The 60,948-nt window shown below is 36.4% G+C and overlaps 1 protein-coding gene across 1 annotated transcript; it reads left to right on the top strand.

Moving 5' to 3' along the window:
* The first annotated feature begins 2,830 nt into the window (after positions 1–2,830).
* IFT57 (intraflagellar transport 57) lies at positions 2,831–55,132 on the top strand. The gene is made up of 11 exons (XM_041726884.1): positions 2,831–3,133; positions 5,806–5,968; positions 6,759–6,877; positions 9,115–9,205; positions 13,495–13,563; positions 30,304–30,426; positions 48,772–48,843; positions 49,764–49,895; positions 51,240–51,302; positions 53,175–53,241; positions 54,284–55,132. Exons 1-11 carry the CDS (start codon positions 2,922–2,924, stop codon positions 54,460–54,462), a joined length of 1,290 nt encoding a protein of 429 aa, XP_041582818.1. The 5' UTR covers positions 2,831–2,921; the 3' UTR covers positions 54,463–55,132.
* The last annotated feature ends 5,816 nt before the right edge of the window (positions 55,133–60,948 follow it).

The following is a 60,948-nucleotide window of genomic DNA, read 5'->3' on the forward strand; positions in this document are numbered from 1 at the left end:
CTTTAAAAAGATAAAATAAAAATAAAAGGCATTGCCTCCAATGCTTCACATTTAAACATGACTTTTTTTCTTTTTAGATTTCTGGCAGGTACTTTCTATTAGCCTAAGAAAGTTTTATTCAATTAGTCGCTTTCTAAGTTTTTAACATCTTGAGTGGGTGGTACTAAGCCATTTATAACACAAAGCAGGTTGGTTCTTTAAGTATGCCCAGTCTTGTCTTACAGTTAGAGATGCAGCTGGAAAGCCTTCCTCCATCTTTGAACCTGCCTCCTTTTCATCGCTGGCCTTGCACAGCATCTTTCAGGGAAATCCATTTAGTTTAAATCCCTCTTTGATCAGAATACTGTTCAGTTTCCAGAGATTAGCCCATTTACTCATAAAAAGATCTTAAGGGCCTTAAAAATTACCTCCAATCATTTCATGGTTTGCAAGAGATAAAAGTCCAAGGGAAAAGCCTGGCTATTAATTGCAGTCAACACACAGAGCCAGGGATAAATCCCTTAAGATTCTCAAAAGGAAGTAAGTACATGCCTCAATATTCCTTCCCCTTCAAGCTCTTCTCTAACTCCCTGGTCAATATAGGAGCTAGTCCTGCAAAATTACTAACAAAAACGTACCCTAAAGCTTCCAAGTGGCTGAAACAGCTGGAAGAGGATTTAAGTGCGCATTCTCAGACATGTGAAGGAAACTACTTCCAGCAGGGAAAGAGAAGTGTTCTCAGCCACGATGGGTAAACAAAGATTCAGCAAACTCATCCCTGGACCTTATAAGAATGAAATGACATTTCAGGGTTCTCATCTTTTTTTTTTTTTTTCTATGGGAAATCACACAATGTTGAACAGTTGGCTCTTTGTTTCTTTCATTCTTTCTGTGCCACAGTTACTGCGGCACACTTTATAGTTTAGTCTTTTTTCTTCACAACAATGAAGAGGAAAAATAATTCTTCATACTGCTTTCAAGCCAGGATGCAGCAGTATTGTACCTGGGAAGAAAATGGATAGGTTCTGGGACAGGTGGGATTTTTTTTTCCCCTAGTGTAAATACATATGTCGTTGGAGGTATTTCTCAGCCAAATACAATGTTTGGCTATTTCATCTTGAGTGCTATATATAACTTTCTGAAAATGTCAGAACATCTCATGCAGACAGCAGAGAACATCTACGTCCTTGGGTGGAACCAATTTACCTGTAAAGTCTGAAACCTTTTTGAGTGTCATTTAAACAGCCACAGGTTGCTTGTTGACTAACCAAGCATCTCAAAGCATGTGTCTGAACTTTCATTTTTCTTTTCCAATTGTAAAAAGCTATACATCCTTTTTGTACTCTGAAAGTTATACAGACATACCACAACATCCCTCACCCACAAATATGGTAGCTGCGGTGGGGATGTATGGATGAGAAACAGTTTTCTAAGGAAGCAAAAAATAAAAAACAACAACAAAAAACAAAAAACAAATCTACAGTGGGGTACAGCCAAATCCAATTTTCCAACCTCCCTTTATTAAAAGCAGCTGGTTAATGACTTGCAGTAGGAAAGGCATGTTATTTATTTAAAAAGCAATTCTCTATGGCCCTTCCCTTTGGGTTATTTTCTAAATTATTTTATGTATTTCTCTGGTAAATGGAAAAAGGTATTTGCCTTCCTGATATCCCACTTTAATAACTTTCTTAATGTCTGAAAGTTAGGTCTAGACTGATATTAAAAGGAAAAAGTGCTCCTTCACTCATTTTCTAACAAAAACAAAAATATATTAGGTAAATTTCAAAACTCCAGTTATGTCAAAAAAAAAAAAAAGTGACTCTTCTGTATTCTCTAGGAGCATGTATAAAACATCAGAGATCTCCCCCAAACCACATTATAAACACAAACACATTTTCCACCTCTTCCCACACGTTTCTTCTCCCAGGAAACCTACACACATCTACCACTTATCTCGTATTTTATGCAGCTTTTTGGAAAGCTGCTTGACACGCAAGACCCTTTTGAGAACTGTAAAGCGGTGGTCAGTTACGTGACCTTTCCTGACTTCCTAAGTCAACAGCTGCAGAGTGCAGGAGTACCCCCCCCCTTAGCCCCCTGAGAGCTGTCGTGCAGAGAAATTCAGGATAACTCCCTTTTTTTTTTTTTTTGATTCTTAACAAGAAACCCCCAACCTTTAGGCTCCATGTAACGGGCTCGAAACCAATGAATCGACAGGATGTGAACTTAGAATTCTTGTTTCCGAGGTAGAACCAATCCTTCCCGGGGCCCCCTCTGCCGTTCCTTTCCCCACCCCTTCCCTCTCCCAGCGCCCGAGTAACGGGGGAATTAGGATACTTCAAGGTTTATAATAGTCTTTGAAATACAGAAACCTCTTGTTGGAAAGTTCCTGAGGTAAACGGAAACCTACGACGTCGACTATTGGTGCCACCGTGAAAACTTTCAATTTTGAAACAAGAAACGAAAACACAGCAGCGCGCCGGCTTAGCCTGCCACATGCAGCGTCCTCCTTCCCCTTTAATTTTGTCCGCGCGCTACCCTAACCCGCTCGGGGCGGTCCGTCACCGCAGCCCCGGCCCCGCCCCCGGCCCCGCCCCCGCCCGCCCACAGCCAACCGGAGCGCCCAGCACAAACGCGCTCCGCCCCCCCGTCGCCAGGAGGCGGGGCCTGACGTGGAGGCGAACCTTCCGCCCCGCCTCCCCCCCGAGGGGCGGGACTACCTCCCAGCCACCTCCTCCTCGGAGGCGGGCCTTGCGTGACGTCACCCGCAAGGCCCGCCCTGGTTGGAGGGACTTCAGAAGAAACCAGGCGGGAAGGGGGCGGGGCCTAGTTTCCCTGGTAACGGGTCGCGGCGGTCCCGGCGGCGGCGGCGGTGCGGGCGGCGGCGGCCGCCGAGGTGTGTGGGCCCGAGCCCACGCCTGGCGCTTCCTGCCGGCTCCGTGATGGCGGCCGCGGCGGCGGTGGCCGCGCCGGCAGGTGTGGAGGATGGAGTGCCTCGGTCCCGCGGCGAAGGGGCAGGGGAGGCGGTCGTGGAGCGGGGGCCCGGCGCGGCCTACCACATGTTCGTGGTGATGGAGGACCTGGTGGAGAAGCTGAAGCTGCTCCACTACGAGGAGGAACTCCTCCGGAAGAACAACCTGAAGCCCCCGTCCAGGTGGGTGCCCCGTCCTCCAGCGCCGGGTGCCGGGCCCCCGGGACAGGCCGCCTCCGGCCTCCGGGGAGCCTGGAGCGCGAGGTAGCACCTGCCGCCACCTGCTAGCCAGGAGGGGCACCTCTCCCCGAACCTGGCGGCAGAGGCCGCGGAGCCCCCAGGTTAGCCTCGGTTGGTTGGTGGAGGAAAGTTTCAGAAGACGGCCTGGCTCTCCTAGTCCTGAAAGCACACACGCACCTCCACAAAACTGTTTTTTTCTGTTTATAAAAGTCATTTTAAAAGTGCCTATTGTAGAGGACTCAGAAAAACACAAGAAAGTGTGTGTGTGTGGGGGGGGGGGCGGAAATACTGATCTCACCCCTAAGCTCCCTCGGCCCACAGGTGACCACCGTCACCGCCTTAGCTCCAGCTCTAGTTTTGGTGTTTCCTCTGCGGCTGGTAACTGTGAGTACCCAGGGCCTCGCCTGACTCTACATGCAGTCAGGAAACTTGTTGACTCGCTGCTCTGGTAGAAAAGACTTCTGCCTTGGCAATAACCGTGCTCCCAGAAACTAGGCCGTGGGAAAGGCCAGTGACCCCAACGACTGTTAGAACCGTGTGTAGCAGACGACCGAGAATTCTGCCCTTGCTCCTGGTGGGGAAAAGCCCATCGCATCCTGAAGTCAGGGCCAGGAGTTGTTGAGGGTGATGCATGGCTAGCAGTCCATCTTTCAATCCACAGCTTAGTGACGGCCGGATAAATAAGTTGGTACTTAACATTTGTTTATGGTCTAAAATGCAATTTAGATGGAGAATCTGTAATGCTTGCTTCTAATGGCTATACCTGGCCTAAGGTAATTTCCCTGGACAGTTTTGATCTCATTCCTTGCTCTCTTCCAAGAACTTGAATTTTAAGATACACATAGGCTCTATGTAAACTGCCCATATGATCAAGGCCGTCCATAATAGGAGAAAAGTTAGAGGGAAAACTGGTGTTGCTTGATCCATGATAGAAGTTTTGGGAATTGGGGGCAGCCCAGGTGGCTCAGCAGTTTAGTGCCTGCCTTCGGCCCAGGGTGTGATCCTGGAGACTCAGGATCGGGTCCTACGTTGGGCTCCCTGCATGGAGCCTGCTTCTCCCTCTGTGTCTCTGCTTCTCTTTCTGTGTCTCTCATGAATAAATAAATAAAATCTTAAAAAAAAAAAAAAAAAGAAATTCTGGGATTGGGAATTACTGCTTCAATGAATCAGGATAATCTAAACAACCAGCATTTTCTATGATAAAAATGCATTTTTGTTCCCAAGTATATTTTTCAAAATAAAAGAAAATGGTTTTAAGGTTCTAGTGATATAACCCTCTGTACAACTTCCTAAGGAATTCAGCAGGATATTGTGAATCATGGATTTGCGTGGCAATATCCCAATTTAATGGTTCCCAGAGTGTGGTCATCAGACCAAGCAGCAGCATCACTTTGGAACTTGTTAGAATTGCAATTCCACAAGCCCTTTCCCAGGTCTACTGCATCAGAAATTCTAGGGGTGGAGCCTACAGGTCTGTTTAACAAGACTTTCCAGTGATTCTGATACATGCTTAAGTTTGAGAATCACTGTCCTAGTCTGGAGGATTTATCAATATCCAGTCCTCTGTCCTGGAGTTATCATCAGTCTGTAAGGAAAATCTCACCTTGAAAGTGTTGTGAACGTACACCTGGAAGGACCTCCTGACCTTTTTCTTCTCAGCTGTTATCAGAACATTTGCATGTACCTGCAGGAAAAAGTTTGGGAAGCATGAAAGAGCAGACTGATGATTCTCAGGAAAAACAGTTGTAATAGCCACAAATATAATTAAAGCTGCACATAAAATTAATAACTGCGAAGACAAACTAAGAACTTTGATCAAACTGACTTGAATGTTGTGAGCAAGTTTATTCTTAACCTATTTAAGTACAAATCATATTGATCTTCATAGGACTGTTTTTAGTAAGCTAGGGTATTTAGCAAAAGTCAGCAAATGTTTGTTAGACTGTGGATGTGATACTCCGTGGTTCTTAATCCTGCCACCTTAAAACCATCTAGGAAGTTTTTGAAACATACTTGTACTGGGGCTTTATTCCCAGAAGTTCTGATATAATTCATAAGGGAAGAAGCAAGGTTTGGTCTGGTAGCAATAGTTCGATGAGCTCCTCAGGTGCTTCAAATATGCAGCTAAGATGAGGACAGCTGTTTAACATACCTGATAGGTTGGGAACAGTATGTAAAGATACCAGTGACATTGTAAAAACTGTAAAAATGCATAGCGAATAATCATTAAAGTCTTTTTTTAAACTCTGAAATTCTCTTAATTCCCAATTACCATTTTCAAGAGATACTCTCTTATTCATTATTCCTGACATGTAAATGATTTTGGCAAAAGTTGTACATGATCAGTTTTTTAACATGCCCTGCATTTACTGCATCTAGGATATTTGATCTAATATTTTGTGTATAGTAGTAATTGCCCTAGTCCTGTTGGTTAAAAACTTTAATATGAGTATTGTGGATTACTGGAAACTTCAGAGTGATTTATAAATGTCTTTTGATTTTAAAGCCATTAAAAAAAAAAAGTTCTTTAGCAATTTTGGGCTTAGTCTCTTTAGTTACTATAAAGTTGTTTGCAATACTTCATATTTCATCCTCCCTGCCTTGTTTTGAAACAGACATTATTTTGCACTGCCTACCAACCCTGGTGAACAGTTCTACATGTTTTGCACTCTTGCTGCTTGGTTGATTAACAAAGCAGGACACCCTTTTGAGCAACATCAAGAATATGATGACCCCAATGCAACTATATCTAACATATTATCTGAGCTTCGATTATTTGTAAGTGTAAATAACTCTTTTTTCAGAATGTTATCAAGTTATAAATTTTAATATTGATAATTCAATGTAGATGCTACCCTTTTAGATGAATTTTCTATGAATATGCCTATACACACCCATACATACATATATAAAATTATGTCTGGGTTTTTTTCAGATAAAACCTCAGAATGGTTGATATTACAATATTGATGCTACTTCTAAAAATGTTCAGTGTATTCTTTATAGCCCAAAGTAATAATATTTTTCTTAATCTTGTTATGTCTCAGAGGTAAATTTATGGATACTTAGTTCTCCTTCTAAAAAATGATAGTAGGAAGCTGAAACACTGTATTTTGAAAGGGAGCTTTGATTTAATAGACCATGATAGCAGTTGTACTTTTCATTTCTGACTTTTCCTGGGGGACAGGCAAGAATTTTTGGCACACATGTTATTAATTTTTGACAATTGATTCACTCTGTCTTTCCTATGGTTGCTTAATGATGGGATACCAAGCTAGTAGGTTTACTGTTTTTTCACCCTACCAGGATCAATTACTTGTTCTGTCATGAGGTCATTACCTTTCAATTTGATACCTTTGACAATAAAACATCTTCATTTTCCTTTAGTTTTTTACATATCAATGGATTGAAAAGATGGATTTCTGAGAAGCAACATAATTACAGTTATTTTAAATCATATCTGAAAAGTAGAGAAGTGATACATTTATTCAGCAGTACTTTGCTTAAAATATTTTGACATTTGGAATATAAATAACAAATAATACCCTGTTTATCTTTTGTATTTCAGGGCAGAACTGCAGATTTTCCTCCTTCAAAATTAAAGTCAGGTTATGGAGAACACGTATGCTATGTTCTTGACTGTTTAGCAGAAGAAGCATTAAAATATATTGGTTTCACTTGGAAAAGGTAAAAATTACCCAATCTGGCAATAGTAATTTTATGTGGATAGCTTTTTCCTCTGTGGATTCAGAGCTATTTAATTGAACTGACAAAAAGTATTTCCTCTTGACTATTCTAAGCTGAAAATGCATAGAAATGTCTGCATAGACAAAATTGGAATATCTAGTATATTCACACCAGTTCTGATTTTTATCATGTCCCTTCCCAGTTCAAATATATAAATTATTAAAGGTTTAACTGTAACTGAATATCTTTATCAATGTAGGAAATTTTTTCAGGGTCTCTTTATTTATACACACAAGGATAGTATATTCGTGGGGGTAACTGATAGCTGTAGATTTAAGGAAAAAAATGGAAATTAATACAGTACTTTAAGTGGAATTTTCTCTTTTGCTTATAGATACTGGCAAAAATAATAGCCACCTGAGAAAGCCATGTGACACTCTCTTAGACAGTGTTCATTGCTTCTTTCTCTATCCTGATAGTGATTTGTTTATGCTTCTAATATTGTATTTATCCCTTGGTATTAAAGACATTTGTTTACAGGTGTGGATTTCTTGCCAGAAACTATGAACTCTTCATATGTACTGTATGGCAGTTAGCATATAGCACTTTGTATATCATAGATGCTCAATAAATGTTGATCTTGTGGATAAGAGTAAAATATTCAGAAACTATCAATTTATATAAGGTATAGTTAGGAAATACATAAATTTGTTCTTTGAAGATTGGAATTACTGACAGGTTAGAGATTGTGAAAATCATTATTCAGGTAAGACATGAGCAAGCAGTGCTTTGGGATGAGAAAAAATTTCTTTGGAAAGGTGTATATATTGTTCCCTGTTAATATTTTAATGTATATTTAATTATATTCTCATGTAAATAATCTATTCCCTTATTAATAAGTACTTTAAACAATGTACTTGACTTAGGTCATCATCAACTTGAACCATATGAAATTACTGATATTAACCTATCACTGAACTAAAAAATGTCAGTTTCATATGCTTCGACCTAAATATTACCAGTTAGTGCAATATAAAGAATAAACTACATGATTCACATTACTTCTTTATTAGACTCCAAGAAAAGTTATGAGATGTGCTACCCCATTTGGGATTTTTAAGTATCATTAAATTTATTGCCCAATGTGTTCTAAATTCACCTGAAGTGATTGGTATCTCTACCACTATTCAATTTTGTACCTCCTTTGTTTCTAGGCATATCTAATTCTTGACCATGTATTGTGATTTGGATAATTTATAAGGATTGTGAATACATGGGGAGAAAAAGGGGGAAAATATTAAAAGTAGGCATCAGATAATATGTCAGCTACATAACATGTAAACTACATAGAAATTACATATTTATGATGATTATTTTATATATTAAATATGTCAAAGCAAATCCTAGAAGAACACTGCTTTTGAGATATTATCTAATTCTAATTAATAAAATAGAAAATTTATTCCTTAAGAAGATTGATTTGGTTCTCAGTACTTTCTTTCCTTAATATTAAATGTTGATTTTTGTATTTTGTTAATCTCTCTGAGGTATGGATTTTTCAGTAGGTTTCTAGAAATTTTAAATACTTTCAGGTATTTTTAATATGGAAAATACATGTCATTAATCTTGCTGGGGAAATGGTCATTCAATACTTAGGACCATTGAGTAGATTTTGGAAGCTAGAAAGCTGGGACCCTTCTTATTTTATCAAAATAAATTTCAGATCTGTCAAAAATGTAAATGTAAAAAATGAAACCAGAGGCATACTAAAAGGTCAAAGAAGGCTGGGACGTGTCATATGAGGGAAAAGCCTTGTATATGATGTTAAAGCTACTAGGATCCATGCAAGAAAAGGTTGCCAAGTGTGTGTAATAAGAATTGTAACAGTCCTTAATAGCCAAAATTGTAAGTGATAAACTAGGAAAATTGTTTCTAACACAAGTTAGGCAAAGCATTAAACTTCTTAAGATACAAAATAACCAATTAAAACATGAAAAAGTATTCACCCACTCTCTGAAGGAAATGCAATTAAAACAAGAGATTTTTCACTTATATGGTTGGCAAAAATTAATGTTTGTTTACAATATTGGTAGACATGTAATAGTGATTATGGAAGGGGGCCTAGAAAGGACAAGATCCAGTGTAGAGGAAATTCTTGATATTCACATTATGCCCTTTTATTTTGTTAAAATGTTTTGTTTTTAACTCTCATCTCATACTAAGCCTTATTATTTTAGACCAACATACCCAGTGGAAGAATTAGAAGAAGAAACTGTCCCAGAAGATGATGTAGAATTAACATTAAATAAAGTGGATGAAGAATTTGTGGTATGTGTATTGCTGAACATTTTGTTTCTTTCTACCTCCCCCAGACTTCTATTTTTAGTAATATATTTCATTTCGTTGTTTCTAGAGTAAAAAAGCTTTTAAATAGAGCATCACACATCAGTTGTTTAGACCTTTGGTTAAGTTAACGCTCATGTTTTCTAATGATTGAGGTCTGAATTATAGCAGAGGTTCTTAAACTGTAGACAGGAAATTGTGGACTACTGGTTATATGAGTAAATATTTTATTAGCACCATTCATGATTTGAAATGGGCCATAAATAATAAAGAACTTGAAAAAGAATAATAATATTTAGGATTAATATATTCTACTTCGTAAGAACACTGTTCATTTTTCAGGAACTCCTGTATGCTTCTAAAATTAGGGTAAATGCTACCCTTTAGGAATTTTTAAAAATAGTTATAAATACCAACATTATTTAAATTTTTTGGCAGCATCTGGGCCTTTACAATTCTTAACATTCTATTCATATTGTGAAAGTAAATGATCAAGTGTGTATAACAGATTAAACTAATAAAATGGTAGAGAAAAAGAACACTTTCTCAGATCCAGAGATGGAATGACCCTGGTGTTTTAGGAAGTATACCTATGATCTGGAACTGAAATAGCGGGAAAAAGACCCTTTTTTGAAGTGTATTTTATTGTCATAGACCAATTACATTTTCCAAGTGAATTTTTAAATCAATAGATAGTAAGTATGTTCTGTATTTCATCTTAATTTATTAAGCTATTATATGCTTAAAAATCACTGCATTGTTTTATAGCAAATGCTAAAACTAACCATTAAATAAATTAGACTATATCCAAATAGTAGAATATTATGTAGCCATTAAAATTGTTTACAAAGAAATGTTAGTGACATAGGGATGATAACTTATGCTGTACACATAAACCCAAGTATATAAAATATACAAAAAAGGAAAAATAATAATGTTAACATTAGTTATATATGGGTAGAAAGATTATGGATGATTATTTCCTTTTTTATGCTGCTTTGTATTGTCAAAGTTTTTTAAATATGTATCAGCAGTGTAAATATTTTAAACCATAAATAGAAAAAAGAAGACTGTTATTTATAGAAGGAAAAAGACCATTGGAAAACTAATCAACTTAAAAGATACCTTTTAAAAATGTACATTTTAAAAGTTAAGGTAAATATATATTCATTCATTCTGCATGCATTTTATTGAGCACCTGTTGGGCAAGACCCTGGTGGAACTACATGTACAAAAGCTCTGAGGCAGGAAAGAGCTTAGCTTGATCCAGGAACTGAGAGAAGATCATTGGGGCCAGATTTCGTCAGTGAGGCGGGTATGTGCATGTGTGTGGTTTAGGATTGATAGGAAAGATAGACCAGGTCCAGATCATTTTGGCCATTTTAAGGAGTTTTGACTTATCTTTGTGTAATAGATCTTTCCATTCAGGCTCAGGAAATGCTAAGTTCTCATATATTCCCATTTGTTCATCTCATTTATTTTACTCAGGTATTTTCCTCATCTTCTCTCTTTAGTAACTATTTATTAGTTAACGGTTTATAGACAGACACCTGGCCCTAGTGCATCAACATTTAGCTTCAGAGACATAACTCAAAACTGTCAGTCAGGGAAAAAATGTACAAAAACCTACTAGTCAGAAGACTATAATTTTGCACTTTTTTTTATATCTCCACGTTATTGTGCAGTGTCTGGTGCAAAGTGGGTGTTCATTAACTATTTGACTACACAATCAGCTGTCAGCAAATTGTTATATAACTTTTAGAAATATAGCTAGTTTTTTCTGAGAACCTTTTAAAAGTCCAAAGCAGCATCATTAGGTGTGTAAATTAGAGAAACAAACTAGAAAGTAGCCTCTTTTCACATTTCTTCCCAACTGTAAGGTAAAGACCTCCTGAAGGACTTACTCAAAGGTTGCTTCTGAGGCTGCTGGTTCCCTTATGTCAAGTCTCTTGAATTTTTTCCTTTTCTTTCTTACTGTCATTTTAAGGAGCCCTCCCATTACCTCTCCCATTCTTCTTACTAAGGAGATGAGTGCCAAAAAGTGTTTGGGTGGTGGGATGTTACATTATTTTGTTGCCAGAGATTGCAGGTTGGCTCAACGGTGGAAAAGATAATTTCTGACAAAGTTCTGCTATAATCATCTAGAAACTAGAATCCTTCAGTTTTAAACTTGTCAAATCAAGATAGGACACATTGATAACTTAAAAAAATTTATTGGTCACAAAACAATATTTTCACCTGCTATATATAATCAGATACTTATTAATTGGCACAGAATTAAGAGGGTACATAGTACATATTAGGCAAAGAAATGGTAGGAAATTGTAGAGTGTCTTCTGAATTACTGAAATCAGAATCCTTTTAGTTTATTTTAAAACTTTTTTCTAAGTCTGTTTATATTTGGATTCCTTTTGAATGCGCTCTTACTAATACTTAGTAACTTAAATCCTTTTTTTTTTTGACTGCCTACTATTAAAGCTTTTTACCTATTAGCATTTAATCCAGTACTAATTCAACAAGTATTTATTGATTCCCTATGTAAACAGTACTGATTAGGTTATTGTAAAAGCATAATAAACTTGTCTCTTCTCCCATGGGCATTGTCATTGGCATTTAAATCATTTACTCTGGTTGTTAAGTAGGTCATTGTCAGTGCAAACGCAGAATAAACTGAGCTGCATCTCAAAGGTGTGCATCTGCATTTATGGTTAAGATTTAAAATGTAAATAGTTATATCAATTTTGTCTATATGTCTGTGCTCCACTGCCCATCTTCCCTAAAAAGTAAATGTAAAAAAATGTAAACATAAAAAAAGTAAATGTCACTTGAGTATATTTATGCTCTGCATTTATATTGCTTCATATTTTATATATATAAAAAAATCTTTCCAATTTCCCAAAGATTAACATAGTTCTCATAGCTTACCTTAGTGGGCCCACCCTGAGTATCAGAGTAGTTCTGGGAGGGACCCTTAGAATCTGCACCCTAACAAGCTCCCAGGTGATGCTGATGCTGACGCTGACTGTCTTAGAACCACATTTTGGGAACCACTGTCTTACATCTTCTGAGTTCTTGAAGATAAAGATTATTTTTGAACTCTCTCACTGCAGCTTTGTAGAACTGGATATGTGGAAGTGTCCACTAAATAACACACACTTACTATGTTGTTTTGGTTTTTTTCCTTTGAGGCCTATACTCCATTCACTGTCTTACCATGTGGTTAAACCTCTTGTTTAGTTTTTTACCCACTTTGTCACTTGTCACCATGAAGACATTTGAAGAGAAAGGGGAGATATTTTTTTGTCCTACATGCTTTAAAACCTGCTCAGACTCCATTTTTGCTGTATTTTGGGAAAGGGATTGCCTCTCAAAGGGTCACTTTTGACCCTACCCCCCACTCCAATTGGTTCAGAGATCAGGACCAGCTTGGAATCTACCTGAAGTATGTTTTAAGATAGTTAATATCTGAGATACAAGGTTAGTATCTAAAATATATATTTCATATCTTTAAATATATTTAATATTTTAATATCTTTATTTTTTTAAAAGATTTATTTATTTATCCACGAGAGACAGAGAGAGAGAGAGGCAGAGACACAGGCAGAGGGAGAAGCAGGCTCCATGCAGGGAGCCCGACGTGGGACTCGATCCCGGGTCTCCAGGATCACGCCCTGGGCTGAAGGCAGCACAAACCGCTGAGCCACCCGGGCTGCCCTTAATATCTTTAAATAGTTTTAGGGGCCATGGGCCAAGCAGTACTAATGACTAACCTTATTAATTTATTAACCTTGAGCATATAAAAGACGAGATGTCAAATATATGCATTAATGGGATTGGTCCCTGGAGCAGGTGAAAATATTCTGTCTGTCAACCTCATTGTTGTCCATTTTTTCATTGTTTTCTCAAAATTGCCATTAACTCCTTCCATTATCTCTCCTATTTCAGATTTGCCACAGTGCACTGTTTCTTTTTTTCTTCTTCTGTTTATTTAGCCCTAGTTTTATAGCAATAGTTCTTCCATCTTTTTTTTTTCTTTTTTTCAGTGACTATAAAAAGGCCCTATTTTAAAAGGTATCATCAAAACCTCAAAAAACAGATGAGCTGCTAATAACATTATGCCCTACTTTATGCACACCACTGGGCTTTTAAATACTCTTTTCCTGCATTAGTCTTTGTATTGAGCTTAGTATATTATATATGTAAAAACTGGAAATACATTTTTAAAATGATAACTTTTTATAATTATTAACTTTTAAAATCCTTATTTTTCTAAGGAAGAGGAGACAGACAATGAAGAAAACTTTATTGATCTCAACGTTTTAAAGGCCCAGACATATCGCTTGGTAAGTAACATGGGATACGCATAGGACCAACAAGCAATCAGTACACTTGTGCCACTGGGAATTGAAACAAGTAGAAACCATTGTTTGCCATAGTTTTGTGCCTCATGTGAAAAGTAGCTCTAAAAAATTGTTTCCTATATATAAAATGTTATAATTACAGCAAATATTAAAATCCAGAGGGCCAAGTGGAGCAGCCTCCTGTCTGTACCATGGAAAATCAACACAGTGCTCCTCGTGTAAACTGAAAATAACTTGTCATTTTTTATTATGGAAAGACATTATTTGATTTCAAGTTATTTTCCATTATAATTGGGTAGTATTGAATGGTCTTGATTATAGGAAAATACTTCAATGGTAATTCTTTGAAATAAATTGGACTCTTTTAAGACTGATATATGGATAAGTAGTCAGACATTGCTTTAAGTCAGTGTTTGCTCTGTTATAATTAGGAAATAAATCTACTCTATAAATGAGAACCAACTCAGTGAAATATTTCAAAAGTACATATGGGATTTTTATATTTTCCTGTATGTATATTTCAATAAAGTGATAACTATTGCTTGCTCAAAAAGGTGTATATATGGAATATAATATTCTCATTTGCCCTTAATTTGATTTTTCTTGTGAAAATTCTTTTTTTTTTTTTTTTTTTAAGATTTTATTTATTTATTCATGAGACACATTGAGAGAGAGAGAGAGACAGGCAGAGGGAGAAGCAAGCTCCATGCAGGGAGCCCGACACGGGACTCGATCCCAGATCTCCAGGATCACGCCCCAGGCCGAAGGTGGCGCTAAACTGCTGAGCCACCCGGGCTGCCCTTTCTTGTGAAAATTCTATAAACAAATTTAGGTATAGTTTTAGGCACATATCATGAAGACTTGGTTGGCCATCCCATCCCATCCCAGGATGATCAGCTCTTTTATCATTTACTGCATTAGAATTGTTAGTCGGCATTATTTGTTATTGTTACTGATATGTTTGTTGTTTCCTGCTCAACTTGAGATGCAATAAAATATAATGAGTATTATTGTAGCTAAGCTGCTTGAATGTGTGAGTTGACTTTAATACATTTAATACTTACTAGATGTCTGATCTTGCACAGGTTTCCAAAATTCTTGTGCCTTATCTTCTTCATCTGTAAAATGAGGATAGAAATGTTAAATTTTTAAAGATTAAAGGAGTTACTCCATATAAAGTATTTATAATGATATCTGACACATAGAAAGTGCTCAGTAAGTGTTGGCAAAACCAAAACCACACCTTCTTCCCACATTCCCCTTCTCAATTCTGATTTGTATAATATAAGTTCTTTGATTATAGGAGATAATTATCATTTTTTATATTCTCCATAGTGTAACACAGAAGATGCCAAATAAATGAATTCATTCATTCATTTATTCTTAAAAGATTGAATGTATTCTTATTGCTCAATTGAAATTGAGATCATCTGATACAGTTTATCAGGATAATGTGTTGACATTTTAATCCAAACTCCATTTGTAACAGTGCGTTTGCAAATCGCTTTGTAGTTTTCAAAGTACAGTTGGCCCTTAACAATATGGGTTTGAACTGCACAGGTGCACTTACACGTGGATTTTTTTCTGATAAATACAGCACAATACTGTAAATAGATTTTCCTTATGAAAAAATATATATCGCATGCAAAATACGTATTAATTAATCAGTAAGGCTTCCAGTCAACAGTAGGCTATTAGAAGTTAAGTTTTTGGGAGGTGCCTGGGTGGCTTAGTTAGTGGAGCATTCCACTGTTGATTATTGGCTCAGGACATGATCTCAGGGTCATGAGATCAAGTCCCACTTTGGCTCGTGCTCAGTGAGGAGTCTTCTTGAGTCTCTCTCTCTCTCTCTCTCTCTCTCTCTCTCTCTCTCTCCTTCTCCCTCTGACCCCCCCCCCCCCTACTTGCACATGCACACTCTCTCTTCAAGGAAATTTTTTTGTAATTTGAAAAAATAAAGAAGTTTTAAGGGAGTCAAAAGTTATACCCAGGTTTTCGGTTTTGTGGGGGTCAGCACCCCTAACACTTGCATTGCTCAAGGGTCATTTGTACTTTGAAACACATTCTTTATGGACCTTGTGAAGTATTTGGGTAGATGTTATCTCCCTTTTACAGATACAAAAACTTAAATTTGTAACCTTGGGACAGTACACTCTTTTTAAAAACTAATAAAATTATAGTAGCTGAATTTGAATTATGTGTTCTCTAAACTCTTAAGTCTATTGCTTTTTTTGCTTTCCCTTATATAAGAGTTCAGCAGGATAGGTATGGTTTGAATCCTGTGTTAAGGAAGGCCACTGTGGTACTCTATGTTCCTGTATGTGTTGAAGATATCGGCAAAGTTCTCCTGCAGTATAAGAGAAGAAAACAAGATGAATGTACAGTTGTTCTTAGAACAAAACTGTCAATATATGTTATTTATTCTTTCATTGATGGTATAAATAGAGACCTCTAAAGGCCACCTGGGATTCCCTCTGCACAATGTAGTTTGAGAATTGGGAAGGATTTAAAGTAATTTAATTTGCCTTTACCACTACTCTAAGTTCCTATTGGTTCTGATTTCAATTTTTCACCTTAATTGAACTATATAAGTTTTCCCCTACCTGTGCCTTTATAAATTATCTAGGTATTATATTCTTTGGACAAAGATTATATAACAAACCCCTTTGAGCTAAGCCTATATATTGTTGCATTTTCACAAGAGGAAGAAGTCTGAACACCAGGTGTTTGTGGATGGTCAGCCATGAAGTACTAATGAGGCAGAAAACCCTTTCATATTTTAAAAAATCTGGCAAGCTTATGATGTTGCCCACTAAAGCCATCTGCCTGAGACAGCTGTATCTGACTCTAGCTTATGATGGCTTAGGCTGCTCTATCCCCAAGACAAAACTGCCATATAGGTTAGTAATAGAGATTTAAGATTTTATGTTTTATGCAGCAGGTGGACTCACAACGCAGAGGAAATATTATTTTAGCGAAGTTTCATGCAATGAGTTTTTCACTAGAACAAAAATGATATGTACTATCTAGAAAATTGATATACTATAAGTAGATGTGACTGTGCTACCCCAGCCATTTATGGATTACAGCAGTCCCTCTCTACTTGTGGTTTTAAAACAAGAGATGCTTCTCCAGTCATTCTTTATTCTCTCACTGGACTTTATTTTTCCTTACATACCCTGGCAATGTATTAATTTCTATCTATTATCCAACTCAATCACTAGAATGCAATCTCTTCTAGAGTGGGAGCTTTCTTCAATATTTTTTCACCTGTGCCTGGTCTGTAGAAAGTGCTAAGTATTGAATAATATTGAATGAATTCATGTATGAATGAATACTATTTTATATTTTTAATTTTATAGGCAAGGTATAGTTTAATCTTCATAGAGAAAAGGATGGCTCAACAATTATGTCCTCTTCTATGTACCGAGTAGGATAATGCAAGGAAGAGTCTACTTATATTCCTTTTTTTTTTTATTAAATAAAGTGATGTCTAGATCCTAAAAAGTGGGCTTGCTCTTAAGTATCATGATAATGCAAGAAGATGAGCATACACAGCATTTTCTTGAGATTTGTGGTAAATGGAGTGAGAGAGAATATAAATGGAAAAGATGTGCTGCAGATTATGTTCTCTGGAAGTAGACATGGAGACCAGAGTTTGGGTGTAGGATGTTCATTGTAAAAGGAAGGGGCTAAAAAACTGGGCCAAGGGAGAAGTGTAGCTGTGACTCAGCCCTGACAAAGCTTGGAGCAACCTCCTGAAGAGCTCTGAAGCAAGTGTTGCCTGCTTGGCTCAGTCACTGGAGGCAGGCCGCCCTGGGAAGGTCATACTGCCAGGTTGGGGTGACCCTCTGTAGGTAAGAGCCTGAGGTAGCCACAGCAGGAAGCTATCTGCTGGCCACATTGCCTGCAGGTAGGCAGCACATCTTTCCTTGGAAGGAGACCCGGTCATCCATCTTCCTGACGACCACAACCTATTTGAATCCTGTAACTGCTAATCTGAAGAATTCATAAAGAGATACCATGTGCCTCTGGACTAAAGTTTGAAGTGTCTGCCTACTAGGGTCATGACATGGCAGTAGTGTTTCATGAACACTGAAAATGGTGTTCTAAGAAAATGGTTCCTCCGATCAATGTTGAATGCTTCTGGGAAGAAATCAGTTTATTTTGGAAGCAGTTGTTTTTCAGAACATGTATTTACTCTGAAACCGTTTAAAAGTATGTTTTCTTGCCATTATTTTTCTTGTCATTGTATGATGCCCTTTATAATTCTCTTACCACAATTACAGTTTTGCCAAATATAACATTGTCAAGAAAATAACCTTTGCAATTAGTGGGGGATTGTTTTATCTTCTGAATTTTTATTTGTAGGTTAGTTATTTGAATTTTGATAGAGCTTTTCTTAGAAGGAAAAAAAATAATGGATAAATATTAGTCTTCAAGGCTAGCCCACACAGTTCCACATTCTCTCTGTCCCTCTGATTCCTGAATATTCTTGAAATCCAAAATTTAGCCAGAAACTCCTTGAGAGTGGTCATGAGGGAAGACACTGGTGCTGTATTACAGCTCTCACAATTGGGCAGAGCTCCTGATGGAGGGGTACAGTAGAATTTCAGAGATGTGAGAGGTGGGAGCAGGAAAGGAGGGCTCTGGTGGTGAGGTGTTAGGGGCAGGTGTTGAGACCATTTCTAGTTTTATCTCGAGAATGTTAATTGGAAACTGCCTGCATGGTTGTGGCAGCTATACACTGTAATTACAAGTGGTCTTTGTAGCTCCCCTCCATTCTGAAGCTCAGTAGAATCATAGCAGCACTGTTGTGGCAGCATAACGCAGATGTGTCCTTCTCCTCCCCCAGTGGAAAAAAGATGGGAGGGAAGCTGTGCGCTCTGAGTTCTATTTTTAAATGTCCATCACTTCATTTCAAAACATTTTTTTCAAACATGCCATAGATACCATTCTTCCTTGAGATGCTAAATTTGAGGTTTTAGAAACCAAATTCTGAGTTAGACAGCATAAAACCAACTATCTCAAAAGGTTTAAACACAATTGGTTTTTAATTACTTAGCAAAAAATTCATTGTACCAAGAATGAGAGAATTTTTAGCTTAAAAAGCAAAAGCTGTAAGGAAGCAAAAATCTGAGCTTAGAATAAAAATGTCATCTCAGTTTTAGAGTGTCATTGTGGCGAGTCTGCAAGATTGTATTCAAAAAAAGGGAAGAAGATGGATCTACTTTGGTTAATATTTTAAATACTTTAAATTTTCATTTTACTTTTGATTTACATTTCACTTCTTGACAAAATGTCCTTTCTGGGTAACATAGGGGGGAATAGTACTGTTCTGCAATATAACTTGCCCTCTAAGTCACCATTGGTTTTGATTCCTGCATGAGGAAAATGTTTTTTCCTCTCCTTTCCTAAAACATTTGAGTGTTTGTCCTCCTGTGTTGTAACTGAGAAGTCTGTGGTTGGTATTTCACAGGAGAAACACAGTATCACATGTCTGAGCCTGATGGAACACATTATGACTGAGTAAATGCTTTTATTTCTCTGGTAACTAACCTGTACCACCTCATCAGTTTTACATCTGGAGGTGAATAGAAAATGTAGGTTAGAGAAAAAAAGCTGTACTTTGCCCTGCTCAGAAGAACCTCAAATGGCAGTTCTTGCTGGGTGTAAAAGGGAGTTTTGCTTGATCTTTAGCGTAGCTTTTGAATCTACACTTGGAATAGGAAAGATCCTTATTTCCATCCTGGTTTTTTATTGTGAACCTAAAAAGTAGGAAGCAAGGACTTCTCAAGGTCCTTTCCAGATCTGAGTCCATATCTCCAGCATCGACATCATGGTGGAAAATAATCCTTGGATCAAATTGTGACTGCATGTCACTAGACACTTAGCCTTAGTAAATTAACCTGTGACTCTGCTTTATCTGTACAGTGGTGACACAATTCTTCCCAGGGTTGTTTTGAGATTAATATAACCTAACTTGTGGACAGGATGTAGCTTGATGCATTTCTTATTTCATATAATTTTTCACCTTTCCTAGAGTTTGGAACTAAGAGACTGGAATGTTATCAACATTCTTATGTACTGTAGGAAAGTAGGAAAAGCCCCAATCTTTCAATATAAGTTTCTAGATTGCCGTATTTTTGAGTAAGAAGCTTAGATAGGATATAAGTTATCAAGAAGCTTACATTTTTATGTAAATCAGGAAGGCTTGGTGATGTTACGTCTTTATTTTTATATGTCACATGGATTCCTATTGAAGGCCCACTAAACTAAATCTGCTATCACATAAGGTCTCCCCTATAGAGATGACTAAGGAGAATTTGATGAAAAGTAATATATATTTTTTAAGATTCATTTGAGAGCTGTCATTTTGTAAGTGGATAGATTATATTTCCTGAATCAATGCCAATAGCAGATATTTATTATGTAATTTAGTATGTTAGATGGGTACCCAGAATGTGTGTTTCTCTCTGTCCTGTATAAATCTATATTCTTTAAATCCACCCAACCCCACCCATCCACTCTAGCCGTGTTAGTGCTCTGAATATTTGTCTAATGATTCATTTTAATCTAGACATCTAGTTGGTCACTAAGACCCGCAAATGATGCTTTTGAAATATCTCTTATTTGTATCCCTTCAGCTATCTTTCAAGGTTACTTCCTCTTCATCTCCTGTCTGGATTATGTAAAATAATGGCGTGAATGGTCTTTGATCCTCATCCTTCAATCCCACCCTCACTCTTTTGCACAATGTTTTTCACCATAAGCTTTTATCGTACTTACCAAAATGATTTTTATAAGGTCATTCTGAGCTCAGTAACTTTTGGTGGCTTTTCACTGACTACAGGCCAATTTATGTAGATTATAAAACAATGTTTTGGTCTGGATGTCCAGACTCTTAGCAATTTGACAACTGTCCATATAGCCAACCCTATTTTATTCTGCTGGAATAACTTTATTTTAGATAAATGGATCCTCTCATAGGTTTTCAAACACCTTATGAGCAGATCTCTCATCTTTGTCTCCTACCTGAAATGCCTTCTCATCATCTCTCTACCTTACTCTTAAGCCTTCAAAGTTGAGCTCAAATTCTGCCTTTAAGTGACAGCTTCCCAACTATCCCAGCCTCATTCAATTCTATGACCCACAAATCTATAATCCATAACTCTTCATAAAACATAATTAGGATGTTCTTTCAGGAGGATTTTTATCATTTTATTAACTGTACCTGATATAGAATAGTACCTGGCATACAGTAGGTGCTAAATAAAGATTTCTAAAAGTCATTTGACCTTGCTTGTAACTCTTCTGATTTCCCTTCTGGCTTAGAGGACAAAATTCATATTCCTCAGCTTAGCTTCTGAGGTCTTTCATAAAGTATTTAACTCTTTTTTAGCTCCCCAGCATTCGCCTTTCTAAGCCCCTAGTCGCTCTTAATATGATCTTCACAAGCCATGTGCCTTTCTATTTCAGTATCTTAGCTTATGGTGCTTTCCTGACTATAAACACTTGGCTTGTCTCTTTTCTGCCTATTTGCATTCCATACATCCTTATAAGGTTAAACTTAGATCTCACCATCTCCATTAAAACACACTTCTGTCCCTCATTCAAATTCCTAAAGTATACACCCATACCAGCTATGATGATTAACTTCTGGAAGTTAATCAAACTTATTATTTTTACCTGCTTTTATTAAAAATATCTTATTCTTTTTAAAAGTGAAATAAAGTCCTTGTTTTTTTTTTTTAAATGAAGGCACAAAGGTACAAAAAAAATTTGAAAACACTAAATCTCAGCACTATACTGTAAACACTAGATCACTTTATGCATAATTGCCCTGGGGTTATGTAAGATGCTAAGGTTTGGTGAATCTGGATGAAGGGTATATGGGAATTCTTTGTACTATTTGTGTAATTCTTTTGTAAGTCTGAAATTATACTGACACAGAAATAGATTGATGAAGTAGTGCAGAATTCATAAAATAGCCCAAATATATAGTGATATTAATAATATAGGAAGTAATGCAAATAAGTGGGGAAAACAGGACTGTTCAGTTAAAGGATGATGGAATAACAGGCTGTCCAATTGGCAACAAAAGATGGACTCTTCCCTCATATCATACACCCAAATAAACCCCTCATGGATCAACAAATTAGAAAATGATGAGGTTCAAAAACAAAAACATGAGTGATAAGCGTTATGCTCATGGGTTGAAATTGGCATGATAAAGCCTGGGAAGAAAACTAAAAATCACAAAAGAAAAGCACTGATAAATCTGAATGCATAAAAATTAAAGCCTGTATATCAAAGGATGGAATGGGGAACACTATAAAGTTAAAAAGATGGGTAATAAACTGGGGGGAACATAGTTGTAACCTATATGACAAAGGATTGATAGGCACTTGGTAAAGTATCTAAAAGCGTGTTTCTAGAGGAACATTCCTTGGGCCTTGTGACTCTATAAATGATGTGACATAGGGAAAATTAGCTAACTGCTCTATACATCACTTTTTTCATTTGCAAAATGGGGATAAGACTTCTTGATTCATGGTGCTATTATAGGCATTTAACATAGCAAAGCATCTAATACCATGCTTGGCATATAAAAATAGTAATAGTAACTGCTAAAATATATTGGGGCTTAACTATGTGCCGGGAACTATGCCTTTTAAAATACATTATATGATTTAATCCTCACCACAACCCTCCCAATAAGGAGGGTAGTATTCTCCCCATCTTACAGATGGGAACCCTGAGATTTAGAGAGATTATGTAATTTGACCAACAGCTAATTGATAGAGGGAGGATTTGAACAGAGATGGGATTCCAGATCCATCGTCTTGACATTTACACCAAACTATGGCAGTTCTCAAGACAATTTAGTTCCCTTTTCCTTGAGTATTGGGACTATGTAATCTTGACAGTTAATTGGATTTTCATGTCCCTCTCAGTAGATATATGAACTGAACTCTCCAAATGTATTTGGGCACTGGTATATCCATAAGGTTGCCATTTCAGAGAAAAAAAAGCCTTATAGAAATTCATTACATAAAGAATTAAACTTACTTTGGCATACTCTATAACACCAACTCTCATATCTATGGTAGTTTTTCCACACAAACTTCTTGGAGTACTTTCTTTTGGTTTTTATTTTGAGAAAATAAAAAATCAGGGATGATTTTACCATAGCACTTATGCACATTAAAGTAGCTTAAAGCAGTAGCAAAGACAGGTGTTTGAGATATTAAACAGAAATAATGACTGGAAGTTATATTCTCATTCAAAAGTAATTTCAGATTTCTTATTAGAAAATTAAATTGATTTTGTGTTTAGGAAGCTTTTTAACTTTTTTGATTTGTGAGCATAATTTATTGAAATCCTAGTCCACATTATAACAGAATAAAATTTCTTTTGATAGTTTTAATATTGAATTGAAAACTTTTATGAACTCCATATATTTAAAGACAGAGGCTACCATCTATCTATTTCTTTTGATGGGTTATAGCCAGGGTTTAATTTTGTTATTCAGAACAAATCTGAAAATACGTTTTGTATCATATTAAACATTTTTCTTCATCGTAATAGTGTTAAATCTTTTAAAACCTAATTTGAAAAGAAAATAGTGAATCAGACTCATGATTTATGCTTCTTTAATCATGAAGAAGAATTGACTTGTAGGGACATGAAAAGTTTTAACTCTGTGCTTTAAATATGATTTGTTTAAAAATCACTGGATTTTAAGGGAACACTTTTCTTGATTGAAATGTCTTTATCCCTCTAGCTTTTTATTGATCGATGATAAAGAAAGAGGGACACTAGAAAACCCTGTTTAATACACAGAAATTCTAGGTCTACTTGGGTGGCTCTGTTGGTTAAGCTTCCAACTCTTGATTTCAGCTCAGGTCATGATCTCAGGGTCCTGGGGTTGAGCCCCAAGATGGGCTCCTTGCTCAGCACAGAGTTTGCTTGAGATCCTCTTCTTCTACCCTTCCCCCTCACAATCGCAGTCTCTCTCACAATGAAATAAATCTTTAAAAAAAATAATAGCAATACCATATATATGCAGTACTTAGCTTGTTGGCCACCTGTCCTATTACCTATCTGCAACAAAACATCAAATTAGGAAGATTGCAAAAAAGGCCTCTGAGCAACCAAAATAAGTGTAAATACTTCCATTAAAAAAAATATCTATGAAGGGGCACCTGGGTGGCTCAGTCCAGTGAGCATCAGTCTCTTGGTTTAGGCTCAGGTCTTGATCTCAGGGTGGTGAGATAGAGCCCCAGTGTAGGGCTCTGCACTCAGTGTGGAGTCTGTCCCTCTCCTTCCCCCTTGGCCCCTCTCCCCCACTCACATGTGCCTGTGTGCTCTCTCTCTCTCTCTCTCTCTCTCTCTCTCTCTTTCTCTCTCAAATAAACAAAAAAATCTTAAAAAAAAAAAAAGCAACCTCCGAAGGATCCCAACCTCATCACCACCACCACCACCACCACCACCACCACTCTTAGCAGCTCTCACATATTTCTCCTGTATTCTTACTTTGCCCAAATTCTAACAAACTTAGATATTAGGTTTCTAAGCCCACAGAAGTTTAGGAGGAGGAAGAGGTATTACAGGCAGTCAAGCAGACAGCCAGAGGTGATCATTGGCATTTGATACCGGGAGGCTACAGGAAAACTTTATTTATTTTTTAAGATTTTATTTATTCATAAGAGACACACAGAGAGAGAGAGAGAGAGAGACAGGCAGAGGGAGAAACAGGCTCCATTTAGGGAGCCTGATGTGGGACTCGATTCAGGGACCCCCGGATCACGCCCTGGGCCGAAGGCAGTGCTAAACCGCTGAGCCACCAGAGCTGCCCACAGGAAAACTTTAAAAGCAGACATAAAAATGCAAAAACTATAGCTACCTGGGAACATTTAATCAATACCCAGGTTTCTCAGTCCTGAAAGCATCACTGTATTAGAGAACTAGTATAATAAGACACATCATAAAAAGATTAATTTATGGTCAGTAAATGTCAGCATTTACCAGTTTCCAGAATCCATTCTAACAGTGGTATCTCATTCTTACAAGAGATAGGGATTTGGGCTTGGTAATTGAAGATTCAAGAACCTCTGCTTGCTCTTGCTTCATTAGTTCAGTGTTAGGATCTTCTGAAGCTTCCTTTATCTCTCACTTTCACCTGGAGGTCTGTGAATCCAGTTTCTCCTCAGGCCCTCATGCAATCTAGGTTTTCTTGGCCAGCCTCCTATCTGAACTTAAGATCTCTCTGCAACTTTTGATGCAAGGTCTCCATTCCCAAGGAAATATCTTCTCACGGATCCCTGAGTCTTGAGCTTCACTCTTGGGTATGCCCATGCAGCTATATATGTTCCCTTTACCAAACAAAGTGTTTCTCCATCAATAATAAGGAGAAGTGGGCAGCCCCGGTGGCACAGTGGTTTAGTGCCGCCTGCAGCCTGGGGTGTGATCCTGGAGACCCGGGATCGAGTCCCACATTGGGCTTCCTGCATGGGGCCTGCTTCTCCCTCTGCCTGTGTCTCTGCCTCTCTCTCACTCACTCTGAATGAATAAATAAATAAATCTTTAAAAAAAATAATAAGGGGAAGTACTGTAGGGTATCCATGATTAGTCAGGTTTTTAAAAGTCTACTTCACCCTACTTCTAGCTTTCTTCCTTCTTCATTCCCAATGGAATGTCTTAACTAGAGCTAACTGTCCAACCTGATTTGGACTCTTGGGATCAAAAGATCCTATGGTACTAAATTTTTGTTATTATAGCAGAACTGAAATGAATGCGTAACTGTTGCTGGTATCAGGAAGTCATAGTCAACTTTGCTTTGTCCAATAATGTTTAGTCCCCTTTCCCTTATGGGGTTTCCCAATAATGAGTATGTACTACATACTAGAAATAGTTTCAGTCCAAAGAGATTTTTTTTTTAAATTCTTTAAGATGGTAATTCATCAGGTATACAAAAATGTGATCAGTGTTTCTACTGTATCACTTGTAACAGTTTTCTGTATTAATACTTGTTAATGGTAATTGTCTTTCTCTGATTGACTTATTTTGCTTAGCATAATATCCTCTAGTTCCATCCACATCAATGCAAATGGCAAGATTTCATTTTTGATGGCTGTGTAATATTCCATTGTGTGTGTGTGTGTGTGTACACACACACACACACACACATATATATATATATAGCACATCTTTATTCATTCAATTATCATAACATTTTACTCATGTGGAATTTAAGAAACAAAACAGAGGATCATAGGGGAAGGGAGGGAAAAATAAAACAAGACAAAATCAGAGAGGGAGACAAATTGTAAGAGACTCTTAACCATAGGAAACAAACTGAGGGTTCCTGGAAAGGAGGGAGGTGGGGGGATGGGGTAACTGAGTGATGGACATTAAGGAGGGCACATGATGTAATGAGCAGTGAGTGTTAAATAAGACTGGTGAATCACCGAATCTACCTCTGAAACTAATAATACATTATATGTTAATTGAATTTAAGTTAAAAAAATACTTATTAATGGGCTAGTCTCCTTCTGTTAGTGTCAGATCTATTACTTCCCCTACTGGTAGTCATGGCCTACCTGGAGTCTTCAGTGTTAAGAGGTGAAAATATTTTGAGGTTGTATTAAATTTTGTATTGCATTTAACCTAGAGTGCACTACGTAGGTTCTCCTACAGCTCAGAGACTGCAAAGGGCTTTATTTACCATCCCCTGCTGATATGTGAAGCCTTCCCTTATTCTAATCTTGTAACCATAAGACTACCCACATCCAATTTTATATATATATATAAATATATATATGTACACATACACACACACATATACACGCACACACACATATATATACACATATACACACACAGACATCCAACTGTATGTGTTTATATGATTAAATATATACAGAATATAGTATTCAGATGCAACTCTCCCATTAATATTTCTTGGGAAAAGAGATTACTACTTGCAACAGGATTCTAAGCAGGTTTTTAACATTGCATGTTTGATCCCCACTATTTTTGCCCAGGTTTATATTATAGGATGGTTTAGACTGTTGTCTTTAGTTCTTCCTTTGGCAGTATTAGGGTCAGTTTTCATAATTTTTTTTTCCTTAGGTCCTTTTATTACCACCATAAACTAGCCCAAGACTCTCCCTAACAGGCTATACACTCTGCAGGCAGGGATTAAATCCTTTTATCTTCCCACACCAAACACAGTGCCTGGATTCTTACCTTGCATGTTATAGAAGCTTTACAAATGGCTTACTGGTAAATTAATTAAGTATAAGTAAAGACTTCTGGATAGCCTGTGTCTTATTGAGCTTCTAATTGTTTCTTCAGCAGCATTAGCTAGAAAACACAATTTCCCAGGAGCTATGTTTTATCTTACTTAGTTAATGTGGTTGTAGAGAAGGACTGGGACTTTGTCATGCTGATATAAAATTTTGATTAAGAGAAAACAGCAGTTTATTTCTGTTTTACTAATATCTCCACATAAAGTACCATTTGTTAAATGGAGATACAATTGGGAAGGAAAGGTTTTCTCAAGTTATTATAACTAAGACATGATATAATTTAAAAGTGATTTCTACTTCATATGTAGGGCTCGCTCAGTTAATGTATCCAGTTATTAGGCATTAGGAAATTTTGACTGAGGAACAAGGTTAGGAAATAGATGTGCAAACATAGAAACAGAAAGAGACTGTATAGTTTGAATAAGTTAATGCTGCTCTACCAAGCCTAATGATCTCTTTTTGCCCTTCCTCATTTAGTAATTGGGCCATTTCCCCCCAATATATTAACTGTGGCCTAGGAGTGAGTGAAAACATCTAAGCTGCTATATTAAATCACTTTAGGATATTGGGAATAGGAATTTGCAAATCATTGCTTAAGGGAACCAAATAAGAACTTAAGAAGAGTAAATGCAACTTACTAAAGGGCCCAATATAAGCCAAATAGTAGCTTTTGCCCTGGGATGTCTTAATGCAGTGTGTGATTTCCATGTACTTTAGTAACTCTTTGATTCTGATCTGATTCAGATAGGGCCACTGCTAACCTGTATTCCTTTGGGAAAACTAGAAAAATGTGCCCTTCCTTGAGGAAAATTTTTGAGTATGTTCTGCACAACTTGAACAATCCAATGAATTCAGCCCTGAAGAAAGTGGGACTTCGGACGAGTACTCTCACCAGCCTTGTTTGGTGATTCTGGACTCCACCTTCCTGTAGGGAAGGGAAGAAGAAGGAATGGGAATGAGGGGAATGGAGTTGAGAATTGGCTCCAGGATTTAATCAGCAGTACCTAACTGCAGTTCACTCAAATGGTGGTTCCATAAACCAAACTTATTTTTAAATCAGTGACCAGAACATCTGCATTCTATTAAGAATCATTCAAAACTGCTGCTGAGAGGACAAAGGACATGCCCCTTTGGTTCAGCCTGGCTCTGTGGGATTGGCGTGTGGGGGCCCATCACCACAGCAGGAGTAAGCCTGTGTATATACCACACACAGCCCCCAAATGTCGGGGCTTACATACCACTAGCAGTGCATACCTCCTCCCACTCCACCCTACCCCATCCCCATCAGTCTACTCTGTTTGGTACAGAAAATGAGCCAGTCAGAACTAGGGCCTCCTCGAACTAGGGACAGGTACTGGGATGTGAGCAAGCACCTAGTTCTTCCAAGTATATGCATGCTGCGGGTGCCAGGGTGAGGTGACATGAGAGAAAACTTTACCTATGTCTTTACGTTTCAACTGGGAGACTCAGTATCTCTTCTCCTGCTGTCACATGTCTCATAAAACTTCACCCATGTCTGTCTTGTGCATACTGCCACTTGCCACCTCTCTCCAGCCATGGTGCTCTTTTGCTACCCTGATTCAGTTCACATAGATGTAGTGTGTTCTGTTAGTACTCAAAATAATACAATGTTTTTATATTAAAGTGAGCACCTTAATGTTTAAAGCAGAATCTTAAACATTTTTCACTTAGAATTTCCACATTTTACCTATATTAATGCTTATATTTTTTTATGCTTCTGGTTTTTTAAGTAGAATATACCTGAAAAAATTCAGATCACATATTGTAGAATGTGAAAGCATGTATTACTTATCCATCCTCTAATTGCATGGTTAGAACTATACAGCTCCCTGAATTTCTGAACAGGAAGCAACATATGCTCCTTTTAAGGTTCTGAGTCTGTTCAGGACTTGCTAATAGGAGCTAGGAGGTAGGAGAGAGAGGCTTTCTCATGCCAGCGGTGCTCTAGAGACTCAGTTGGGAGTTTAAAGCCCCGAAAGACCTCAATCTCCCACCAAAATACAAATCTCAATATAAGGTTTTTCTTAGCATTAGACTGGATTGGAAAGACTAGTCTAATGAACTTCTGTTTCAGAAATGTCTTTTAGTGACATAAATTCACACTGAGAATGAAATTTCACCATGAGCTTATTTATACAATCTATTATTTTTAAGTTTTGTATTATGGGAAATTTCAAACATAAACTGGAGTGGAGAGAACAAGACAATGAACTCTTATGTAACATTACCCAGCTTCAGCAATTAATAGTTTGTCAACTATGTTTCCTCTGGCGGCCCCCTCTTTTTTCTTTGCCTTCTAGAATCTTAAAGTAAATTTCAGACATCATGTCCATTTACCTGTAAATATTTCAGCATTTGTCTCTATAAGGCCTTGGCATGATAACCCATCATGCCATTATAATACCTACAAAATTAGTAATAATTCCTTTTATCATCCAATACTCTTCCACATTCAAATTTCCCTGATTGTCTCAAAGACATCTTTTTATGGATTGTTCAAACTAGACTCCGTCTACGTTGTATCTGGCTGTTTATGTTTCTCAGGTCTCTTTTTTTCTATATTAATAAATTTTTACATGTTTTCTGTATATTTTCTTTTATCAAGGAAGCTTAAAGGAAAAATTGCTACTAAAATTAATGTGTTAGGATATATTGTTAAATCATTAATTTGTATATTCTTCACATTTTCAGATCTAGATATACTTAATGCTGAAAGGCTGGGAAAATGAAAAAGAAGAGAGAAAAAATTTTCCTTTTGTAATTCAAAAACAGGCTTGAATTGATTTTATTTCTCAACAGCGGAAATCAAATGCAGAAATGTGGCCTCCACCCTATCTGAGTTCAAATAGGTCTGTGTTAAACCACATTTTAAAGCTATGTAATAGTTTGACCTAACAAATATCACTTTAATTATGGATAAAAAATTTGTAAGTAGTGACTTCTTGGCTTCTGGGATCTTGTCTTTTTTGTCTTTCAGATTGGAGGTCTGTGTTTCAGTATAGAAAACTCAAACTGAGACAATGTTTTCTTACCAAATGTGTGAATGTTTGTACTCCTTTACTGTTACCAATTAACATAACTAAATGACTTGTTCACTTGATAGTATACCCATTGAGTTCACTCTGATATCTCAAAAGTATTGTTTTTTTGTCAGAATGGTTGAAATCATATATTTGCTTCTTTTTAAAAATGCTAATTTTGCTATCCTAGCAGGTTTGTGCATTGTTTTCCTTCAACGTGGATAGAAGGACAGATAAGAACTTCTGCCACTGTAATTTTAACACTACCATGCTTGATATAAATTGTGCAGTCCTGCTAAAATGCCTCAAAATTTTACTGTTTCTTTTTATAAACTCTCAATCTTGTGATATCTTTCCTTTCTTAGGATATGAACGAGTCTGCCAAACAAGAAGATATTTTGGAATCCACAACAGATGCTGCAGAATGGAGTCTCGAAGTGGAACGTGTACTACCACAACTGAAAGTCACGATTAGGACTGACAATAAGGTAGAGAGGATACAACACATTTTGTTCAAATCGAGCTTCATAAGGCAATATCAGGGTCAGGGATACTCCTGATTATATGAATGATCTAAGGTGGTGGGATTTAGTTTCCAGTGTTTTGTCTTAACTAAGATTTAGTAAATTGTTGTTGAGTGAATCCACAATGTAAAGAAGGAAAAAGAAAGGAATAGATCTTTAAAGTGTTTTGGAACACTTGTCATGATTTCCCTGGGCTTGAGGGGCATTTTCTCAATACATTTTGATGTATTTTCTTAGAAATTGTATCTTGTTTAGATGAATAATGAGCAAAATTGGAATTTCATGACTGTATACCAACAGAATATAGTTAGAAAATGGTTTTGGAATCCTGCTGGATGGTAGAACGGAAGATATTCTGGAAGTTGCCTTACATAATCTATTTGGTACATATGATTAAAAGTCAAATAGTAAGCAAGTAACCAAAGCATTTGCATTAAGATTTGCAGATTGGGCCAGATGAACTGACCCATTTAATCAAGTTCCTGCTTCCTTTTTACTTACAATTTACAAGAACTTTAGAACAAACTGGTCAATACTATTCTCATTGATACTATAATAATGTCTACAGAAGGGACTTGAGAGACGTCTAGTAAAGAAACTAAAGGGTTTTATCCTTGAGGCTGGAGAAAAGCACCAGTGTTATGGAACAAGGTTCTAGGAAAAATATGGTCCTTATCTATCCCCAAAGATTGCTCTTTTCAGAGTGCCTTGGAAATAAATTCATTCTCAGAATGTCTGAACTTGAGCTTGTAAAACTGTGTCCTAGAGAGGGTAAGAAGTAGCCTAGACTCCTAGGGCAGTCCTACAATAGGGTAAAGGCAGCAAAGATCTTACTAGACTGAGCAGCTGTGGAATAAACTTAAAGGTAAGTGGGCAGATCCTGCAGCCTATTTATTTACCTAAACATAATGGATATCCATTATTTGACTACATTAGGTAGGAGTGAATTCTTTGTTTGCATATATCTTATATGTAGATATATATTAATACAGATTTCTTCATTGATTCAATTACTGCTGGAAGTCATAATTTGCAAAAATATGATTTTTTGGTAAAAATGCAATTTCTAATTCTTTAATTTTATAAGAAATCTGGTAAAATTAAAAATCAGTATTATTGTGATTCTAGTTAGAATGACATGTTAAAATAACCATGTAGTTAGGAATTCTCAGGTACATCTTAATCCCACAAGGAAGCAAGTTTAGTTTACTTTCAAGCTAAGTAAACTGGAAATCCAGCATCTCATTTAGAACCTAATAGGTTCACACAGGAGTGTTTTTTAAAGTATGGCCATTGATTTCTACATAATGGGAGTAACTGAGTAAAGAAAGAATACAAATGTAACTTCTACCGTACAGTTTTACAAAACTGAGTACAAGTCAAATTTTACTACAAACCTGTATTATAGTAATCAGATCCTAGGTTCTTACAGGGTCGATGATTTCCTGATCTGGGGAAGAATTAACGAGGTGAAAGTTGGCCTCTTAATCTCATGCCATATATGACCAGCCTTGATCTTTTTTTTTTTTTTAATTTTTATTTATGATAGTCACAGAGAGAGAGAGAGAGAGAGAGAGAGAGAGAGAGAGAGAGGGAGGCAGAGACACAGGCAGAGGGAGAAGCAGGCTCCATGCACTGGGAGCCCAACGTGGGATTCGATCCCAGGTTTCCAGGATCCCGCCCTGGGCCAAAGGCAGGTGCTAAACCTCCGCGCCACCCAGGGTTCCCGACCAGCCTTGATCTTATGAGGATATACTGTGCCAAATTAATTATAGCTAAATTTTATAAGCAACATTCTGAAATACCAGATAAAATTTTGAGGTTTTTTTCTTTATATGAATATCATTTTGAATTTAGATTTTTGTGGTAAAATATACTGACCTAAAGTAATATTTGAGTGCTTTTTCAGAATTCTTCTCTACGTCATTTGGTCTTTATATCTAGTATTTCACAAACTCTAAGTATTTCAGAGGTATCAAATGGGAAATACAGGTTTGGGGTCAATTCTTTACTCAGCTTTACTTAAGAAAAACAAAATTATACACTGACTTGAGAAAATAAGGGGCTAATGAATAAAAAAATGTTTTTCATGCCTCAGAAATAAAAATAATCTGGTCATGGATGAGGTTTCTCAAGGGCTCACTATCCTCCTCCATCTGAAGAAGTTGACTCCTGCATCATGATAGATCCCATTCTTCCTTAACTCCTGGCTCTACGAAAAACAAACCCTCTACTTTCTTTTGGCCAAAACAATTATCTTTCACTCAACACAGGCTATTTAGGACATTTAGAGAATTTAGCTTTGTGTCTGAGGGAAAATGAGTTTTTTTTTTCAGATCAATGTGCTTTACTGATCACTGTTAGATTAATTTTTAAGTAGCATAGAGATGTGGGAAATAAGTAATACAGGGCCTCAATTATTTAAATCCATTATAAAGTTCTTGAAAATGACCTTGTGTTAGTTGTAAATAAGTCTCATCTTTATTTAGCACTGGATCAAATGTTTGTTTTGCTTTCTTTTCCCACAAAAGTATATTCCTTGTATGCTTCTTGCCAGGTAATTACCAAAAGAAAAAGAAAAAAGTAACTCTCCTTTTCTGTTGTTTTTGTATATTATAGTATATATGCTTTGATGAGATCCTCTCATATACTAATATTTTATACCCTCCATAATGTTGTAATTAGGTTTTTATTGGTAGGCTAGCTTATCCTTTTTTTCTGGCACCATTTGTTACTGTTGACAGTTTTCAAAGAATGCAAACAAATTTTAATATTAGCTTAAGCAAATTACAATTGGGAAAATACATATGTTGCCAAAAATAATATGTTCCACAACTGAAGATGAAGGACTTTTGTCATAGCTTGAATGGACCATATTAGTAGTTCCCTTTTTAGAGCTGGTTATAGAGAATGCTCCTGATGATTAATTCTAGAGTGTTATATACCCAGTGACCAACTCAGATCTGCCCTAACTTGGAATAATGTGTCTAAACACATAGTCAGAAGTTCTGCCAAGAGTGAATAAATTCAGCCAAATCCTGGGTTACTGCATTCTAGTTAATTTTTCAGTTATGACCAAGTGAGTAAGGCTCTGGAGTCAATTCCTTAGAAGGGCAGTCTGAGGACAGCTAAACTAGAGTAGATGTCAGTGCCATCTAATCAAATTATCTATGCGTATTATTTGTACACTGTGACTATGTATCTTATACTTTTGTTCTTTACCTCCTCATTTTTTCTCTTTATAGCTCTTTCCCTTTCTTCTTGTGTGTTTTTATCTCTTTTTTTTATTGTTTTTTTGTTAGACCATCAGTGGTGCCCACAAGTGTTACAGAAGTTGTCTGGTGAAATTTAGAACTAAGAGCAAACATCTGTGATTATAATCAGACTAGACTTAAATCTACAACTAGTCAAGAATTATCGTAATCTCTGAGTCTTTTTAAAATACACTCTTGTTTTTAATTATAAAAATAATATGGAAACAACTCAAGGGAAAGAAGGATGGGCAATGTGTTATGAATTGGAAGCTAGTGATCCCACATTTAGTTTCACTATCAATTCCTGATTTATTGGACCAGAGTTTCAGAAACTTAGTGGAACTGTGGTAGCCACAAAGACCACAGGGAAGATAGAGCCTACCTCACACATCTTCCCTTGGCACCTACATCAGTATTCAGAAAGAATTTACAAAATTTCTGTACTAATGCTTCTGTCACTTAAGGGAATATTTTAAAACATCAGCCTTTTAGTCTTACATGGAGATATAATCAGGTTCATATAAGTATCACTTTGGTAAATCTTTCCAATTCTTTTCCCTAGTAAAGATATATATGTATAACATGGTAGTAATAACTGATATTTAGTAAGTGTTTACTATGTGCCAAGTACAGTTCTTAACACTTCACTTATATTAATTCGTTTAATCCTTTCCACTGCCCTATAAGCTACAGGTACCTTTTACTGCAGGGGAAGAAACTGAACCACAGTGAAATGAAGCAATTTGCTTTTGCCTAGTAAGTGACAGATAAGATTTGAGCCTACAACCCAAGCCCTTACCTATTTGATTAGTGACAATATTGCACGAATTCTAAATCCAGGTTGCTTGAGTCCAAATCCTGGCTCTAATACTTACTAGCTGTTGGACCCTGTGGGCAAGTTCCAACCACTCTGTCTCAGTTTCCTCATCTGCACAATGGAGTGCCTTATAAAACTGACCTCAAAGAGTTATTAAAGGGATTAAATGAATTCACATATCTTAGACACTTAGAATGCTGTCAGGAAAATCACGTAATATATATTGACCACCATTTCTGCGTAGTTTTATGTGCATACAGTTGAGATTACACCTCTTTTTTTAAAAAAAAACATGATAGTACATCATGAGCAGTTCCACACATCCTTAGCACTGATAAGCCATAACTTTAGCTGAGTGGCAGGGGGCAGAGATGGCTTGGCCAAGTTTAGCAGGTTGGGGTGAAACCAGGAGGTCTAAGATCTTGCTAAGATCTTGGGGGAATGGCCAGCCAGCCAGAGTCATGTAACAGTGGATGGTTAGAATATGGGCAAGCATAAGGACCAGAAGATCTGAGAATATAGACCAATAGCAAGAAGGGAAGCCCACCAGTGAGTCATTTTAGAGAAACAAGTGGTTGTTGAAGGTGGAGGTACTTTGTGAAATTCATTGAAAAATAATATTTTCCATCATGACTGAAATATTTTTAATTCCATAATAGTAATTTTTAAAAAAACTTTTAAGTGAATCAGTTGACAGTTGCTGCCTAGAATAATAACGGTAGTTGAGACTGAGCTGCCAAAGAATTCTACATGTTCCATAATTTCTGGGGAAATAAAAGATGTGGTTGCCTATTCATATAGATTTCACTTTATGTATTTTTTATTAATTTTTATCACTAACTAGTGTTTCTTGAAGAAAATTATTCTTTTTTAGTTTTCTTTTTCTTTTTTTTAAATAAAAAACAAGCCATATTTGACTTTGTGGAAAAAAAGAGACCATCTACATGAGAACAAAGACTTGTATTCACAGCTTGCTGTAACAAAGGAGTTAGTCACCATCACCTGCATTTGGCAGACATAAGGGCAGGCAGGAGTATATGAAAGATTTATTGTGAGAAAAAGGGGAAGCCTTCAGAAATGTTCAGATAAGACTGGAGATTTGGAGGCAGGCTAACTAGAAGCAGGGCTTTCTATGTAACTGGTTAGGGGAGGATATGTGGCTTTGTTTGGTTGGTCCTACATTGGAAGCAGGTTGGTGAGGAGAAAAACTGAGGAAACCAGCAGTTACTAAATCCTGACCATTTTCAGCCAATTTCTCTCAGAGATTATGGTTTGACTTCCTGGACTAGTTGCTTCAGATTGTGGGTCAGAATTCTATTTTATAAAATGGCCTGGGCATTGTCTGCTGTCCATTCATATATTCAGTCTCTCAGCTTCATCCATCGAACCAAAGGAAAGTGGCTTCTTAAAATGATCAGTCTTACCAGTCTTTATCAGTAGAATGACTTTTTTTTCAAGACAAGGGTTTTTACCAAAATGGAAACCAAGTAAACATTAATAATATTTATTCCTGTTCCCAGAAATAAGGAAGAGCAGAAAGTGTGAAATCAGTTTTCAACTAAACCTTACATAGGCCCTTTTCTTCAATTATACAGTATTTATTCCTAAACAATTGTATATTATAATGATTTAATATGAGGTGTTTAATGCAATGAACAAATGTTCTATCATGCTTTAATGCCCTGTGGATATTGTAATTAAAATTTTGATTAATGACTTAAATTGATTTTTTTCCAAATTATAATTAAATATTTCCTGCTTTGTTGTTTTAAAAGATAGTTGGCTAAGTACCCCCCTTCATTCCTCCAAAATGTCTCCTACTCATTATGTAAATCTTCAGGTTCATTACAAGAATTTAGATAAAGAGATTATATATTTTTTAAAGGCTTTGGAAGTATTACAGCATGTGTTTCTAATTATTTCAAGCCTTTGATTCACTGAACGGCTTTTTTACATCCTTACCTGTTTATCAGTCTCTGGCTTTCTTAGGGTGCAGTTGTAAAAAGGACTTTAAACTTTAAATTTCAACTCCAAACAACTGGATTTTGTTTTAACGTAAATAAACCATACAGGTGTTGCCTTGGGTAATTCACAGCAAGAAACCTTTCTGGAAGAGTCATTGTGCTAAGGACAGAATCATTGCAATAGTCTTGAGCCCTTGGGCTTTCTAGTCACTGAAAGAGCTAAAACCTAAGAGGGAGGAGAGAGGCCTTTATTAATCAGCAGGTGGAATTCCATTTAAATGAACCTAGAGGGACCACAGAATTACTATATTAGATTTAAGTCTCTTCAAATTGGAAGCCAAATCCTGCAGAAAATGTACAATAGTAGGCTTTCTCTTTTTACTATTATAGACACATATGTATCTGGAAGCAAGAGAAGAGGGTATTTTTCTCATTCCAAAGCAATGCAGAGAGTAACTTGCTTTGACCTTCTGCCATTGCTGTGTTTTGATGTGGTATAAGAAGAATGTTAATAAAATTGAGCTTTCTAAATATTTCTGACCTGCAAGGATTTATGAATTGTTATAGTTTGGAAATAAGGAGCGTTTCTTAAGACTTGTGTTCTGGTTGTTAGACAGGCTATATGGATAGGATTCTTGCATCCATGAGCAAAAAGGTATAATATATTCTGTGGGCTAGGATACAAGAATACAGTTTATGTATATAGTAGTCATTAAAATGTGATTCTGCCTCTTTGAATAATGGAGATACTAGATTTATAATTCTTAAAGATTTTCTGGTAGACAGACCTTTTGCTGAGAAATACTCACATAATTAAAAAAAAAAAATAAGGCACCAAATAAAAAAAAATCAGCTTTTACAATTACCAGTAACAAATGTAAATACAGGTGGCAATAAGTTGGTCTCCATGAGGCTCCATGCAGGAGTAATAGCTCCAATTACTGTCACAAATGTTTGTAATTGTATCTATTGCTGCCAGACAATAAATGCTTTTTAATATAGTAAGGCCATAAATGTACATGCTGCTGTTGTTTAAACAAAATACAATTTTCAGCAAATTTATCCTTGAAACACCTGCTATAATCAAAAAGAGGTGAATGCTATCAAAATAAACTGCCTAAATTAACTAGACACACATACATTTTTAGAGCAGCCTGCATGATTACTCAACTGCCACGTTGTCTCAAAGAATGAGGGGAAATATTCACTGATGGACGTTTACAAGCAAGCTTTCTTTAAAGAAGACAACAAAAAAACAGTATTGCTTTGGATTGTGTTATTTTTAAAGCATGGTGTTATTTTGTGGACTTAAAGTTTTATTCACTGTTTCTTTTTCTTAAGCTGGTCAACTATTTTTTTTGTTTTGTTTTGTTTTAGCATATGGGTCATGTGCAAATATCTGGATTGTGGAAAAGAATACTGTGCTTAAAATTATATATGTAAAGCTACTGCAAAGGGGTGGAGAAAAATCCAGCCATCCTTAAGCAACTGAAAACGATTTTCAGCTGCTTCTGTCACAGTCTTGTTGAACATTCAGGATATTTTGTTTAAAGATAGTTGATGATGCCTTCCTTCCTATTTACCCTGACTATGATAAATGTTTCAACTGGATCAAGGAAAGGTTTCATTTATCACAAGTCGAAATAGGAGAACAAGTGTTTTTGCTTTAGAGATTACCATCAGCTCTAACTAAAGAGCATCAGCAGTGGTAGCAGATTTTAAGGAAATAACCAATAAAGACTGCATGTTATATAAACACTGCAGAGGGACATTACTAATGCCTCACAGCAGAGATACCTCAAATAGACGTTTGTGATTGAGAGCAGTGAATTAATATATATTGATTATAATTAAAATTTCTAGACTGCCTAAATATTTCATTATTGCAAAGTATGATTTAATGTTTCCTTTAAATTACTTAATGTAAAAATATGAATTGAAACAGAAACCATTTGTCATATGGGCCTCCCTATGAAATGTACTTTTTAATTGGTTTGATTCATTGTTCCAATCAGTGATATTAGAGTAGTTCTCACTATCACTGTTTTATTATTAAATTTCTTATTATGTGGTCAAAATTTACTTCCATAGCCTTTATTCCATTATATTTTACTCTGTTTCCTTATGCGAAGATAATGATTTGTTTCTTGGTTCTTCAAATATGCAGATGGCTCTACTTATTTTTTTAGTTTTTTGTTTTTTGAGTATCATATGAGATCAAGGTTTTGGTTAGTAGATTCTTGAAGAGGGATTGCCAAGGTTGTCTCTTCTGGCTATGCATTGTGGTTACTCAGCACCCTGTGAAGTAATTATGTTCTGATTTGACTTGAGTGCTCCTGCATTGGCAGAAAGGCCCCACTCACTCCCTGTCTGCCTTGCCAGATCTCTTCTCTGAGCTTGTAACTCCTAAAGTCTAGAAACCCTCACTTAGGAGATTTCTATGGCCATATAGAAGGGGTGTGGATGGAGTAAGCATGAATAATAAGCATGAATAATAAGTCAGAGTCAACATACGAAAACACTTTAGTAACAGACGGTAGTCAGTAAAGATAATCTCTGAGCACACATTAGAAATGTAATTATTTAACAAGGTATTTTATTTAGAGATTATAGGCCTCTAGTTTCAGTTCAACTACAGGCAGGTGTGAGAATACTAGTGATTGTTAGCTTTAGCTTACCCTCTGTGCACACTATCTTATTCTTCTCTACATCAAGAGGATATGTAGAAAGCAGGAACTTTCCTGAGGAAACTCGTATTTCCAGCACTAGTGGATTTCTGTATTCCCTGCAACAAATATATACGTACAATATATACCACACATACGTACTCAACTTCTCTTAAGTCATATGTTTAGTTCTTTGAACACTTACAAAGAAAAATCATGTTTTCACACCCCAAGTGTTTATCACAGAAGACTTTAAGCTGCTGGTGATGAAAGAAAAATGTCATATTAAAAATTTCTGAAAAGCCACATTCTGTAATCATCTCACAACCTGACAGGCATTTTTCATTAAGAAAGAAATTCAGTCTCATGTAAAAAAATATTATGGACAATGTCTTTCTTTCTCTCTCACACACATACACAAATAGGTGCACAAACATGAGCCATGGCAAAGCTGAAAATTAATCTAACAATTAGAACAAGAAGAAGAGATTGCAAAACTGCTTGTGCAAAGTGGCATAAAGAGAATATAGATAATATTCTGTTATTAGAGAAGGGAGTGTTCTGGGTGGAGGAGGGAAATCTGCTGCTCTTTTCCTTGCACTGCAAACATGATGGATTATCGACCTGTCCCAGCAACATTTGCTACAGTGAACTTAAGACATATGCAACCACTTCTATCAAGCTGTCTTCTCTGCTTTTTTCACTTAACCTGATTCCCTGCCATCAGATTTCCAAAGAATTTTATCATTGACCATGGATGGGGTATTAAACATGTCAGGAACAGCAGTATTCCACATTGAAATCTTGAGACTGATCACTTTTGGACTGCCGCTCACACAAGGCCCTCCCTCTCTACTGCTGCAGCTACAGTTACAATTTTAATAACTGAATCTCTCTCCCTGTGGCTGAAACAGAGATGAAATGTCCAGATCCCCTTTACAAGCAAGGACTTGCTGCCTAGCCACAGAGAGTGTGGTCAACAGATAACCTCTAGCTGTCTGCTCCCTTGATGGCAGAGAGCTTCCTAGCCCAGCTCATGCCCTTCCAGGCTAGCCCACGTCTGGGCTTATGTGAATTGTTGATAGTATTATAAATAATACTACTTTGAAAATTCTGGTACATGTCTTTTTGTAAACATCTGTACACATTTCTACTGGCATTTCTACTAGGTGTGGAATTGCTAGGTCATACTGTATGTGTATGTTCAGCTTTAGCAGATCCTGCCAAATAGTATTTGAAGATGCTTGTACATATGTATACTCCTCCAAGTAGGTGTGGGAAAGCTCCAGTTGCTCCACGTCTTTATCAACATTAAATATTGAGTCTTTTTCACATTTTGTCATCATAATAGATATGCTGTGGTCTTATTGCCATTTTAATTGGCATTTCCCTGATGACTGCTGAGGTTGGGTCCCTTTCCATAGGTTTATGTGACCTTTGGCTATCTTGTCTTTTGCTATTGGGTTATCTGCTTTTTCTTTAGATTTATAGAAATTATTTTTATACTCTAGATATGAGTCCTTTGTCAGATATATGTATTGCAAATGTATACTCTTTAACTTTTCTTTTCACTCTTACTGGTACGTTATGATAAACCGTGGCCTACTTTAATATACTTAAAGTGATCTTTTTTAGGAGAAAGGAGTATGGCTAATATTTATGTTTTATTTAAGAATCTTTGCTTACCCCAATGCTATGAAGTTATTCTCCTATGTTTTCTTTTTGAAGCTTTATTGCTTTACTTTTTGCATTGAGTTCTGTGGTTCATCTAGCATTATCTTGATGTCTGGTGTGAGGTAGAACCCAAGATTTATTTGGTTTTCATATATATATATTTTTTCATATATAGACTATATATATATATATATTATTGCACTAGCCTATTCTTTCATACTACTGAAAATGGTATCTTTTTAGATTTTTATTTTCTGTTTATTGCTGGTATATAAAAATAATTATGGGGGCACCTGAATGGCTTAGTCAGCTGAGTGGCCAACTCTTGATTTCAGCTCAGGTCATGATCTTAGGGTCATGGGATCAAACTCTGTGTTGGGTTCTGTGCTCAGTGTGGAGTCTACTGGAGATTCTTTCTTTCTCCCTCCGCACCCCCCCCAACAAACAAACAAACAAACAAACAAAATCTTTAAAAAATACTGTTCTGTGTATATATATATACAAACACATCTGTAGCAAATAGGCTAAATTCACTTACTCATTTTAACGATAGGCCTAAGGGTTATTTTGCATCTTCAGTGTATATATCATCTGCAAATAACATCAGTCTTATTTTTTTCTTTACAAGCCTATCCCTTTTATTTCTTTTATCTTTCCTTGTATAGCAGTTAAGAACTCTAGTCTATGGTGGATATAGGTGGTATTAGCAGGGAGAAAGCTTTCAATATTTCAGTTTTGCCATTAAGTATGATGTTAACTTTATGACTTTTATAAACACCCTTTACTAGAGTAAGGAGTCTCCCTTTTGTTCCTAGTTTGCTAAGAGTTATTATGAATGGATGTTACATTTTTTCAAATGATTTTTTTCTTCATATATTAAGAGGATCATATGATTTATTTCTTTTTTTTTCCCCTCTCTTACTACAATGGATTATATTGATTGATTTTGGGGTATTAGACTAACCTTGCATTTTGGAATAAATGCAACTTAATCATGATATATTATCCTTTTTGCATATTACTGGATTCGACTTGCTGGTATTTTGTTGAGAATTTTTATATCAATGTTTATAAAAGATACTGATCTGTAATTTTTCCTGTTTTTTTAGGTGTCTTTGTCAGGTTTTAATGTAATGCTATGCAGGCCTCATAAAATTAGTTGGCAATTGCTTTTTTTGTTGTTGTTTTTCTCTGGTATTTGTATAAAGTTGTTGTTATTCCTTAAATGTTTGAGAAAATTCACCAATGAAGCCATCTGGGTCTGGATATTTCTTTGTGAGAAAGTTTTTAATTGCGTATGTTTATGCTAAAACTGTTTTAAATTCATTTTTTATTATACGATTGATATATAAATACCAGTTTGGAAATATTCAAATAGTACAGGTAAAACTGAAGTCTCCTTTAACCATTACCTCCTTAAAATTTTTAGTTATATTTTACTACATTTCATCAGGCAAATGAGAAGTAATGATATGGTCTCTGCAAGTTTGCTCTGTACTGCTGACTTGCCTGTAAGATTGAGCAGTCTACTTTAAAGTAGCTATGTCTCAATTTCCTCATCTTATGAGTGTTTTTAAAAGAATTGTATGTGATGATGTATGGATAGTGCTTAACATAGTGCCTGACACATACTAGACATTCCTTGAATGTTAACATTGAAGCTATTATTAGATGTTAAAGGATCTCAGAATGGATGTGACTATTGGGGATCTCTACTCTATAGTCAAGGAAGAAAATAGAAAAGTATTCTAAGTAGCCAAAATAGAAATCACAAAAAACTATGTACTGAAGCTCATGCATTTTATTTATAGGAGAGTCTGATAAATCTTTCTTTGGAACCAACATAGTTGTTTCAGAGATTATTCTAACAAGGTTGGTTAAACAGATTGTTCATCCACAGCAGATTAGAAGCAGCAAACCTCCTGTAGCATCTAAGCTTTAGCAAAACAACCGAGCTAAGAAACATTTATTATGTGCAAGCCTGAATTGAAAGTTGTCAGTTTCTTGTGCTCCTTATTGAAATTGGGTGACAAAGCAAGGAAATGAAAGAAACAGCTCAGTGTAATGAAAAAATCTGTGAGTGAGAGAAAGGACATTTGGTTTCCTATTCATTTTGTAATTGACATGGTAAAAATCATACCACCTCAATTTGTTGCCCAATCTGTGAAATGGAGGTACAGGATTTCCTCCCCAGAGTGATCTCGAAAATCCACAGGGCAATTCAGGGGTGAAACAGAGGCCTAATGAGAAAAATATGGTGAGACCCCTTAAATGCAGGAAGCCCGTAAAAACTACTTCATAAATATCATCATCTAAAACACAACTGCAAAAACAGAACATTAAATTAAGATTCTATTAGTAATTACTCATAACACAATTGAGGAAGAACCCGTAAGAATAGAGGGAAAAGGGAGGGTAGATGGCAGAAGTAACATTTTTGTGATGGAGAGCAATTCAAAATACATCTGAGCCTTGGGGCCCTGCTCCTGCTCCATCAGGCTAGAGCAAAGGTGCTACTACATCCATGGACCATGAGGCTCAGTTGTGCTCTGGCATGGACTTTTCCTGAGCCCATGAAAAAATATCCCAAGATACACCAAGGTTCCTTCCTCAGCTTTGTTCTAAGAGTCCTTTGGCACCCTGCCTCTCTATGCATAAAGAAGCTCAAACTTGGGGGGAAAACTGCAAGTTTGACATTTTACAAGTCGTAAATTAGTGAAACATATACACAGATAAAATTTCCATTTGCCATCCCTAGCTCATGTTTCCATCTCTCTCTCTACAGCAGTTTCAGAGAGGAGCTTGAAGCATTGAGTTGGAGATCCAGACAAAATAACCAAATGTCTGTGCATATGCAAAGGAAATCATTCAGGGGTTGTGCTGTTGAAGTCAAACCCAGAGATCCATGTATTCTTGCTGGTCACCTTAACGGCTGCAGCTCGATCTCCTACATTTTGATTTTGTGGTATGCTGTGACTCACCATCTGTAGACATGTCATTGCAATTCTCTGGTTTTTGATAAAAGGAGAGATCTAATTTGGCACTAAAGAATTTGGAGTGGGAAATAGGTTATGGTTACAACAGTACCTTTGCTGTCTACCTCAAAAGTGACAGAATTATAAGAGATTTTGTATGAAAGGATTTTTAAAAATTGAAAATCTAAAGAAGTAATATACTGCACCATTATTAGTCTTTTCATTTCCTCAGAGAGAGGAAATGTGCTGGATTAGTGAAAAACTCAACTTCAATAGAGAGGAAAAATGAGCTTAATGAATGCAGAGCACTTTGGAACAGGTGACCAGTAAACTCCAGAGGCCCATATGGTCTCACTTCATATAAAAGAAAAAAAAAAATTGGTTTACCTTAGATACTCTTCAGTAGTTCATTTTATCATAAAGAAAAGTAGTGTATAGTATGTGGAAAATGTACTGGTTTGGAGTGCTTTCCATTTTTCAGACATGAAACCCTGGAAAGGTCATTTAACCTACCTGATTCTTGGTTTTTCTCCTATATAATATGTATGGATAGTCCGTTTTTCTGTATCAAAAACAAGCCCAAATCACAGTGGCTTATAATAATAATAATAACAACACATTTACTCTCACTCAAGATACATGTCTGCTGATGTGTGGCTCAGCGATGGCTCTACTCCTGCAATGTCCCATATTTCTTATTCCCAGACCAAGGCTGAAAGGATCACCCCTGTGCTGGGCATGTCTATTATCATGGCTGAAAGAAAGGGCAAAGGGGCTGATGGATGCCTCTTACAGCATCTGCACAGTCCTGGCATAGGCCATGCCCACCACTATTTCAATGGCCAAAGAGAATCCCATGGCCAAGGCCAGCATCCATGGACCAGGAAAGTATATACTCCTCCCCAACCAGCCTGCAAATCGCATAACCCTCTTACAGGGAAGGGGAGAAGTGAAAAAGAAGAGAGGAGAGATCTAGTTAGCTTTCCAAACCTTTGTGAGCCTCAAAAAGGAAAGGTTGTAACCTAACGGAGTCTCTACCAATGTAAGGATTGTTAGCATTGTTGGACAGGCTTTTACTTTGGGGATAAAGTCCTTACATACCATTAAAACCCATTGCTTCTTCATTCTTACCACAAACTTCTGTAAACTTTTTAAACATTTCAGTTACAGTTTTTTAAGAGTTCCATATCTTGCCTTTTTCATGTTTTTAAAATGTTAGAAGTATGATCACTTATATTTTCTGCTGTAACTGTATTAAACCCCTTTCAAGAACTACTTGGGCATCCAGAAGATTTTTTACTTTTTTTTCCCTGATGATTAAAGTGATGGTTAAAAATTCTCTTGTAGGAAATTTGGAGAATTTTGGAAGGATAAAGAAGACATTTTAAACATCAGCATTCAAATTCCTTAATATACACCTAGACCTACAAATACTAATCTTTACTAAATTGGACACTTAATAGTATATTCTTTGGGGAATGTTTTTCCACTTTACTATATGATGTTTGTGTGCATTTTTGCCAAGTAAATTTCTTTGAATCTAGCATTTTGATATGCAGTACATATACAATCATGAAGCCCAATAATAAAACAAACACTCATGAGCCCATGACTCAACTTAAGAACTAGATTCTTACATGCCCTTGAAGTTACCTGTGTAACTCTCCTCTGCTGCTTTTTCCCTCCCATGGGTAACCCCTCTCCTCAAGTTTGTATGTTATATATTGTCATTAGCTGCTGCTTCCTCTTTTTCCTCTACTTCTTCTTCCTCTTCCTTTTCCTTTTTCTTTTTTTGCAGTGTTTTCACATATGTGTCTATCTCCAAACAATGTATCTTTGTGTCTATCTCCAAATAATGTATCGTGGAGCTTTGCTTCATTTTGAGCATTATAAAAATGGTATCATACTGCATTATTTTTAGTGGTGAAATGGATATCACAAAATTAGTTTAAACTTTACTCTTAAATATTTAAAGAGTTAAATATTTAGAGAGCTGTTTTACAAAGAACTTGTACATTCATCTTCGTGTGTATCCCCAGGTATTTCTTTGGGAATAATTTCTAGAGGTGAAATTGCTGGGTTAAAAGGTTAGAACAGTTTTGAGGCTTTTTTTAAATAACCGTACATCAGGAAATGTGTCCATCTAGATTTTAATAAATATTCAGAATATGTGGCAGATAATTATAAATCATTTCTAGCTTTCCACTTTATTTTTTTTTTAATTTTATTTACTTATTCATGAGAGACAGAGAGAGAGAGGCAGAGACACAGGCAGAGGGAGAAGCAGGCTCCACACAGGGAGCCCGACGTGGGACTCGATCCCGGGTCTCCAGGATCACACCCCGGGCTGCAGGCGGCGCCAAACCGCTGCACCACCAGGGCTACCCTAGCTTTCCACTTTAAAAAGCAATAAGAATATACACAAATATGTCCCAGTGGCTTATTGTATTAAAAAGCCCCAAACTAAATTCCTCAATATTTCTGACTCCCTGAAATCTATTCTGTTCTTGTCACACTGTGATATTACTAATATCTTAGTTCCTAAGGCTAGAAACCTTAAAGACACCTTCTCTCTACTATCCCACTTCCATTTCAGCCACCCCACATTTGCCCTTAGTCCTCAGGTCCTGCTGGTTCTATCTCTACGATGTCCCTTCAATCCATCCCTTCCCTTTCATTCTCACAGGCACTGCTCTACTGTGAACCCTGCTCATGTATTACATGGCCCATTACAAAGCCTTTTAACTGGTTGCCTACCCACCTTCAGTCTCTTGCCTTTCTAATCCTTCCTTGCCTTCTAGTCCTTTCCTCTGTTACTTTCTCAAAACACAAATGTATCTTAAAACTGAAACCAAAAATCTTTAATAGCTCTCCATTTGTCCATGTAATAAAATCCATGGTCCTCAGTTAAACCCCCAATCTAACTTAATCTACCTCTCCAACTTTGCTTCCTCATGATTCATCCTCCCTACCCCAGCCCACCCCACCCAAGAACTTTGTGTTTATATTCTAGCCAGCCTGGGCTACTTGTTCCCTATATATTTTCCTGTTTTTTCTTGTTCTTGTTACTCCCTCGGCCTAAAATACCCTTCCTCTCCCACTCCTTTCCAGCCTGTTGAAATGCTACTCATGCTTCAAGCTTCCACTGAAATGCCAGCTCCTCCATGGAGTTTAACATCAATGTAAGTTATCATAGTTATACATAGATGAGTCAGGCATGTTTGCTTCTCTTGAAATATTTTGTCAGAAGTTGAAAAAAATAAGAGTTTTTACATTTGCTGGGTAAAAAATAATGCTGAATAGAAAAAGCAGAACACAGACCATATTAAACAGATCAATTACTATAAATAAAATTATGTATATAAAGTAAATGTATGTATATATGTATATGCTTCTACATGTGTATATCTACAGACACAGAGACTGTAGAAATACACTTGTTATTTATTAAGCTTATGAAATTCTTTTGGGAACCAGGTAGGATGAGTACTTTTTTGGAAAAATTAGTAATACAATGATACTCCTCAGGTTCATTTTCTTCCATAAGGATGCTTGCTTGGGCTTAAACAGGTTTCCATTTTGAGGATGAACCCTATATGGTACAGTTGCAGCAGCCAGCCAGCCACCTCTCCTCCCCAGTCCAGTGTTGACTGACTGAGTTGGAGAGGCCAGTTTCCTTTGCCAATCTGTCTAGTCATAGTCATGGGTGATGAACAGTCCCCTCAACTGTAAAATGAAAACGTTGCACCAGATGACTGTTAAATGGATGAGTAGATGATCTTTAAGGTCCTTCTCAGCTCTCATTCTGAGATATTTTTTGCTCATGAGACAGAAAAATGCTAAAGGACAAAGTGCTGATTTGTTCTCTGCTCTAGCACCTTCACTGGTGTCAAGTAGCCAATTGCTCCTTTTATTAACTCTGAACTGCCAAAATATATCCTGTGGGAATTAATACATTTAGCTTCTGATCCAGGTGCACCACTACCTGTGTGGTGTGCCCTTTTCTGTTACTGGGCCTCTTTTTGCTTATCTGTGAAATGATAAAGATGAGGCTAGAAGCTCTTTAAGGTTCTTTAATATATTGTAATTTGATAATTGGTATGTGTGAAGTACCCAAGGATTTTCCCTCCTGTAATCAATAGCTCATGTTTCAAAGTTAAGAAATCAGTAGAATAGGACAATTCCCAATATATTTTTCTCTTCATAGAATAGTATAGATAGTAAAGCAGAGCGTCATGGTATGCAAACAGATATGTATAATTGAGGATTATCCTGGTTCCATCACTTCAACTTACCATAATATTTTCTGTCATCATGTATATGTCTCCAGTCTTAAAATTGTTAACTTTAATAATGTAAATCAAAAAAATTTGAGGATATCTTTTTCAGAAATTAAAATGTTGGCATAGGTTTCAAATATCCACACTGATTTGAGTTAGCCTACTAGTAATACGATTTATCTTAAAATATCTGAACTTTAATAATCATTATAGATTTCTTTTTTTTTTTCTTTTTAAGAGAATTCTTCCTGAAGAAGAGGGCCTCATTTTAATTTTCAGAGGACAAACTAATACTTGATATATGATACTTGATTCCAGAGTTGCTTCTGGCAATTGTTACTATTTAAACAAGTATTTCTTTTCTAGTAATTAGATTTTTTTTCATTTTGATGGGTAGTCATAAATATTAACCACCAGCAGTGCAGGAAATAATTTATATTCAAATTGTCAGACATCGCTCTGTGAACACATAAAATAATTTACATTTATTTAGAAACTTTTATCCTAAAGTGCTCTACATATATTTCTTTATAATCTGATTGCAAGCTATATATAGTACTTTCCTACCTGAAATAGGACAGCAACCAAAGTAGTTAAAATAAAGGATACAGCTTCAAAAAAGTAGAGGAAAGAAGGAAATGTATATTTTACTTGTTCCTCTATGCTTTTATGCCTGTAGGATTGGAGAATCCATGTTGACCAAATGCACCAACACAAAAGTGGAATAGAATCTGCTCTAAAGGAGACCAAGGTATGTGAATTACTTCAGGTGGATCAATGTACATTTACTCATCTATTGAACACCTGTTAAAGGAGAACATGAAAGAAAAAAATGAAGAGAGACAGTCCTTGCTTTTGAGGAGCTTACAGATTGAATGTACCATATTAAATTTCAACAGCTCTAACAACTAACTAAAGAAAGATAATTTTATATCAAAGCAGTATAATATATATCTGATATATAGAGAGACACATATCTCTAATATGTACATATTTTACAATTATACAATGTGTGTACAAATTATACAATTGTCTATATAAAACATGTATACTGTATAATATATATATACTATATACATACAGTTATATGCAAATATATATATATTAGAGAAACATTGCATCATTTCTTTCCTTTCTGAATCCCAAGGGATAATAGAGCATCAGGCCAGCATGCTTAGAACCTACAACCTCCCCAGGCTTGCTGCTCTGCCAGAAATAAGGACTTTTTGGAGGATGCCACAAGGAAGCAAAGGTGGAAAGAGAAGTTATGGTCCCAGGCTAGAGCTAGAAATTTAATGACTTACCTCCAACTGGAACGTTCTAGTCATCTTTGAACTGTGCTACAAGAAAGTCGTGTTATTCTGTTACCTACTTTGATTGCAAACTTTATATAAAAGTAAATTCCACTCACGTACAATTTAGATATGCATAAGGACTAATGAATTGACTAACACTTCCAGGTGCTTTTTTATTTTAACATTCTGCCAAGTGTGACTAAAATATTTCTCATTACAGACTTCTTTTGCTATTGAAAATTTCAAGCTATCTTCTTCTTCACAAGTGGTTGGGAATTTGTGGGACAGATTGAAGGAAATTTAGCCCGTTTTATACTATTTTTGAAAAATGTATTTGTGAGTTCTTTTATCTACTAAAATCCTATGGAATTTCTAGGGATTTTTGGATAAGCTTCATAATGAAATTAGTAGAACTCTGGAAAAGATTGGCAGCCGAGAAAAGTACATCAACAACCAGCTTGAGCATTTGGTTCAAGAATATCGTGCAGCCCAAGCCCAACTGAGTGAGGTAACTTAGGAATGATATCCAGGGATTTATTTCAGTTAATGACCTTAATTCCCAAACTTGACACAGCACTTTTCATTTGAGAATCATGAAATGCTTCTCCCAAACAGCAACACATGGATACTCTGCCCACTTTAGGAAGCCACGTGAGGCAGTAGAACTTGTCATCTCCATGTTACATGCAATAGAAATTATCTCCTAGAAGTCTTTAAATGCATTTCTTCTTTTGATTTAAATAAATGAAGGCATGTATTGTTGGGGAACATTGCTTAGAACAGGAACAGAGTGTCAGGACACCTGGTTTTGTTTCTTAGTCTGCCGTTAATTTACCCTGTGAGTAGGAGGAAAAAGAATAGTATGCATTTACATGTGTCAGAGGGAAAAGACATCATTGCCTTAATGGCTTACAGCCACATAATAAAGAATATGAAAGCAAGACACGTTCAGAGACAAGCAGTTTAATTAATTTAATGAGCAAATTTTTTAATCCTTTCAAGGTTTTAGAATTTCAACCAAAAAAATAAAACCTTCAGCCTTTGGAAGCAGTGGTTCTTTGTACCCCAGTAGGGATCTAAAGGCTTTCCTTGGGAGTTATACCCCCTCTTTCCTGATGTTTAGGAAGGCTAGTAAGAACACTTAGAAATGCTAGTTGAAGAGTTTTTTATTTTTCTTTCAGCAAATAAGGTTAGAAGAAGGGAAAAAATGGAAATCAACTTAAGATACTTCTGTACTTTCAGAAGTTCTCAAAGACCAAACAGAAAACAATCTTCACTTTTTTATTATGTTATTTATTTAACAAATTATTCCCTCATATACATATATACTCATGGATGTTTTTACTTTCAAAATGCTGTAAAAAGTCTGATTTAAACCACTGTCAAACACTGATACTAAATAATTGTTAGATTAGTTCCCAAGAACATATTCCGTACTGTCATACCATTTGTTAATCCTTATTAATTGCTCATCCTGATGCTCTGTTATGATTGATTTTTTGAACTGGTTTTCTCTGCATAGCATGCAAATTACATCGACCAAGCGCTGCTCTCCTAAACTGTGTAGGAATAGCTGAGGACAGTTTTTATTGTGAACCATGCCCGTGTGAGTTACACAGTCAGTATATGAAGGTTAAGGTAGTTTATCATTTTATAGTGCCTTAGTTTAAATACATCGCGCCTATTAGGGACATAAAAAAGCTACAGTTAAATGTCACTTTCACAAATGTATTCACAAATGGGGGGGGCTGTCATAAAATGATATGCAGAAATTGCAAACACAAAGAGGTCACATTTAAGTAATCTGCTTCTGTTGTGAATTTGTCATTAAACAAAATGTTTTCTCCCTTAGGCACGGGAGCGATACCAGCAGGGTAATGGCGGAGTAACGGAAAGGACCAAGCTCCTGTCTGAGGTGCACACCATGCTCTCGCCCTCTCCTCACCCTCAGCTGCACCCTGGCCCCGGCCATGCAGAGTCATCGTGGTTTAATACTGCTCCAACCGGGCGCTCTTTATTTCAGTAACTGCTTCCCGTAGCTCTGAGTCCTTTTCTTTAGGAGAAAATCCCTAGTTTTCTTATCAATGAATCAATTATGTATTTATATACTTCTTATTTCCATAAAACGCCTGAAGTTGTTTTATTAAATTCAACATAGAACCTGTTGATAATATTAGCACATTTATAACCTTCCTTAATCTTTTTAAAAGCAGAGTAATCATGATTAATACATAGAAGAGTAGGTAAAGCACTGGCTTAAATGTCTTATAATTAATTTTAATGTTAGTCTGTAAGATATAAGATCTGTTTTTAGTGATTGCTGCTGATGTATGTGATCCTAAGTATTTCTGTCTACAAACTGAAAGTGGCTATCCTTCTGAGAACTTCTGAAATATTTGCATTTATTGCTGCATTGATTTTCATCATCACACAAGGGGGTACAATCTAATATATATTCCAATTTTTTACTGAAGAGCCAGGAGAAAAAAATTCTTACAAGGTCAATAGCCAATGTACAAGAGTGTCTTTGGTTATAATCCAGTGTAATTGTCACAGACATTTTCTATATAATAGAATTAAGCTTCTTTTATAGTGATTATTTGAGGCATAAATAGTTATTTTAGAATACTAAAAGTATAACTTTAGAAATATTTAGACTCTAATCCTGTGGTGCTTCTAGGCAAATAGAACATTATGTGGAAGTAAAGTGCTCACTTACGTTAGGTAAATTAACACTTGAAGGGAGTCCAGGGACCCATTTAGTTCTTTTGGAGGAGGTAGTTATCCCCAGTTGTAACATTGCAGGTGCCTAAAAAAAAATTAATTTGCTTTACTTGGATGAGCACTTTATTCCCAAGGAAGTTTTTACTCACCAGTATGATAAAAATAAAGCCTAGTAAGTTACAATAATTATGGCTTAGTTCTAGGTCATATAATTTTTTAAAAAAACTTTTAAAGCTAATATTCTAGGTTGGAATTTTACTAATAGAGGCTATAGTAGTATAATTTTGAATATGACGTAGAATACAGCTAAGAGCCAATATGACAGCACAATATGCCTCTTGGAGTTCACGGTTTGGATAGAGCAGTTGGAATATTTTTATATACAGCCATATGGTATAAACGTTATTTTTAGCATCCTATACAGGAAAAGATGGCATCTTCTCTTATAAAACTATAATATTAAGAAAGATACCTAGTAAGCCTTAGAAATCCAAAATCTTCTCAGAATGTATATACTGTTTTAATTAATAACTCATTATTAAAGACTGGCAAGGTTGGGATGCCTGGATGGCTCAGTCCATTGAGTGTCTGACTCTTGATTTCAGCTCAGGTCATGATCTTAAGGTTGTGAGACAGAGCTCCAAGTCAGGCGTGGAGATTCTCTCGCTCTCCCTCTGCCCCTCTCTATCCCACCCCACCTCCCTGCTCTCTTTTTCTCTCTAAAAAGAAAAGAAAAAAAAAAGGACTGTCATGGTAGATGCTAGGAGATAACTACAAGGTTTGCATGTCTGATGCCTAAAACAACAACTTAGATCAGTTTTTATTGTCATGTGACAACCTGAAAACATCATTTGGTGAAGTTTAATGTTAGGAGCACTCTCAGAAGATAAAAAGCTTTGTCTCTCTGTCTCTTTTATTATTCAAATTATGTCCAGAACACTCCTAATATGTTTATGTCCCTTTATGGATGTATTAGATCTATATTTTTTTAATATATCATTCAATAATTTTGAAAGCTTATTAAAATCTAGAGCTCATGAAAAAAAATTTTTTTCAATTAAAGGTGACAGAAGAACTAGAAAAGGTAAAGCAAGAAATGGAAGAAAAAGGCAGCAGCATGACTGACGGTGGTGAGTACACACCCATCCTAAGGGGAAAACTAGTGAGAGTATTTCTCAAGAAATCTATTTAACAAAATGCTATTAATAAACAATAATCATTTTTGCACCACTTTCCTACCTCTCCTCAAAATGAATTTGAGGAGAGGTAGGAAAGTGGTGCAAAAATGATGTCTGATAATCCATGTACTATTTTCCTTATCAATCAGCTGAGAAGAGTCCTACTTTTTTTTTTTTTTTTTTTTTTTTTTACCCTTATTTAGGATTTTTTGATTTGGATTGCATTGATTCAGAGATAGAGTAGGAAATACTTAAATATATCCTTTGTTATTCAAATTTTTAAAAAATGGTATTTTCTGTTTTCATCAAATGAGCTTCATTATTCCATTTTATGTGCAGAAGAGCACTAAGTGTGTGCCCCAATGGCACGAAGGCAGCGATGGGACGACCTTTGTTTTTTTCCTCTCCCCGCAGTGGACCTGACTGGGCAGAGGGGTCAAATAGGGAAGAATTAATAACCCTCTAGTATTCATGGTCCATTGTGAGCTACTTACTTTGACATGGCCCTGGGTGATTGCCTAAGGCCATTCTGTGTTCTAGAAAGATTTTCCAGAGTTCTGATGATACATACTGAATGCTCGTTCAAAAGGGAACGTATAGAGGTTTTGCAGTATGTTTAAATGAGCCCATTATCTATATCTTGCAGGTAATTTTTTCTTCCTTTTTTTCCCATCGTGTCCCCTTCCTTCAGACAAATATTCTAGCCCATAAAAGTTATTAAAGACATCCTTAAATATCCCTTTAGCTAGCAACTCTTCCCTGAGAAAAGGAAAGAAATTCAGCCTCAGTACATCAAACTCTGCATCATTTCCCATCCTAAAAATCTCAGGTGTTTAAAATACCACAGCAAAATTGTGTGAATGTCAGTATGTTGTTGGCTGTGTTTTTAACCTTATTTTTGGCTTAAGACAAAGTGAGGAAAATGTCATACAATTCTGTAATACACTGATACTCCAAATGAACATTTTTATTGCATCTTATTTTCATTCTGCAGCTCCCTTGGTAAAGATTAAACAGAGCTTAACAAAGCTGAAGCAAGAAACCGTTCAGATGGACATCAGAATTGGTGTTGTGGAACACACATTACTCCAATCAAAACTCAAGGAGAAGTCCAACATGACTAGGGACATGCATGCAACAATCATTCCAGAATCTTCAGTAGGCTCTTATTAAAACATACTGGTTTTCATGCTTTTGATTAGTTGCTTTTTTATATCAAAGTGTATTTCATGTCACATAGATTTCAAAACACAATTATACCTCCTAAAGCATGTTCAGTGGGTATCTTTTACATATATATGCATACATATTGTATCATGGTGATTATGGATAGTTAAAGCCTTTAAATTGAATATAATATTTAATAAAGTAATTAAAAATTCTCACTTTCAAAGAAGCTTTCACCTATCATTACAGATGTTAAAACCCCCACCTGGTGGCATATTTTTCTTATTGTTCTTGTGTAAGTCAGTGTACATGACCCATGCTGTCTGTAGGGGCTGCTGTTGCTGTCACCACATGGACCTTTGCACCAGCCTGGCACCTTCAGTTTGGTCCACCTCTGCAGTGATCTCAAGTGCTTCTGTGCCCAGAGGCAGCTAATGAGGGATGAGGATCCTTTTAAGAATCCGAATTACCCTTGCCTCAGCTTTATTACCTAGAATTATATTTCTTTAGAAAAAATATGAAAAACTCTAGTGTCTTTACTAACATTTGAAGTGTATTAACTATTGTATTTCATGACTAAAATGATTTTATTTTTTCTCTAAGGCCACTAAATAAATAAATATTTCAGTCATGTTTGACTCTGTAGTGACAAAAAAGGCACATACATGTCTCAGTTCTATTTTTTTCTGCTGTATCGGCTGTACTGAAGAATCATTTTGCAGCACAACAGGAGACAGCAAGACAAGTGAAGATCAGCTTCCCAGTGCTGATAATCTTTACTTACACATCTTACTGAACAACCTTCTAGTCTGGGACTTTTTTTTTTTTTTTAAAGATTTTATTTATTTATTCATGATAGACACACACACACACACACACACACACACAGAGGCAGAGACACAGGCAGAGGGAGAAGCAGGCTCCATGCTGGGAGCCCAACGGGACTCGATCCCGGGACTCCAGGATCACACTCTGGGCCAAAGGCAGGTGTTGAACCACTGAGCCACCCAAAGATCCCCTAGTCTGGGACTTTAAATTGGTGAAATAGGCAATATTAGAGTGACCAGACTTAAACACTGGGGGAGACCGGTAAGGAGAGCACAAACCAGAAGATAGCCCGCATTTATGCTTTAAAAAGAAGATAAAAGGGGTGCCTAGGTGGCTCAGCCAGTTAAGCATCTGCCTTCATCTCAGAACTCTGGGATCAAGCCCCAAGTCGAGTTCCCTGCTCAATGGAGAGTCTACTTCTACCACTGCCTCTGCCCCTCCTCCCACTCATGCACTCGTGCTCTCTCTCAAGTAAAATCTTTAAAAAGAAGAGAAAGAAATCTAGTAGTAGCTTTTTATGAGAATCCTATATATACATAGGACAACAAAAATAATAAAATCCCTTTCTCAAATTTTATCCTAATATTTTCTCCCCCCAATTTTTTGCCTTAGTCTTTCCTTTGTAGATCACACACACACACATACACACACACACACACACACACACACACACACACAAATTTTTTCCCTCCTTCATACTCTTCTTGAGTTTAAGCTCAGATAAAAGAAAATCAGTATGCATAAACTATTCTGTGGCTCAAGAGGATGACAATAAATGCAATGGCAAATAAGTCAGTTCATTTAGTTTGTGATAATAGGCAGCTTGAAAAAAATCCAATATTTTCTTTCCTTTACTTTATGTCCATTGATTGGGGCCTAGAGGAGGGAAACCCAAACTTGGGTCCCACAAGCGAACACTGATTCTCTTGGAACTTACTTGCATAGGTATTGTCATGGCTGCACAGTTTTTTGATGAATTCCATCAATGCAGAGAATCCTTCTAAATAAATCAGCTCTCCATAAAATGTACTTTTGCTCAGAAGCAAAGTACACTCTTTACTTTGTGGAAACATGCACTAATCTAACAATTCTTCTAGGAAGTAGTATGGGCAACCTATTTTTATTTTCTTCTCCGAAGTAATCAATTTACTCAGTTTGGGCTTGGTACCCCTCTTCTCTGTTCCCACAGAACACTGAATACCTCTAATACAGAATATATTGCATTGTATTTATCTATTTTCTTCTACCCTCTCTCATAGACTAAGCTGCTTGAGAATAGGGAAAAAGGTTTTTTCATTTCCATATTTCTAGCCAAGTACCTAGCACACAGAGCATGAGTTTCTAAGAGGATGTTTGGATGACTGGCATTACCCAGTTCCAGAATGTCTCATAGTTCCTATTCTTCAGCATGGCGAATTTAATGACTTCAAGTCTGAGTTTTGACACAGTTTCGAGACAGTAATTGTAAATTATGTTTTTCCCCCTGTGGTATTGCTTTGGAATTGGAAGCATCAGTATGGGCACACGGTTCTTCAGATTAATAGAAATAAATTAATAAATTAATAAATAATATATTAATTCAGATTAATAGAAATAAATATATAGAAATACATGCATACATACGTGCACGTATTTACTATTTCTGTCCTCTAAGAGGGCCTAGAGCAGTGACACCTCAGGGACAGTGAGAATGCCTCACACTCAGATCTTGGTTTTTAAATCTTCTACTTAAAAACAAAAAAACAGGTTTCTTAGGAGAATGATTCCTGGGCTGGGACAGGGAAAGCACAATATGAGCCGGAATATCTTGTTCCGCCAGAAAGAGAAGAAGTACTCAAAGAATGATGGGAAACTCGTTAAAGGACACATACTCAGGGACGTCCCAACCAGCCAATCTGGGACAATTGAACATTAAAATAAATAATGATAGTAATGAATTATAACCTACAGAATAAAACAAGAAACCATGAGTCCATACAGGTAGAAATTGTTAAAATTAATGAAGGAACCCTCACTTTAAAAAATGGAGTCGGGATCCCTGGGTGGCGCAGTGGTTTGGTGCCTGCCTTTGGCCCAGGGCGCGATCCTGGAGAACCAGGATCGAGTCCCACATCGGGCTCCTGGTGCATGGAGCCTGCTTCTCCCTCTGCCTGTGTCTCTGCCTCTCTCTCTCTCTCTGTGACTATCATAAATAAATAAAAATTTTAAAAAAAAATGGAGTCAGAAAGCCCTGAGGGGGAGCTCTCATGCACATACCACTTGTTGCAGCCTCCATAACCAGCAGAGAGAGGGAAGATAAGAATTATCTTGACGGCGACTTCCCTGTCTCTGGCCACCTCTCCGAGTCATGGAACCTCGCCCAGGAGCGCTCCCCATTAAAGCACTCTCGAACCTAAAAAAAAAAAAAAAAAAAAGAATTATCTTGACAAGGAAAGACATTTTTCACATAGGAATTTCATTTTCTGTTTTTAAGAAAAAAAAGGAAGATTCCCTTCTTGCCCCAGCAACAAAGCACTAACCATCACTCGCAGCCAATGAGAAACTGCCACAACCTTCAACTCTTGCTCTTCTCCCGTGAACTTCTGTAAAAAACAACCCCCTCCCCAATTTCCTCCTAAAACCTAGTAAAAGCTAACTTTCCTTTTGTCTCTTCAGACTTGCCTATGGTTCACAATAGCTTGCCTGTCCCATATTGCAATTCCTCTGCTATTTCTTTTTTTTTTTTTTTAATTTTTTTTTTTTTTGCTATTTCTAAATAAACTCATTTTGCTAGTAAAAATAACTTAGTATTTTATTTTTAATGTTGACAAAATAAGTGAATCAATGGATGGAGAGAGGTCTTCCTTACAATAGAATGACAGCTAATGTAAAAAGAATATTGCATTTAGAAATTGCCATCTGGCGATTAACCATAGTAGTAATTGTTTGGGGCAAGAGTCATCAAAAGATATATGAAAGGATTTCAATCCAAAATGGAACCGGAGGCTATGAAATGGGGGCTCCCATCCATGTAGCTCTCAAAACAGAATTTGAGAACTGAGAGACTGATTTTTCATAAATGCCTGAGTTATAGAAGACCAAGATTTATTCCTCTGAATAAACTCAATTTCCAGTAATTCAAGTTTGCCTCAGTTTACTTCTTTATTTAGGTTGACAAATGCTAAAACTACTAGGTGAAAGTTTAATGAAAATCTGAATATTTACATCGTCTCAAACTAAACTATTCCATGAAGAGAAAAAAATGATAACTTTACAGAAGAAAAACCTGGCAGACATTTTAAATGATCAAGAGTTAATGTCACTAGTAATGGGACAAATAGACATCATGTGTCTCCTGAGAAGGCAAACATCTATGGGGTTCCTTCTGAAAGTGCATAACTTGAATCTATCATGAGGAAACATCAGACGAATCCAGTAGAGGGGCATTGTACAAAATGGCCTATATTCTGCAAAAATGGTAAGAGCATGGAAAACAAGAAACAGTGAGGAACTCCTCCAAATTAGAGACTAAGGAGACAATTACATGCAACAAGTGATTCCAGTTTGGATCCTGGAGCAAGAAAGACTTTTTTGTTGTTGTTAGAAAAGGACATTATTGAGACAGGTAAAATTTGAATAAATTCTGTAGACTGAATAATAGTGTTAATGTTAATTTTTAAACTATTTATACTATAGTTATATAGAGGAATATCCTTGTTTTTACCAATACACATGAGTATTTGGAGGAGTATCCTATCAGTAACTTGCTCTCAAATGATTTGGGGGAGAAATATGTGAATATGTATGTATTTGTATATTCACATATATGTAAAGAGAAGGATGATAATAAAAAATTTGGTGAATTGTTAATATTTTGGAAATCTGAAGGAAGGTCATATAGAAATCCATTGTATTTTTTTAAGGAGGTGCAGCTTTTTTTATTGCAGTATAATTAACATACAGTGTTAACATTAGTTATAGGCATACAATATAATGATTCAGCGGTTCTATACATTACTCAGTGCTAATCAAAATAAGTGTACTCTTAATCCCGTTTATGTATTTCACCCAGCCCTTCTCTCTGCCTCTCCACTGGCAACTACCAGTTTGTTCTCTGTATTTGAGAGTATGTTCTTTAGTTTGTCTCCTATTTTCTGTGCTTGGTTTTTTGTTGTTTCTCAAATTCCACATATGAGTGAAATCCTAGGTATTTGTCTTTCCTACCTGACTTATTTAATTTAGCATGATACCCTCTAGATCCATCCATATTGTTGCAAACAACAAGATTTCATTCATTTTTATGGCTGAGTAATATTCCAAAGTTATATATATATATATATGTCACATCTTCTTTGTCCAGTCATCTATCTGTGGATACTTGGATTGCTTCCATATCTTGCCTATTATAAATACTGCTGCAGGGATCCCTGGGTGGTGCAGTGGTTTGGCGCTTGCCTTTGGCCCAGGGCGCGATCCTGGAGACCCGGGATCGAGTCCCACATCAGGCTCCCGGTGCATGGAGCCTGCTTCTCCCTCTGCCTATGTCTCTGCCTCTCTCTCTCTCTCTCTCTCTCTCTGTGACTATCATAAATAAATAAAAATTTTTTTAAAAAATAAATAAATAAATACTGCTGCAATAAACATAAAAGTGCACAATCTTTTTAAATTAAGGTCTTTGTATTCTTTGGGAAAAATGCCCAGTGCTGGAATGATCCTGAATTACTGGATCATGTGGTAATTCAATTTTTTTTATTTTTTGAGGAACCTCTGTACTGTTCTGCACAGTGGCTGTACCAATTTACATTCTCACCAACAGTGCACAAGTGTTCTTTTTTCTCCGTATCCTCACTAATACTTGTTATTTCATATGTTTTTTATTTCAGCCATTCTGACAGGTTGAAGGTGGTATCTCATTTGCATTTCTTTGGTGATTAGTGATGTTGAACATCTTTTCATGTGTCTGTTGGTCATCTGTATGTCTTCTCTGGAAAAATAATCAGGTCCTCTGCCCATTTTAGGGCTTTTTTTTGGTATTGAATTATTTAAGTTCTTTATATATTTTGGATATTAACCCTTTCCCATTATATTTTTTACTAATTATTCTGTAACACTGAAATTATCTCAAAATACAAAGTTTAAGAAATGATGGTTCTTGGAAATTATATGCTCTAAATAGAAGTCATCCTCCCTCTGAATCAAACAGGAAATCAACTTGTTCAAATAATATGACCTCCTCAATAAAATTATATGACCCACTGAACACATCTTCTATTCTTATAATCATCAATTCATTGACCAAATAGGAACAAAATTTCTAACAATTCTAAAGGAGGTTTTTTTTCTACTGCCCTCTAGCTTATCTAGGTTAGCAAAACCATGAGTTCAAGCTTCATTTTTTTGAGGACTTCTCATCTCCATTGTGAATCTGCAAATAGTTAATATAGTTCCTTTTTTTTTTTTTTTTTTTTTTTTTTACAAATATGTAATCACAGATTCCTTCCATCCAAGACCACACTCAGAGAATATAGATTTAGGTTTAGGAATGCACATGTGGAAATCAGTGTACAAATTTGAGATTACTTTCAACCTTTTATTAGAACCAGGGATCTGTGGAGGAAGATGAGGAGACATGTGTCACTCTGGTTCATAACTCTCCCGCATGGATAATTAACATGCATGCAATGC

Source organism: Vulpes lagopus, chromosome 1, assembly GCF_018345385.1.
Source record: "Vulpes lagopus strain Blue_001 chromosome 1, ASM1834538v1, whole genome shotgun sequence".
Lineage (NCBI taxonomy): Eukaryota > Metazoa > Chordata > Mammalia > Carnivora > Canidae > Vulpes > Vulpes lagopus.

Coding starts and splice junctions, on each gene's coding strand:
- IFT57 (XM_041726884.1), top strand. CDS start 2,922: ATGGCGGCCGCGGCGGCGGTGGCCGCGCCGGCAGGTGTGGAGGATGGA. Junction 6,878..9,114: donor ATTGGTTTCACTTGGAAAAG/GTAAAAATTACC, acceptor TTATTATTTTAG/ACCAACATACCCAGTGGAAG. Junction 9,206..13,494: donor AAGTGGATGAAGAATTTGTG/GTATGTGTATTG, acceptor TATTTTTCTAAG/GAAGAGGAGACAGACAATGA.